The sequence below is a fragment of the Zeugodacus cucurbitae genome, chromosome X, assembly GCF_028554725.1.
Source record: "Zeugodacus cucurbitae isolate PBARC_wt_2022May chromosome X, idZeuCucr1.2, whole genome shotgun sequence".
NCBI lineage: Eukaryota > Metazoa > Arthropoda > Insecta > Diptera > Tephritidae > Zeugodacus > Zeugodacus cucurbitae.
This window is the reverse complement of record NC_071672.1, coordinates 29,352,917-29,425,005: the sequence shown is the minus strand read 5'-3', so window position 1 is coordinate 29,425,005 and position 72,089 is coordinate 29,352,917. Positions and strand designations below refer to the sequence as shown.

Genomic DNA, 72,089 nt, shown 5'->3' with positions numbered 1-72,089 from the left:
TGTCTCCTGTGCTCACTCTCATACCGCCTTTCTACAGCACCCATCAAAGCTTCGTAACTGCTTGAAGCGCAATTGGTATAGTTTGAGGAATTTCCGCAGCAGCCCCTTTTAAAACCACGAATAACGCAGCAACTTTGTCTTCAGCATTCCAATTATTCGTAACTACCGTCTTTTCAAATTGGAGTCTGAAAATCTGGAACGGAGTTGTGCCGTCAAATGATGGAGTTTTGACTTTGACAGATCCTGTCCAACACCGATTCGAAAACATATTCGTCAACGTTGATGTTTTCTTCTTCCATGGCCTCTCGCAACCGGGCTTGTAACTCAGCTTTTAACCCAATCGTTGATAAGTCTCGTTGTTCCAACTCCCTTTTAAGTTGTGGTATCTTTAATTCACTGAATTTGGCCGTAATCTCCTACGGAATTTTATTTGCCAAACCCACTTCTGACTCCAATTGTAACGGATTTCCAAAATGAATCGTTTTCGCAAAAACTCTACCTTGAGTTCGATCACTGGATTGTCAAATAAAAGCCACTATTTAATGGCTATAAACTAATTTTTATTTCAAATTCAAAGAAATTAACACTTTATTACTCGTTATACGAGTTTACAACTTATTACTTCTAGTTTCTTGCACTTTACTCGCCAACTATCTAATTAGAACTCTGTCTTGCTGCCAATCCGGCAGCCCTTATATAGCCCTCGACCATTCTGCCAACTACGAATATGGATGTCTGGATAAATCTCGCAAGTTATCGAATTCAATTGTCGATTCTAGTTCATTCTAGCATACATGTTCGTCACAATATACAGAGGTAGTCAAAATTATTTTCACATCGAACGTTTTTTTACAAGTTGCACCGAAAAAATTACAGACTCGCAGTAGTCAAAAGTATTTACCCACATTTTTTTGCGTCAAAAGTATTTCCACACAACATGAACTCTATTATACTGTTATTTTTTAATGATATTTTTTTTTAATTTTAATGCTTAGTCTATGTTGCTAATCCACGGCGTTAAATTCATAATTGGTTACATCGCCTTTGGCATCAATAACAGCCTACTTTATGGTCCGTATTGATTCAACACAAATGTCGGCAATTTCTGCGTTTTCGGCTATTATATCAATTGTCCTCTGATATTTAATGAAACCCTAAATATTTTCAATAAAGTTTAGGTCGGGACTAATCGCAGTCAAAAATTTTGTTAGTAACGATCCTTTATGAAATGGAGCTTTGTCCTGTTGTAAAATTTATTCAATAGTTGGAAAAGGCCGACTGACCACTACAATGACATGGTCATGTGAATTCTGATATATCTGGATGATTTAGGGTCCCTAAATTAGTACCAAATATCCAGAACTTAAGTAAGGAAAACTTCATCAAAAAATCATCATGTCCGATTCTGTTTAGCACCTAAACTGCATATTTCTTATTTTCACGTGGTAAATGCATAAAGCGTTTACTAAACAAGCCCTGGAACCAAAATTCACCACTGTCTGCCCACGACAGGCTTCAGGATCTAATTTAAGGCAAATGACTGGCATATCGCTTTTTTATTTTCGGAAATATTGACCAATATTCGCAAAACGTTAGGTATTTATGTTAACTTTTTTTAATGTCCTGAACAGTGTAGTATCATTGACTGTTCGTGCAATATGCTGATTCGATGTTGCTGCAATATTAAACATATTTATATATAGGTATACATGCAGAGAAAAAATTCTTACGCATAAAGACGAAAACGTTATCGCCGACAAATTTTATAATGATTGATAGACATTATTGTAGATCTGTGTTAAGTGTAAATCATCATAATTTGTAAAACTTTGATTTTTTAATCGTATATTGGAGAAAGTAACAAATGACCAAATTTCATAGTTGGCTTTATCTTGGCTTTGGTGACGATATTGATTACATTCTTCACAGCCAGTCTTGTTTTTTTGCAAAGTTTGATGTTGATTTATGTTACGCAGCATGATGAAAACTCACACTACTTTTAATTGCAAGTGAGTGGGGATAGTCCAGCAATTTTAAATAGTCTGTGGGATAATTTAATATGTCATCCTGGTTTGTAGCTGTGTCAACTCTCCTTTAACGAAATTCTAAATTGTCGCAAGAAGATCAAAGATATCCTTGTTTTTTTACCACCAATATAGGTCATTCAATCAGCCATTTATGTTTATTATATTATGGTTTCATGTCTGGAAAAACACGATGAATAAGCTCCTCTTTCGAGGCCATGAAGTGACAGAAACCCGTTAAAAATGTTATTAATCCATCGAGGTGTCAACTGCGTTGCTACCATTTTCAACTATTTCTACAATCGCAGTATGATATTGTTGGAAAAACAATCGTATGTTATTTGTTAGATTTGTTAATTAGATAATTTTAGGAAAGTGATTAGTTCGTCAGCAACAGTTGATCCAGGAATAGTTTGGCTAAAATCACCTGCCAACAGAATCATGGCTGCACCAAAAATAATTTCGTTGTCGCGTAAATCTTATAAAGTCCTGTGCAGTACCTCCAGCGACTTGAATATCTGGAAAATCTTCTTTATACCTCTTATTTTTGGCGATTTTGCAGACTGGTGTTTCGTTGATTTGCAATTTAGGATTAATTTCAAGGCCGATTTGCCGTTTGTCTGCCTACTAACAAGTGCCAATTTGCCCCTATTCCCATTATAACTGGGCGTTGAAAATGAGTGAAATTGGTTCAGGAATTGCCTCAACCCTCATGTACTATATATGCTGATTTTCGTTTATTTATTGGACTTTATTTCAAATTGTGTGTAATAAAATTCCATCAATAAATTGCGAGAGTATAAAATCTTCGGTTGCCTTTCCCTATTTAAATATTTCAAAACTAAAATCAGCCAGATCGGTTTGGCCCTTCTCGACTTTTTTCGGGACTAACGACACAAATTGTTTGTATGGGTGATTAGAAAATTGTGGATTTTAGACTTTTTCAGGTAATATTTCTAATTTTCTCTCCGTAAGAACCATCCCGGTACCTCTAAAAACATTCTAAACAAAGAATTTCCGAAATCGGTTCAGCGATTCTCGAGTTATGCGCTTAGCAACACATTTTGCGATTCATTTTTATATTATAGATTTAACGTAGGAACCGCTTTAAGCGATTATAGCCGAATCCACCAGAGCGCGCCACTCATTCCTCCTTTTTGCTTTTTGGCTAAAAATCGCCGAAATCGGTCCATAAGTTTTCAAGATCCTATATATCGAATATAAGGACCTCAGTGCTTCTAAGACATTTTTTACCGACAAGTTAAATTTCTCAGATATTTTGAAGAAATTCCGTTTCTTCTAATAATATGTCTCCGTGCCAAAAATTCGTGAACTCGAGCCATAACTTCCTCTAGCTCCCAAATACCTAATATTAGGGTTTTCAAACTTTCAATGGACTTTATGTTATATCTATGGAAGTCCAATAAAAAAATAAATTGCGAGAGTATAAAATGTTCGGTGACACCCGAACTTAGCCTTTCCTTACGTGTTTTTTATATTTTTCTCCATAACTCTTTCGGGCTATTTCTACTTATTTCAATATTTATGAAATTACCCCAAAATGACGCCCTGATTGTTTGCCTCCAGAGTCCATCAAATACAGTGTATCTGCATAATTTTTTTGTTTTTGCATAGCAATATTGTACAAAGTCCATAGTTAAATATTAAAAATTTCGGAAAACCATTTTGGTTTTATTCTTTAAATTATTGAAAATAAACTAATTGGTTAAATTCTTCATGACCTCACATGCCTTGTACTTACGAAAATCCGTATTAAAACTTAAATCTGTACAAGTTGAAACAAAAAGTGGAATGATTGAACATGCTAGAATATTCTCAGAAGAGCATGTGTTGATTTTTTTGTAAGAATGCCCCGTTCATTTCTTATGAAAGAATACATTGACAATAGATTTTTTGTTGTTTTTGCTTATTCGAGGTCTGAGGTTGTTATCTTTACTTTTGTTGTTTTTTTAACATATTCTATTGCTGGATATATCTTATAATAATACTGTAAAAGAAAAATCATAAAAAACTAAACCTTTGTTATAGAAATTTTTGTGTCAAAAGTTAATTTTTTGTATCAATTTGCATTTTGCAAAGAATTAGTTGACAAACTGTATGTATGCATTACTGGTTACTGGTTTCAATCAAATATAGTTTAGCATGTTTAAAAGAAATTTAACTAACAGACGGTTTCACGAAACAAATTTAAGTGAAAAATAATTATTTTCAGTATCACGATTTGACTTAATTTTTATTTAAATGGTCACGATTTGTCTTTTAAATATTATTTAATTACTGTCATATGCAAAGGCGGCTTCCGCAGAGTTATTGATGCGTCTGGAAAGGGACGGAGTCGACGTCGTCTTTATCCAGGAACCGTGGCTGAACAGTAACGGTATTTCTGGTTTAAGGACGAAGAGCCACAAGCTGCTAGCGGTCAGCGATTCAGGTAGAAACAGAGCCTTTTTGTTAGTGCGAAACGAACTTAATGTGTTCCTTTTGCCTCATTTCAGCAACGGAGACGTTGTCACCGCTTATTTAGAATGCGGCGTGGAAAGGATTTGGCTGATTTCGGGATACATGTCCCACAATGACGAGGTGGATCCACCCCCCATGCTGCTGAGAAAGGCCCCGTTTGAGGCGTAGCGAAAGAACATCAGGGCCATTGTTAATCTCACCTTAGTCTCAAACGCGGTTGCACCTTTGATCTCAGACTGAAAGGTCCTATAAGACCACTCTTTTTCTGACCATAGGTACATCGGGTTTAGTCTGGTCGAAACGCGTCCATCCAACAAATATTATAGAAACTTTAGGAAAACAAACTGGAACCTTTATTCCAAAAGGCTCCTTGCTTACAACTAACGCGGTGGAGGATTACGTAGAAATCTTTAGCTCCGCGTGCAACTATGCCCTGGAGAGCACGAAGCAGAGCCGAAAGACGCTCACTTTCCGAGTAATCCTTCCCCTGGAGGAGTGCAATTTGGAGCAATCCAGACAGATTGTGTGGCCTTCCTGGACCTTTTGAACGAGAGACTTCTGGTATGGGCGATCAATTCATTCAAACCGTTCAAGTCCACTGGACCGAATGGTATCATACCGGCGCAGCTACAGCGGGCCCTCAGCCTTTCATGTAGTTGGTTGATACCCATATATGCAAAATGCATTAGACTTGGTCACATTCCGGGGGCTTGGAGGCAGGTCAGAGTGAAGTTTATACCCAAGGCCGGAAATAGCTCACATGTCGCGGCCAAAGACTTCAGGCCTATCAGTCCTTCCTCTTTTCTACTGAAAACGCTGGATAGGTTGATTGATAAATATGTAAGGGGAAGGATTCTCTGAAATCGACTCTTTTATACGCAGCACGCTTATTGTAAAGGCAGGCCAGTGGATACAGCCTTACACATGGTTGTCTCATGGATAGAGAAGGCTATCAGACATATGGAATATGCGGCGGGAACTTTCTTCGACATTGAGGGGGCTTTCAACAACGTACTGCCGGAAGCGGTAGTAAGGACCCTGAATAGATACGAGGTTGAGTCCAACCTCAAGTATCTTATTTTCACTATTCTCTGCGACAGAACGATTGTGGCAGAATGGGGCGCCATACGGGTGCGACGAGAGGTAAATAGGGGCACTCCTAAGGGAGGAGTCCTCTCACCTCTCCTCTGGATCATGGTCGTAGACGACCTTCTGGGAAAGCTTAAGGAAATCGGATGCCGGGTGATTGCTTATGCAGACGTGGTTCTCATGGTTGAAGGTAAATTTCTGAATACCGTATATATTTTTTTTTTTTTTTTTTCAATATTTCTTTATTTATTGAATCTGCTTTGTTTAAAGCCTAACAATAAGTATTAAAATCTTAAATCTATTTACAACTAAGTAAGCTCAAGAATGTGTTTGAGCTTTTTGGCAGGACGTTGCTCTTTAGTAGGCAGGTAGATCTCTTCTTTTTAAACGAGTTTGATTGGAATGTACCAAGGCGTTTGCCAATGGGTTTGGATGTTCACGAAGTTTAGAAATATATTTCTTTCTGCTGTCCTCTATTTCCTTCTTTACCATAGGGATATCAAGATCTTTATGGATATTTTCATTACGCATGTACCATGGTGAACCCGTTATTGTTCTAAGCATTTTAGATTGGAATCTCTGAATTATATCAATGTTGGTTGCACAGGTCGTACCCCACAGTTGAATACCATACATCCAAATCGGTTTTATGATTGCATTGTATAACAGGACTTTGTTGTCTAGGCTAAGTTTAGAATTTTTGTTTAGAAGCCAATTTAAATTTGCTGCTCTTAACTTCATGCAAGTTACTTTACTCGCTATATGTTTCCGCCACGTAAGCCTTCGATCCAGGTGAATCCCAAGATAAGTTACTTCATTCGCTTGGGGTACTAATACATTGTTTATTTTAATTGTCCGACATGTTTCTGGCCTTAGAGAAAATGTAACATGCTTGCATTTTTGCTCATTAATTTTTATACGCCAGTTGGCTAGCCATTCTTCGACACAAGTTAAGTGCTCCTCTAATACTCTTGATGCTCTAATGGGACATTTGTTTCGGCTTACTATGGCTGTGTCATCCGCAAAAGTGGATGTCAATACGTTGTTAGCTATTGGAAGGTCTGCTGTATATATTATGTACAGAGTGGGGCCTAATACACTGCCCTGAGGTACACCGGCCCTTATTGCTCGTTCTTCGGATATAAAATCTGCTACTTTAACCGTAAATTTCCTATTTCTTAAATATGACTCCAATGTTTTATGCAATTCGTAAGGTAAAACGTTTTTGATTTTCCATAAAAGGCCTTCATGCCAGACCTTATCGAACGCCTGAGCTACATCGAGAAAAATAGCTGAACAGTACTCTCTGTGCTCGAATGCTTTCCTGATTTCGTTTGTAATTCTATTCACTTGCTCTACTGTGCCATGTTTAGCACGAAACCCGAATTGATGGGTTGGTATTATATTATTTTCGTGGAGGAAAGGAGACATTTTTGATAGTAAAACTTTTTCGAATATTTTGGAAAGACATGGTAAGAGACTTATTGGTCTGTAGGAAGATGGTTGTGTTAAGTCTTTTCCAGGTTTATCTATCATGATGATCTGCGACTTTTTCTACGAAATTGGATAGTACCCGAAACCAAGAATTGCATTAAAGAGCAAAGAGAGCACTGATATAGCAATATTTGGCAACTCAATTAACATTTTTGGAGTAATATTATCGTGTCCTGAAGACTTTTTCGGATTTAGCTCTTTTAGGATCTTGATAATTTCATAAGTAGACGTCCTAATAGACACGCTTGACTCGTTTGCAGTATTGGGCAAAGTTGGCAACTTAAAGTTGTTTTTTGGTACATTGGGTTGAAATACCTTTTCAAGGTGATTTGCAAAGCAATTTGCCTTTTCCTCATTACTGCGCGCCCAATTACCATTCGACTGTCTTATAGGCATCTTGGAATCTACTGGAGGCTTAAAATACTTTTGGGCTTTCCAAAGGGAGTTTTTCTTGCTAGAATTTGGACACAGGTGCTTTATATAATTTTCAGTATTGTATTCTTCATCGCGTTTAAGTGCTTTTTTTAACTTACGTGCAGCCGATTTCAGTTGACGCAGAGTTGAAGGGGAACGACTTAACTGCCATTCACGTCTCGCTTGCCTTTTCTCATTTACAAGCTTTTCTATTTCATTATTAGTCATGTTTCTAAAAACCTTAACTTTTCTTTTAGGTGTTGCCAAGACAGCTGCATTTGTTATTACATCATTGAATTCCATTACGCTTTCATCAATATCTCTTCCTGTACTTATTTTTAAATCGATATTAATGTGGCTACTGATATATTTTCTATATTTCAACCAGTTAGTTTTAAAAGATGTTAAAGATACTTTTGGCTCAACTATCATGGGCTGTTCGAATAACTTTATTAGTACAGGAGAATGATCTGAAGATAAGTCTGTACATGTATCTGCTGTTATTAGCGATCTATCTATACTTTTGACTACAGCAAAATCTATTAAGTCTGGTATTTTGTTTCTATCACTGGGCCAGTATGTCGGCTTACCAGGAGATATTATATCAAGGTTATTGTGCTTATTTATAATAGTGTTGTACAGCTGTCGTCCTTTCGGATTAATAAGACGTGAGCCCCAGTACATGTGTTTTGCATTATAATCACCACCAGCTAGAAATCTTGGACCTAGCGTTCCAAAAAAATCTTTAAATTCGCAGTCTGTAATTTTAAAACGAGGTGGACAGTATATAGCCGTCAGATTGAGATCAGAACCTCGATTTTTCAATGATATTGTTGTAGCTTGTAGCTGCGCTGTAGCATGTGGTTCTAAAGCATGGTGGTTTAGCCGATTTCTAACCAATACTGCTGTTCCACCGTGCGCCTTTCCATCTGGATGATTTGTAACATGAAGTCTATATCCCGCTATAAAGAAATTGTTTTTATTTGTTAAATGAGTTTCTGATATCAGCATAACATCTATGTTTTTTTCAGTCAGAAATCGTATTAACTCCAGTTTGTGTTGGTTTACACCGTTGGCATTCCATATACAAATATTTAGTATACTCATTTTTTAGATAATAAAGTTTGTAACATTTGATTTTGAGATTTGATCAAATCTTGGATCATGTTTTGCATCGTAGACATGAATTGTGTCATACATTGAGTCAGATTTAGAATCATATTTTCAATACCTCCACTTGGTGGATTTTGCGGTTGTTGCATTTGCACAGCGTTGCCTTTTACCACATTTGCATAGCTTCCCTGGACAAAGATATCCTTAGAATTACCAGGTTTCGAACTCTGGTCTGTAATTACTACATTTTCGTTACGAGGGATATTCAACATTTGGTTACGACGAGCTTGAATTCCCAGTGACAATTTTGATTTCAAGTCTTTATATACAGGGCAGCCCCTGTAGTTAGCAGTATGATTTCCTCCACAGTTACTGCATTTTTTATTTGTATCCTCTTTTTTAAGAGTGCATTTTGATGTTGGGTGCAAATCACCACATACCACACAAACACTGCGTAGAGTGCAATATGATTTGGTATGCCCATACTCTTGGCAGTTAGTGCATTGTACCGGACCATTTCTTTTATGAGGTTCTTCAACGGTAATTCTACGATGGAGTAAATATTTTAAATTGTATATTGGGTGTGTTTCATTCTTTTTTATAGGATTAGAGTTTGGCAACAATTCAATTTTAAACATTGGTTGTGGTACTTTATTTCTATTGAAGATATTTACCACATTTTTAATTCCAAAGCCGCATTCTTCAAGGGCTTCTTTGATATCATTAGATTTTACCGAAGACTCAATGCCTTTTACAACAACAACTAGGCCTTTAGAGCTCTTCAGTTGATAAGAATAATAATTCTTGTTGTTATTTGACAAAAATTTCACTATATCCATAAAACTTTTCTCAGTGTAGGATTGTATTTTAGTTTCATCAATCTTGCCTTTTTTCAAAGGCACGATATGAAAATTGTTGGTACCTACAATTTCACTGAGTTTATCAACAAGTGCATTTGAGCTACGCTCACGTAAATATATTGGCGGCGGCTTAGCATTCGCGACTGTGGTGGCACCCTTCGCATCGTCGTCCAAACCATTGCTTAGTATGGCAAATCTGTTGCCATTTAAATTTCCAGGCTTATTTGTATTAAGCGTGGCGGGTTGAAACTTTTTGGCATTAACCGCTGTCTTGATAGGACTTGATTTCCTTTTTATGTTGACGTAGCGGTCAATGCCAGTCTGTACAGATTGTACTTTTCTCTTCGGTACATGCTCACCTTGCATTGTTTTAGCACGCTTATTGTAAAGGCAGGCCAGTGGATACAGCCTTACACATGGTTGTCTCATGGATAGAGAAGGCTATCAGACATATGGAATATGCGGCGGGAACTTTCTTCGACATTGAGGGGGCTTTCAACAACGTACTGCCGGAAGCGGTAGTAAGGACCCTGAATAGATACGAGGTTGAGTCCAACCTCAAGTATCTTATTTTCACTATTCTCTGCGACAGAACGATTGTGGCAGAATGGGGCGCCATACGGGTGCGACGAGAGGTAAATAGGGGCACTCCTAAGAGAGGAGTCCTCTCACCTCTCCTCTGGATCATGGTCGTAGACGACCTTCTGGGAAAGCTTAAGGAAATCGGATGCCGGGTGATTGCTTATGCAGACGTGGTTCTCATGGTTGAAGGTAAATTTCTGAATACCGTATATGTATTGACTCAAAGTTATCTTGTTGTCGTAACGAGTTGGGCTTTGAACAACGGTCTTTCTGTAAAACCTGGCAAGACTGAGCTAGTCCTTTTTACCAGGAGATACAAAATACCGGATGCACCTCTGCCGTCGATGGGAGGAATTTGTCTTCACCCCGCCGACAGCGTAAAGTACCTAGGTGTTGTCTTGGACAGAAAGATTTCTTGGAAAACCAACAATGCGGAAAGAGCAAAAAAAGCATCGGTTACCCTGTATTGTTGTAGGGGAGCCATTGGTAGTAGATGGGGCCTCTCACTAAAAGTAGTTCTTTGGCTATATGAAACAATAGTCAAGCCTATAATGTTTTACAGTACGTGCCTGGTCAGTCTAGTGTCCTCGGGCGCTTCGACTTCATTCCGAGGTTAGCGGACTACCATCATGTTGACGAGCCTTACCCAGGCGGTCACTTCTCTGCTCTTCTACCTTCAAGAGAGGGTTGGGTGGGTAGGAGTCTCTGGAGGAGAGGCGCGGCAAGCTTCTTTACGAATGGGTCGAAGTTAGCGGGAAGGTTGAGGGAGGAGTTTATTGTCCGGAATTTCTCATCAACTTCAGCTGCAGGCTTCCGGACTGCTGTAGCGTGTTTTAAGCGGAAGTGGCGGCCATAAAGGTTACAGCGGATTCATTGCTGCGGAGTGCAGAAGCTTTCAGAGAGGTGACGATCCACTCTGATAGTAGGGCGGCAATATTAGCCTTAAGCTCATTGACTGAGCGCTCCAGGCTGGTAAAGGATTGCCAGTCCTCGCTATCAGTTGCATCGGAACACTTCGCAATCATACTAGTTTAGGCACCCACAGCGGAATTGCAGGAAAATTCAAGGTTGGTGAGCTTGCTAGGCTATGCACTTCGGTCTCACTTACAGTGGAATGGGAACAAATAGGAGCGTCGCTGTCCTCCTGCAACTTGCTTCTGGATGAATGGGTCTCAGCCGAACTGAGCAGGCGCAGGAGAGTCACTAGCACCTGTTTGATCGCAAGAGTCCAAGGGAACTCTTTGCCCTAAACAAGGTCAATCTTTGTAGGTGTTCTAGCTGGCCATTGTCCCATCGGGACTCACGCGGTCAAATTAAAAATTTTACCGGATGTTAACTGTAAAAACTGCCTAAGAGAAGGAGAGGTAGAATCCTCCCAGCATTTCCTTTTAGAATGTCCCGTCTTTGCGAGATCTTGACAAAAGATCCTTGGATACCACTTTTTTAAAAACCTCTGCAAATTTGTGGTAGGTTTTAAGCGCTTAATCGATTCATAAAATAAGTGAGGGGTTGAATTTTACGGCATCACTAAGGACTGCTCTTGATAGTCTATGTGGGTTTCCCTATCTAAGGAAACGGCCTTCGTACATAACCTAACCTAACGGTCATATGTAACCATGGTTACGTTTTTCTATAAGCTGATTTCCAATTTGTTTCCCCTTTTGACAAGGAAATACAATTTATTTGTTTACTTAAATCAGCTGTTATTCTTACTAACATCCCTGCCTTTTAATTTTTTGGATGTCAAATGTCAATAATGTTGAAACGCAGGAATCTTAAGTGCAAAGTTAAATTAAAATTAAAATTAGAATTAAATGGTACTTAATTTTCAATTAAAAATTTCGTGAAACCGTCTATAATAATACAATAGATTAAGGATAATTTAATAAAAAACATACCGCCACATTTCATATAGAATTTTTGTAATAACATACAAAATGTATCTGCTTTCGTAAACACCGTACCCAAAATTATCGAAATCGCATCAAAAATCGCTACTGTGATGAAACATATAGATATTGTAACGGATTTCCAAAATAGATCTAATTTAGTTTTTCCAAGGTTTTTGTGATTTCCATGTGCCCTCCACTTGGAACGTTATGCATCTCCTTGAGAACATCAGGAATTCTTTCTTTCGGAATCGCTTTCCCATACTCTATGCAAGCAGCCAGATACCAACATTAAACTGTTCCACTGTGCCCAGTATGCCTTTTCAACTGGACTCTCTTCAGCTATTTCTTCTCTCGTTGGACGCTTGTTTAGCTCCACTCCATGCATTACCAGTTCCAAATCTGGATCTTCTTGTTGACATTTTCGTAATTCCTTTGGTTCCCAGCCTTCTGCAAAAGTTATTGTCATTAATCGGACATCTATAATGTCTTCTTTGGCCTCAGCTTTTGAACAATGTCTGAATTCAAATTGCAAGGACGGCGGGACATCGCATCCGCATTTTCATGACTAATACCTTTGCGATGTTCTATAGAGAAGTCATAACTTTGGAGTCTCTCACTCCATCGTGCCAATTGTCCTTCTGGATTCTTGAATTTCAGAAGCCATTTTAATGCTGCATGATCTGTCCTTACTCGAAATCGCTGGCCATAAAGGTACTTATGGAAATGTTTGATGCACTTTACCAACGCCAGTAATTCTCTTCGGGTTACGCAATAATTCTTATCCGGCTTGCTTATTATCTGGCTGTAATACGCGACCAATTTCTCATTCCCGTCAATGACTTGTGATAGAACGCCTCCGATTGCATAGCAATTAGCATCCGTGTCCAAGACAAACGTTGAGCCTCGAACTGAATATGTTAACATTGGCGCAGTACATAACCCCTCCTTCAGAGTTTGAAAGGCCAATTCCTGTTATTTATTCAACTCAAAGGCTTTGTTCTTCTTCGTGAGTTCATGGAGGCTACACTGGCGAAATTTGGAACGAATCGTCGGTAAGAGGTACACAGTCCAAGGAATCTCCACAAGTCGTGTAAATTTTGATGTCTGGGCCAATCTTTCACTGCTATCTTTTCTATCTTTTACTGAGCTGTGCAAATGCCTTTCGTTGTCACCTTGTGTCCTAAATAGCTCATTTCCTTCTTGAACAGAGAACACTTTTTTGGCCTCAGTTTTAAACCAACGCATAGCTAGGCGTTGGAAAACCTCTTCCACTAACGGTAACGTTATTCATATCTTCTATTTATCTGAGAGACAGAGGTTACAGGGCAGGCACTTGGAGAGCCTGCACGCGCCCCTTTCGACTGGCTTGCCTTAGTTTAACGATTAGTTGCTTTTCAGAGTTGGTTGGTCTTCTTCAGCTTTGCGTTTGCGTCCAACTAGTTTATTGGATCGATTAGGTTCCATATTGCAATTACGTGAAATATGACAACTTTTTCCGCAGTTGAATCATTTATCCACGCCATAATTTCCAGGCAGGCTCTTCTATTTCTACACGATGAGCTTTAAATGTTTTATGGCTCAGTAAGGAGGCAGTCTCGTGCGTTAGAGCAAAGGATACCGTTTCTGCAAAAGTCATTCTTGGACATGCTAGTGCAGCATAACGCGTTTTCTCGTCTCGAATACCAATAACGAAACTCTGGATTTGTATATCCTCTATGTAGTCCACCGACTTATGCGCATGAGCCAAGTGAGCTAACCTTTCAATTTCCGTAGCAAATTCATGCAAAGACTCACTTGTTTTCTGTTTCTGATTTTACAGTTCTATTTGGAAAATTTGTCTCCTGTGCTCACTCCCATACCGCCTTTCTACAGCACCCATCAAAGCTTCGTAACTGCTTGACGCGCAATTGGGTATAGTTTGAGGAATTTCCGCAGCAGCCCCTTTTAAAACCACGAATAACGCAGCAACTTTGTCTTCAGCATTCCAATTATTCGTAACTACCGTCTTTTCAAATTGGAGTCTGAAAATCTGGAACGGAGTTGTGCCGTCAAATGATGGAGTTTTGACTTTGACAGACCCTGTCCAACACCGATTCGAAAACATATTCGTCAACGTTGATGTTTTCTTCTTCCATGGCCTCTCGCAAACGGGCTTGTAACTCAGCTTTTAACCCAATCGTTGATAAGTCTCGTTGTTCCAACTCCCTTTTAAGTTGTGGTATCTTTAATTCACTGAATTTGGCCGTAATCTCCTACGGAATTTTATTTGCCAAACCCACTTCTGACTCCAATTGTAACGGATTTCAAAAATGAATCGTTTTCGCAAAAACTCTACCTTGAGTTCGATCACTGGATTGTCAAATAAAAGCCACTATTTAATGGCTATAAACTAATTTTTATTTCAAATTCAAAGAAATTAACACTTTATTACTCGTTATACGAGTTTACAACTTATTACTTCTAGTTTCTTGCACTTTACTCGCCAACTATCTAATTAGAACTCTGTCTTGCTGCCAATCCAGCAGCCCTTATACAGCCCTCGACCATTCTGCCAACTACGAATATGGATGTCTGGATAAATCTCGCAAGTTATCGAATTCAATTGTCGATTCTAGTTTATTCTAGCATACATGTTCGTCACAATATACAGAGGTAGTCAAAATTATTTTCACATCGGACGTTTTTTTACAAGTTGCACCGAAAAAATTACAGACTCGCAGTAGTCAAAAGTATTTACCCACATTTTTTTTGCGTCAAAAGTATTTCCACACAACATGAACTCTATTATACTGTTATTTTTTAATGATATTTTTTTAATTTTAATGCTTAGTCTATGTTGCTAATCCACGGCGTTAAATTCATAATTGGTTACATCGCCTTTGGCATCAATAACAGCCTACTTTATGGTCCGTATTGATTCAACACAAATGTCGGCAATTTCTGCGTTTTCGGCTATTATATCAATTGTCCTCTGATATTTAATGAAACCCCAAATATTTTCAATAAAGTTTAGGTCGGGACTAATCGCAGTCAAAAATTTTGTTAGTAACGATCCTTTACGAAATGGAGCTTTGTCCTGTTGTAAAATTTATTCAATAGTTGGAAAAGGCCGACTGACCACTACAATGACATGGTCATGTGAATTCTGATATATCTGGATGATTTAGGGTCCCTAAATTAGTACCAAATATCCAGAACTTAAGTAAGGAAAACTTCCTCAAAAAATCATCATGTCCGATTCTGTTTAGCACCTAAACTGCATATTTCTTATTTTCACGTGGTAAATGCATAAAGCGTTTACTAAACAAGCCATGGAACCAAAATTCACCACTGTCTGCCCACGACAGGCTTCAGGATCTAATATAAGGCAAATGACTGGCATATCGCTTTTTTATTTTCGGAAATATTGACCAATATTCGCAAAACGTTAGGTATTTATGTTAACTTTTTTTAATGTCCTGAGCAGTGTAGTATCATTGACTGTTCGTGCAATATGCTGATTCGATGTTGCTGCAATATTAAACATATATATATATAGGTATACATTAAATTAGTAAATCTTTCAATGTAGAGAAAAAATTCTTACGCATAAAGACGAAAACGTTATCGCCGACAAATTTTATAATGATTGATAGACATTATTGTAGATCTGTGTTAAGTGTAAATCATCATAATGTGTAAAACTTTGATTTTTTAATCGTATATTGGAGAAAGTAACAAATGACCAAATTTCATAGTTGGCTTTATCGTGGCTTTGGTGACCCTATTCCCATTATAACTGGGCGTTGAAAATGAGTGAAATTGGTTCAGGAATTGCCTCAACCCTCATGTACTATATATGCTGATTTTCGTTTATTTATTATAGTGAGGCCTTTTCAAGCGACCTCTACAAAGCCCATTTCGATACGATGTCGAGATTCCTCTGCTAGTGCTGGCGAATCTGCCATGCATGACAGCTCCAAAAGTAAAAAAAAAACATTTAAATCCTAAATATTTTGTAAACGTTTTCTTTTTGATTAGAAAAAAATTTTTTATCCTAATGTCATTCCAATTGGCTAACCCTATAAGGGCTATATAACATATTCGAAGGCTTTCCAATTCTGGAACACGCAACATATAAAAGGCCGTACGAAAAGCACGGATTTTCTAAATCTAACCCAAAAAATGTCATTGTGCCTTGTGGCTTGGGGTGTAAATGAGGTGTGGTAGCTTCTTTGCGTATCCAGTTGCAGTTTACCTATCATGCTCAACTTCAGGGTCACTGCTAAGAGAGAGGGGCCACTCCGACTTACTCGGTTTAAGGGTTCGACAAAGATGCACAGCGTCTGTCTATCCGGAGGTGCGGCTTCAAGCGGGCGTCTGTCTTGAAGTAAGCGGCTCGCTATATAAACGTAGTATAAAATTTTATTCCATAACCAGGATTATGCGTTGGGTTTGAGACCCGCCATGTAAAACAAAATCCAATGAAACGACCAATAAAGCCTTGGTCCCTGCAAACGAACAAAGGACCCTCTATAGGGGAGGTGTCCCTATCCAGCTGGAAGATGTCCTGGAAAAATATGGGGCTGACATCACTGCCTTCCAGGAAATGCGACGAATGGGGCATGGTTGTAATAAATGACAATGATGTGACATCTACTACAGCTGTCTTGCAACGGAGCACATATTTGGTGTCGATTTTGTGGTGCGGCGGAGACCACCCCTACTCGTTTCCGGATTCATAGTACAATACTACATGTGTATCACTATGCTGATATACACACTCTCCCATCCATATGTATGTACTTTCTCGTTTCTTGTGTGGGTTCATATGAAAAAAGGAAAATAAGGAAACTTCTAACATGAAATTATATTTTATTTGCAATGAGCTAAAACTTATTACGAACTCTAGTCTTTGATGTCCGCTGTCTTTCTCTCTGATTATGAAGGCGTTGGGAACGCTCAGAGTTCGAGTCCCTAGTGAGAGCTGGTATATTACTAATATTTTGTTCTTCAAGCCGCTGCATACGCTCCGTACTCGACTCTAAAGCGCGTAGTTGGGAGGTTTTGAAATTTTGTTCAGCAAGCAGCTGCGAGCGCTTGTTACTCGACTCTCTGGCACGCAATTGCCAGACATTGACAATTTTCAGTTTCAGATTAAGATTCTCCATCACGGAGTCTTTTTGATACCCTTACCTGGGAACTATTTCCAGAAAGTTGAGATTCCAGTAATAAATATAACCTATTTTAATGTAGCTCTCCAATGGTGAAAGAATTTTTAAAATCGCAAAGTACCTTTTGAGTTTATTCATTACAAACATTCATACAAATCTTTCCTCCTCATAATCTATAATATAAAAATGAATCGATAAATGTGTTGTTAGTCTCGCAAGTCGAAAACGGCGAAACCGATCAGGCTAATTGAAGCCTTGAAATATTTGGGGAAGGCCAGGAAAGGTTTAGAATGGAAGTAAATATGGAAAAATTGCGAGGAAGATAATAATAAGAGCATTTTATTTGATATTTTTTTCAATATTTCCTTATTTATTGAATCTGCTTGTTTTTAAGCCTAACAATAAATTATAAAATCTTAAATCTATTTAAAAACTAGACCAGATCAAACGAGTGATTGAGCTAGATTGTTGAAACGTTGCTCTTTAGTATGCAGGCATATCCCTTCTTTTGAGGCGTGTTTGATCGCAGGAATGTACTAAAGCATTAGCCAATGGGTTTGGGTGATCACGGAGTTTAGATATATATTTCAATCTGCTGTCGTCTACTGCTTTCTTTACCATAGCGATACCAAGATCTTTATGGATATTTTCATTGTGAATGTACCATGGTGAGCACGTCATTGTTCTAAGTATTTTCGATTGGAACCTTTGTATTATATCAATATTAGTTGCACAGGTCGTACCCCACAGTTGAATGCCATACATCCAAATCGGCTTTATGACCGCATTGTATAAAAGTACTTTGTTGTCTAGGCTAAGTTTAGAGTTTTTATTAAATTGGCAACAAAATTATAAAAAAAAAAAAAAAAAAAAAAATATTTTGAAAGTTGTCATTGTTGCATCGCTAAAATATTATTGCCATTGTTCAATTGCATAAGGTTGTGTCGATAGCTCAAAACAATTTGTAACAAGTAAAGAAACGCTAAGTTCGGCTGCATCCGAACAGTTTATACTCTCGCAATTTATCGATGCAATTTTATCAAGATATTTTGAAAGTTGTCATTGTTGCATCGCTAAAATATTTTTGCCATTGTTCAATTGCATAAGGTTGTGTCGATAGCTCAAAACAATTTGTAACAAGTAAAGAAACGCTAAGTTCGGCTGCATCCGAACAGTTTATACTCTCGCAATTTATCGATGCAATTTTATCAAGATTACACACAATTTGACCCATATATTCGGCATAAAGACCACTAGAATAACGAAAATGATCATATATGGTATATGAGGGCTGAGGTAATTCCTGAACCGATTTCACTCATTTTCACCACCAAGGTATAGCTTGAGGGACAACTTGGCACCTGTTAGTAGGCATATAAACGGTACATTCAGCCTTGATATGACTCCTAAATTACAAAGCTGACGAAGTAAGCATGCCTAAAATCATCTAATTTTTTTCAGTTTTTGCAACAATATCAGACTGGGACTGAGTAGGGTCGCAGTTGACACTTCGACGGATTAATAACATTTCCAACAGATTTCAGTCACTTTATGGAACCATAAATGGCTGATTGACCTATTTTGGTGGTAAAAAACAAAGATATCAATGATCTCAATGCGATAATTTAGAATTTCGTTCCAAGAGAGTTGACACAGTTACAAACCAGGATGAAGTAGTCAATTATCCCACAGACTATTTAAAATTGACTAAACTATCAACACTCACTTTGCAATTAAATGTAGCGTGAGTTGTCATCATGCTGCCTAACATAAATCAACCTCGACTCTGCAATAGAACAAGATTAAGGTAATCAATATCGTCACCGAAGCCAAGATTGAGCCAACTATGAAATTTGCTCATTTGTTTCATACTTTAATATACGTTTAAAAAAATTCAAAGTTTAACAAATTATGATGACTAACGCTTAATGCAGATTTACAATAATGTATATCAATCAATATATCGGTTATAACGGTTTCCTCTTTATGCGTAAGATTTTTTTTACTATATTGAAAAATTTACTAATTTAATGTATAAACGTGTTGTCGGGTTTGTTAGTAGTAGTATAGATCACTGAACTGCTTTAGCTAACTAGAATCACTGAACTCTACTGTAATCTAACTAGAATCACCGAATTGCTATTAGGGATGCAAACATCGTGATGTTTCTTCAAAACCCATCGAAATCAAAAACATCGGCCATTAAAACATCGATGTGTTTTTTAACTTTCTCTAAATTTAGTGTGAAAAGCTAAGGGAAAAGAAGAAGCAGAAGCATAAATAAATGAAATGTAGTACGTCTTAAGTTGATACATTTTATTTTATACATTATATGTCTGTTAAAGTTTTTTCTCAATAAATAACAGAATTTCAAAACAACGACATGGAAAGTTTTTTCACTGTCATTTATTTTCGATTTTACTTCTGCGTGATAGTTGCCCTGGGTTTAGAAAACAGTCGTTTACTCGGCACTGAAGTGGCCACAATGTGTAAATATTAATAAGCCTATTTATACAACTCCGGAAACACAGTATTCATGTCAACCCAAACTCTATTGGCTTCTGATTGGTAGGGGTAACAGTCGAGATACACTTTCTCTTCAACCTTCCGTCCCTGTAACAGATACACTTAGTAGAGGAATGTAACGAGATACACTTTCTCTTCAACCTTCCGTCCCTGTAATTGTAGATAAATTTGACAGCTTGCATTTCACCTTTTGGTGGACCAAATGTTTATTCTGGTTCCAAATATCAAACGAGTATTCTGTTTCACACTCATCCGAAGATTCTGTTGTATCAGCACGATTCTTTGAATTTTTTATGAAACAAAAAAATATTATTTCTTTTAGCCATAGCATCTTTAAATTTGAATCTCTCATCTAACGCAGTAGCCTACGCCAGAATTAAATTGTATAAAGAAATCATAAAAGTAACCGCAGTATTGTCCAAGCGCACATTACCTTAACGAATTCTCCGTATTTTACAAAAATCGAATTCCAATGTAATGAAGCGTATCCAAATAGAGGGTTTCGAGTTAGTAACCGAAAAAGTGTGAAGTAAAATTTTTATATAAAACATCGACATAAAACATCGTTGAAAGTGACATCGATATTTTTAAATTCAAGACATCGATGCTTTTTGACGAAAACATCGATGTTTCAAAAATATCGATACATCGTTTGCATCCCTAATTGCTATCGACACTGCAATCTAACCTGAGTCACTGCACTGCTATAACTATTGTGATCGAATTAGAATAACTGAACTGATACAGCTACTGTGATCGAATTAGAATAACTGCACTGCCGTGATCGAATTAAGTATTGAATTGCTATAGCTGTCCCTATCCAGCTGGAAGATGTCCTGAAAAATATGGGGCTGACATCACTGCCTTCCAGGAAATGCGACGAATGGGGCATGGTTGTAATAAATGACAATGATGTGACATCTACTACAGCTGTCTTGCAACGGAGCACATATTTGGTGTCGATTTTGTGGTGCGGCGGAGACCACCCCTACTCGTTTCCGGATTCATAGTACAATACTACATGTGTATCACTATGCTGATATACACACTCTCCCATCCATATGTATGTACTTTCTCGTTTCTTGTGTGGGTTCATATGAAAAAAGGAAAATAAGGAAACTTCTAACATGAAATTATATTTTATTTGCAATGAGCTAAAACTTATTACGACCTCTAGTCTTTGATGTCCGCTGTCTTTCTCTCTGATTATGAAGGCGTTGGGAACGCTCAGAGTTCGAGTCCCTAGTGAGAGCTGGTATATTACTAATATTTTGTTCTTCAAGCCGCTGCATACGCTCCGTACTCGACTCTAAAGCGCGTAGTTGGGAGGTTTTGAAATTTTGTTCAGCAAGCAGCTGCGAGCGCTTGTTACTCGACTCTCTGGCACGCAATTGCCAGACATTGACAATTTTCAGTTTCAGATTAAGATTCTCCATCACGGAGTCTTTTTGATACCCTTACCTGGGAACTATTTCCAGAAAGTTGAGATTCCAGTAATAAATATAACCTATTTTAATGTAGCTCTCCAATGGTGAAAGAATTTTTAAAATCGCAAAGTACCTTTTGAGTTTATTCATTACAAACATTCATACAAATCTTTCCTCCTCATAATCTATAATATAAAAATGAATCGATAAATGTGTTGTTAGTCTCGCAAGTCGAAAACGGCGAAACCGATCAGGCTAATTGAAGCCTTGAAATATTTGGGGAAGGCCAGGAAAGGTTTAGAATGGAAGTAAATATGGAAAAATTGCGAGGAAGATAATAATAAGAGCATTTTATTTGATATTTTTTTCAATATTTTCTTATTTATTGAATCTGCTTGTTTTTAAGCCTAACAATAAATTATAAAATCTTAAATCTATTTAAAAACTAGACCAGATCAAACGAGTGATTGAGCTAGATTGTTGAAACGTTGCTCTTTAGTATGCAGGCATATCCCTTCTTTTGAGGCGTGTGTGATCGCAGGAATGTACTAAAGCATTAGCCAATGGGTTTGGGTGATCACGGAGTTTAGATATATATTTCAATCTGCTGTCGTCTACTGCTTTCTTTACCATAGCGATACCAAGATCTTTATGGATATTTTCATTGTGAATGTACCATGGTGAGCACGTCATTGTTCTAAGTATTTTCGATTGGAACCTTTGTATTATATCAATATTAGTTGCACAGGTCGTACCCCACAGTTGAATGCCATACATCCAAATCGGCTTTATGACCGCATTGTATAAAAGTACTTTGTTGTCTAGGCTAAGTTTAGAGTTTTTATTAAATTGGCAACAAAATTATAAAAAAAAAAAAAAAAAAAAAAAATATTTTGAAAGTTGTCATTGTTGCATCGCTAAAATATTATTGCCATTGTTCAATTGCATAAGGTTGTGTCGATAGCTCAAAACAATTTGTAACAAGTAAAGAAACGCTAAGTTCGGCTGCATCCGAACAGTTTATACTCTCGCAATTTATCGATGCAATTTTATCAAGATATTTTGAAAGTTGTCATTGTTGCATCGCTAAAATATTTTTGCCATTGTTCAATTGCATAAGGTTGTGTCGATAGCTCAAAACAATTTGTAACAAGTAAAGAAACGCTAAGTTCGGCTGCATCCGAACAGTTTATACTCTCGCAATTTATCGATGCAATTTTATCAAGATTACACACAATTTGACCCATATATTCGGCATAAAGACCACTAGAATAACGAAAATGATCATATATGGTATATGAGGGCTGAGGTAATTCCTGAACCGATTTCACTCATTTTCACCACCAAGGTATAGCTTGAGGGACAACTTGGCACCTGTTAGTAGGCATATAAACGGTACATTCAGCCTTGATATGACTCCTAAATTACAAAGCTGACGAAGTAAGCATGCCTAAAATCATCTAATTTTTTTCAGTTTTTGCAACAATATCAGACTGGGACTGAGTAGGGTCGCAGTTGACACTTCGACGGATTAATAACATTTCCAACAGATTTCAGTCACTTTATGGAACCATAAATGGCTGATTGACCTATTTTGGTGGTAAAAAACAAAGATATCAATGATCTCAATGCGATAATTTAGAATTTCGTTCCAAGAGAGTTGACACAGTTACAAACCAGGATGAAGTAGTCAATTATCCCACAGACTATTTAAAATTGACTAAACTATCAACACTCACTTTGCAATTAAATGTAGCGTGAGTTGTCATCATGCTGCCTAACATAAATCAACCTCGACTCTGCAATAGAACAAGATTAAGGTAATCAATATCGTCACCGAAGCCAAGATTGAGCCAACTATGAAATTTGCTCATTTGTTTCATACTTTAATATACGTTTAAAAAAATTCAAAGTTTAACAAATTATGATGACTAACGCTTAATGCAGATTTACAATAATGTATATCAATCAATATATCGGTTATAACGGTTTCCTCTTTATGCGTAAGATTTTTTTTACTATATTGAAAAATTTACTAATTTAATGTATAAACGTGTTGTCGGGTTTGTTAGTAGTAGTATAGATCACTGAACTGCTTTAGCTAACTAGAATCACTGAACTCTACTGTAATCTAACTAGAATCACCGAATTGCTATTAGGGATGCAAACATCGTGATGTTTCTTCAAAACCCATCGAAATCAAAAACATCGGCCATTAAAACATCGATGTGTTTTTTAACTTTCTCTAAATTTAGTGTGAAAAGCTAAGGGAAAAGAAGAAGCAGAAGCATAAATAAATGAAATGTAGTACGTCTTAAGTTGATACATTTTATTTTATACATTATATGTCTGTTAAAGTTTTTTCTCAATAAATAACAGAATTTCAAAACAACGACATGGAAAGTTTTTTCACTGTCATTTATTTTCGATTTTACTTCTGCGTGATAGTTGCCCTGGGTTTAGAAAACAGTCGTTTACTCGGCACTGAAGTGGCCACAATGTGTAAATATTAATAAGCCTATTTATACAACTCCGGAAACACAGTATTCATGTCAACCCAAACTCTATTGGCTTCTGATTGGTAGGGGTAACAGTCGAGATACACTTTCTCTTCAACCTTCCGTCCCTGTAACAGATACACTTAGTAGAGGAATGTAACGAGATACACTTTCTCTTCAACCTTCCGTCCCTGTAATTGTAGATAAATTTGACAGCTTGCATTTCACCTTTTGGTGGACCAAATGTTTATTCTGGTTCCAAATATCAAACGAGTATTCTGTTTCACACTCATCCGAAGATTCTGTTGTATCAGCACGATTCTTTGAATTTTTTATGAAACAAAAAAATATTATTTCTTTTAGCCATAGCATCTTTAAATTTGAATCTCTCATCTAACGCAGTAGCCTACGCCAGAATTAAATTGTATAAAGAAATCATAAAAGTAACCGCAGTATTGTCCAAGCGCACATTACCTTAACGAATTCTCCGTATTTTACAAAAATCGAATTCCAATGTAATGAAGCGTATCCAAATAGAGGGTTTCGAGTTAGTAACCGAAAAAGTGTGAAGTAAAATTTTTATATAAAACATCGACATAAAACATCGTTGAAAGTGACATCGATATTTTTAAATTCAAGACATCGATGCTTTTTGACGAAAACATCGATGTTTCAAAAATATCGATACATCGTTTGCATCCCTAATTGCTATCGACACTGCAATCTAACCTGAGTCACTGCACTGCTATAACTATTGTGATCGAATTAGAATAACTGAACTGATACAGCTACTGTGATCGAATTAGAATAACTGCACTGCCGTGATCGAATTAAGTATTGAATTGCTATAGCTGTCCCTATCCAGCTGGAAGATGTCCTGAAAAATATGGGGCTGACATCACTGCCTTCCAGGAAATGCGACGAATGGGGCATGGTTGTAATAAATGACAATGATGTGACATCTACTACAGCTGTCTTGCAACGGAGCACATATTTGGTGTCGATTTTGTGGTGCGGCGGAGACCACCCCTACTCGTTTCCGGATTCATAGTACAATACTACATGTGTATCACTATGCTGATATACACACTCTCCCATCCATATGTATGTACTTTCTCGTTTCTTGTGTGGGTTCATATGAAAAAAGGAAAATAAGGAAACTTCTAACATGAAATTATATTTTATTTGCAATGAGCTAAAACTTATTACGACCTCTAGTCTTTGATGTCCGCTGTCTTTCTCTCTGATTATGAAGGCGTTGGGAACGCTCAGAGTTCGAGTCCCTAGTGAGAGCTGGTATATTACTAATATTTTGTTCTTCAAGCCGCTGCATACGCTCCGTACTCGACTCTAAAGCGCGTAGTTGGGAGGTTTTGAAATTTTGTTCAGCAAGCAGCTGCGAGCGCTTGTTACTCGACTCTCTGGCACGCAATTGCCAGACATTGACAATTTTCAGTTTCAGATTAAGATTCTCCATCACGGAGTCTTTTTGATACCCTTACCTGGGAACTATTTCCAGAAAGTTGAGATTCCAGTAATAAATATAACCTATTTTAATGTAGCTCTCCAATGGTGAAAGAATTTTTAAAATCGCAAAGTACCTTTTGAGTTTATTCATTACAAACATTCATACAAATCTTTCCTCCTCATAATCTATAATATAAAAATGAATCGATAAATGTGTTGTTAGTCTCGCAAGTCGAAAACGGCGAAACCGATCAGGCTAATTGAAGCCTTGAAATATTTGGGGAAGGCCAGGAAAGGTTTAGAATGGAAGTAAATATGGAAAAATTGCGAGGAAGATAATAATAAGAGCATTTTATTTGATATTTTTTTCAATATTTTCTTATTTATTGAATCTGCTTGTTTTTAAGCCTAACAATAAATTATAAAATCTTAAATCTATTTAAAAACTAGACCAGATCAAACGAGTGATTGAGCTGTATTGTTGAAACGTTGCTCTTTAGTATGCAGGCATATCCCTTCTTTTGAGGCGTGTTTGATCGCAGGAATGTACTAAAGCATTAGCCAATGGGTTTGGGTGATCACGGAGTTTAGATATATATTTCAATCTGCTGTCGTCTACTGCTTTCTTTACCATAGGGATATCAAGATCTTTATGGATATTTTCACTGTGAATGTACCATGGTGAGCACGTCATTGTTCTAAGCATTTTCGATTGGAACCTTTGTATTATATCAATATTAGTTGCACAGGTCGTACCCCACAGTTGAATGCCATACATCCAAATCGGCTTTATGACCGCATTGTATAAAAGTACTTTGTTGTCTAGGCTAAGTTTAGAGTTTTTATTTAATTGGCAACAAAATTATAAAAAAAAAAAAAAAAATATTTTGAAAGTTGTCATTGTTGCATCGCTAAAATATTTTTGCCATTGTTCAATTGCATAAGGTTGTGTCGATAGCTCAAAACAATTTGTAACAAGTAAAGAAACGCTAAGTTCGGCTGCATCCGAACAGTTTATACTCTCGCAATTTATCGATGCAATTTTATCAAGATTACACACAATTTGACCCATATATTCGGCATAAAGACCACTAGAATAACGAAAATGATCATATATGGTATATGAGGGCTGAGGTAATTCCTGAACCGATTTCACTCATTTTCACCACCAAGGTATAGCTTGAGGGACAACTTGGCACCTGTTAGTAGGCATATAAACGGTACATTCAGCCTTGATATGACTCCTAAATTACAAAGCTGACGAAGTAAGCATGCCTAAAATCATCTAATTTCTTTAAGTTTTTGCAACAATATCAGACTGGGACTGAGTAGGGTCGCAGTTGACACTTCGACGGATTAATAACATTTCCAACAGATTTCAGTCACTTTATGGAACCATAAATGGCTGATTGACCTATTTTGGTGGTAAAAAACAAAGATATCAATGATCTCAATGCGATAATTTAGAATTTCGTGTCAAGAGAGTTGACACAGTTACAAACCAGGATGAAGTAGTCAATTATCCCACAGACTATTTAAAATTGACTAAACTATCAACACTCACTTTGCAATTAAATGTAGCGTGAGTTGTCATCATGCTGCCTAACATAAATCAACCTCGACTCTGCAATAGAACAAGATTAAGGTAATCAATATCGTCACCGAAGCCAAGATTGAGCCAACTATGAAATTTGCTCATTTGTTTCATACTTTAATACACGTTTAAAAAAATTCAAAGTTTAACAAATTATGATGACTAACGCTTAATGCAGATCTACAATAATGTATATCAATCAATATATCGGTTATAACGGTTTCCTCTTTATGCGTAAGATTTTCTTTACTATATTGAAAAATTTACTAATTTAATGTATAAACGTGTTGTCGGGTTTGTTAGTAGTAGTATAGATCACTGAACTGCTTTAGCTAACTAGAATCACTGAACTCTACTGTAATCTAACTAGAATCACCTAATTGCTATTAGGGATGCAAACATCGTGATGTTTCTTCAAAACCCATCGAAATTAAAAACATCGGCCATTAAAACATCGATGTGTTTTTTAACTTTTTCTAAATTTAGTGTGAAAAGCTAAGGGAGAAGAAGAAGCAGAAGCATAAATAAATGAAATGTAGTACGTCTTAAGTTGATACATTTTATTTTATACATTATAGGTCTGTTAAAGTTTTTTCTCAATAAATAACAGAATTTCAAAACAACGACATGGAAAGTTTTTTCACTGTCATTTCTTTTCGATTTTACTTCTGCGTGATAGTTGCCCTGGGTTTAGAAAACGGTCGTTTACTCGGCACTGAAGTGGCCACAATGTGTAAATATTAATAAGCCTATTTATACAACTCCGGAAACACAGTATTCATGTCAACCCAAACTCTATTGGCTTCTGATTGGTAGGGGTAACAGTCGAGATACACTTTCTCTTCAACCTTCCGTCCCTGTAATTGTAAATAAATTTGACAGCTTGCATTTCACCTTTTGGTGGACCAAATGTTTATTCTGGTTCCAAATATCAAACAAGTATTCTGTTTCACACTCATCCGAAGATTCTGTTGTATCAGCACGATTCTTTGAATTTTTTATGAAACAAAAAAACAGTATTTCTTTTAGCCATAGCATCTTTAAATTTGAATCTCTCATCTAACGCAGTAGCCTACGCCAGAATTAAATTGTACAAATAAATCATAAAAGTAACCGCAGTATTGTCCAAGCGCACATTCCCTTAACGAATTCTCCGTATTTTACAAAAATCGAATTCCAATGTAATGAAGCGTATCCAAATAGAGGGTTTCGAGTTAGTAACCGAAAAAGTGTGAAGTCAAATTTTTATATAAAACATCGTTGAAAGTGACATCGATGCATCGATATTTTTAAATTCAAGACATCGATGCTTTTTGACAAAAACATCGATGTTTCAAAAACATCGATACATCGTTTGCATCCCTAATTGCTATCGACACTGCAATCTAACTTGAGTCACTGCACTGCTATAACTATTGTGATCGAATTAGAATAACTGAACTGATACAGCTACTGTGATCGAATTAGAATAACTGCACTGCCGTGATCGAATTGAGTATTGAATTGCTATAGCTACTATGATCTATCTTGAATCAAAGAACTGATATCGCTATTGTGATCTCGTTACTTGTGTGGGTTCATATGAAAAAAGGAAAATAAGGAAACTTCTAACATGAAATTATATTTTATTTGCAATGAGCTAAAACTTATTACGACCTCTAGTCTTTGATGTCCGCTGTCTTTCTCTCTGATTATGAAGGCGTTGGGAACGCTCAGAGTTCGAGTCCCTAGTGTGAGCTGGTATATTACTAATATTTTGTTCTTCAAGCCGCTGCCGTACTCGACTCTAAAGCGCGTAGTTGGGAGGTTTTGAAATTTTGTTCAGCAAGCAGCTGCGAGCGCTTGTTACTCGACTCTCTGGCACGCAATTGCCAGACATTGACAATTTTCAGTTTCAGATTAAGATTCTCCATCACGGAGTCTTTTTGATACCCTTAGGGTGCGTGCAGAGTGGCCGCTTGTTGCCGAGCCGAGCCGACTGACGCTTATTGCAAGAACTTGTTCATGCGAGAAACAAGTTTGAGTGTGCATAGTGGATGCGAGAATCAGCGCTGATATTTTATCTGTTATTTGTGTTTTATGTATGTTTGTATGCATTTGGGTTTGTTGTTCATCGTGTTTGTGAAATTGAAGTGAAAAGATATGGATTCGTCAGATGATGAGTATTTAGCTTCGGCTACTGTTTTAAAGTATTTTATCAACAAAAAATTATTTGGAAAACATCCAATAAATGATAAACGAAGTGAATTTGGAGAATTTCATCACTTATATAGTGATTTAAGAAAATATCCTGCCAAGTTTAAAGAATATACTCGAATGAGTATTGAAACTTTCGACTATATTCTCGAAAAGATTGGTGATAAATTAAAAAAGAAGTGGAGTAATTTTATTAAAGTACCAATATGTCCATGTGAACGCTTGATAGTAACTCTCAGGTAAGAAATTTTTTATGTTTTATATATTTGTATTTATTGTATTAAATTCATGAATACATTTTTTTATAAATAAAAAGAAAAATTAAAAAAAAATTAAAAATAAATAATATAAATTAATTAAGAGGAATTTAAAGATGAATAAATTACAGTTTCCATTGTATTTTGGTCTGGAACCAATGATGATGAAGTTGATGGTATATTTGTACCTTCAACTGTGGTAAATGAGATCGGTTGAAAACAAGGAGTTGTGCTAAGGTCTAAAGAATTTATCTGGTAGCTTTCAGAAGAAACGCTGGTTGGTGAAGACAAAGGCGCGTATCTTGAAGTTTCATTGGACAGTGTGGGCATATTTTTAACTTTTGCATACACGTATTTATAAAGTACATTTTACATTTCCATTCGACACAGAAATTTATTCTCTGGGTCCAACTTCCGAATATGCGGCAAAAGAGTTACGAAAAATGCTTCATCTTCATCCAATACAGTCTTTTTTTCCATTTTTTTATTTTCCAGCAGTGCCAATTTTCTTTTTTCAATTTCCAACAATTGGGCAGTGCTGTTAGAGGTATTTTTTTTTCGATGGAACTTCACAGCTGAACTCGTCATTGTCGCACAGATCTCTTGTTTCTTCGACTTGTGAAGTGTTGAGAATATCTTCAATTTCTTCTTCATATACAACCTCTTCTTGGGTAGCTTTTACACTTGACGCTTTTAAATTACCACTTAAATTTCTGAATTTCATTTGGTCCTTTAAAAACAGTAGAGAATTGAAATAAGGCCAACTCGAAGAAATTTGTGATGCGGCATCCCCCGATTTTGGAGTTGGAATTTTGCGTACTTCACATCGAAATTGATCGCGTAAATACTTCCATTTTTTTTTAAGTCTTCCTCTGCAAGATCAAATAAAACCATATAATAAAAATATGATAAAAATTATATGCATACATGAATTTAAACAATAATATACAAAAATTTATACAAATAATATAATATAAATTTAAATAACAATTTTTGTTTTAACTTTCTTATTTAGATTTCTGGCAACTGGAGCATCATTTGCCTCACTAGCTTTTTCGTTTCGGCTAGGCAAATCAACAGTAGGAGCTATTGTTAAGGAGACAACACAAGTTCTGTGGGATAATATGTTTACTATACATATGCCGCAGCCAAACGAACAATGTTTTCAAGAAATTGCAGAGCAATACTGGAAGCTATGGAACTTCCCAAATTGTATTGGTGCTATCGACGGGAAGCACATACGAATCAAGTGTCCAGGAAATACTGGCTCCATGTATTATAATTATAAACACTTTTTTTCTATTGTATTGCAAGGTATTGCCGATGCCAACTGCAAATTTATTGCGGTTGAAGTTGGTGGATACGGAAAGCAAAGTGATGGTGGCACTTTTAGCTCTTCCAAAATCTTTAATCTTTTAAAAAGTGGAGAACTACCTGTACCAGGAAATACATGTCTGCCAAACAGTGAAGAAATTGTGCCATATGTATTTCTTGGGGATGAGGCTTATCCCCTTTTAGAATGTTTGTTAAGGCCGTATAGCCGAAAGGAGATAACGGAAGACCATGAATATTTTAATGCCCGGCTTTCAAGAGCAAGAAAGTGCATTGAATGCGCCTTTGGGTTATTAAGTGCAAGGTTCAGAATATTATGGAAACCCATTGAAACGGATCCTTTGTTCGCTGAACTCCTTGTAAAATGTATATGCCTTCTACACAACATAATTATTGATTTAGAGGGATTAGATGAAAATTTAAAAGAAGAAGTGCAAAAAGAAAATTTGGAAAAAATCATAAAAGAATTCAATAAAACAAGTGTCAAAAATGGTAGATTAATAAGAGATAAATTTTGTAATTTCGTATGCATGAATAAAATATAACAAATTTCAATGTAACTTACTTGGTATTTTCATTTCTGAAGCACCGGACATCCATAGCTTTTCCACTAAAACACGGTTAAGATAACATTTATTTTTCTGGTCCCACAAAGCCGGCCGAGAAAAAACTTCACTTATTAATTGTTCTACATTCATTTTAAATAAACCAAAACACACGACTGTACTCAAGAAAAGTTCAACAAGAATGCCATTAAATGATGAATGACAGCATATGATTTTCATTTTAATTTTACTTTTTCCAAAGAATTTTATGTCCAAAACTAGCTTTTCGCAGAATAACCAATGTTATCGGCGCTGAAATACGCTTTGGAACTGTTTTCTCGCATTCAATCAGCTTTGCGCTCTGACCAGCTCGACGCCCACTATGACCTGCTCGCGCTTATTTGTACTAATTTGTATAGTACCAGTTTTCTCGCATTGGTTCTCGCAATAAGCGTCAGTCGGCTCGGCTCGGCAACAAGCGGCCACTCTGCACGCACCCTTACCTGGGAACTATTTCCAGAAAGTTGAGATTCCAGCAATAAATATAACCTATTTTAATGTAGCTCTCCAATGGTGAAAGAATTTTTAAAATCGCAAAGTACCTTTTGAGTTTATTCATTACAAACATTCATACTAATCTTTCCTCCTCATAATCTATAATATAAAAATGAATCGCTAAATGTGTTGTTAGTCTCGCAAGTCGAAAACGGCAAAACCGATCAGGCTAATTGAAGCCTTGAAATATTTGGGGAAGGCCAGGAAAGGTTTAGAATGGAAGTAAATATGGAAAAATTGCGAGAAAGATAATAATAAGAGTATTTTATTTGATTTTTTTTTTCAATATTTCCTTATTTATTGAATCTGCTTTTACTTTAAGCCTAACAATAAGTTATAAAATCTTAAATCTATTTAAAACTAGACCAGATCAAACGAGTGATTGAGCTGTATTGTTGAAACGTTGCTCTTTAGTATGCAGGCATATCCCTTCTTTTAAGGCGTGTTTGATCGCAGGAATGTACTAAAGCATTAGCCAATGGGTTTGGGTGATCACGGAGTTTAGATATATATTTCAATCTACTGTCGTCTACTGCTTTCTTTACCATAGGGATACCAAGATCTTTATGGATATTTTCATTGTGAATGTACCATGGTGAGCACGTGATTGTTCTAAGCATTTTCGATTGGAACCTTTGTATTATATCAATATTAGTTGCACAGGTCGTACCCCACAGTTGAATGCCATACATCCAAATCGGCTTTATGACCGCATTGTATAAAAGTACTTTGTTGTCTAGGCTAAGTTTAGAGTTTTTATTTAATTGGCAACAAAATTATAAAAAAAAAAAAAATATTTTGAAAGTTGTCATTGTTGCATCGCTAAAATATTTTTGCCATTGTTCATTTGCATAAGGTTGTGTCGATAGCTCAAAACAATTTGTAACAAGTAAAGAAACGCTAAGTTCGGCTGCATCCGAACAGTTTATACTCTCGCAATTTATCAAGATTACACACAATTTGACCCATATATTCGGCATAAAGACCACTAGAATAACGAAAATGATCATATATGGTATATGAGGGCTGAGGTAATTCCTGAACCGATTTCACTCATTTTCACCACCAAGGTATAGCTTGAAGGACAACTTGGCACCTGTTAATAGGCATATGAACGGTACATTCAGCCTTGATATGACTCCTAAATTACAAAGCTGACGAAGTAAGATATATACGTTTAAAAAAATTCAAAGTTTAACAAATTATGATGACTAACGCTTAATGCAGATCTACAATAATGTATATCAATCAATATATCGGTTATAACGGTTTCCTCTTTATGCGTAAGATTTTTTTTACTATATTGAAAAATTTACTAATTTAATGTATAAACGTGTTGTCGGGTTTGTTAGTAGTAGTATAGATCACTGAACTGCTTTAGCTAACTAGAATCACTGAACTCTACTGTAATCTAACTAGAATCACCGAATTGCTATTAGGGATGCAAACATCGTGATGTTTCTTCAAACCCATCGAAATCTAAAACATCGGCCATTAAAACATCGATGTGTTTTTTAACTTTTTCTAAATTTAGTGTGAAAAGCTAAGGGAGAAGAAGAAGCAGAAGCATAAATAAATTAAATGTAGTACGTCTTAAGTTGATACATTTTATTTTATACATTATATGTCTGTTAAAGTTTTTTCTCAATAAATAACAGAATTTCAAAACAACGACAAGGAAAGTTTTTTCACTGTCATTTATTTTCGATTTTACTTCTGCGTGATAGTTGCCCTGGGTTTAGAAAACGGTCGTTTACTCGGCACTGAAGTGGCCACAATGTGTAAATATTAATAAGCCTATTTATACAACTCCGGAAACACAGTATTCATGTCAACCCAAACTCTATTGGCTTCTGATTGGTAGGGGTAACAGTCGAGATACACTTTCTCTTCAACCTTCCGTCCCTGTAATTGTAGATAAATTTGACAGCTTGCATTTCACCTTTTGGTGGACCAAATGTTTATTCTGGTTCCAAATATCAAACGAGTATTCTGTTTCACACTCATCCGAAGATTCTGTTGTATCAGCACGATTCTTTGAATTTTTTATGAAACAAAAAAACATTATTTCTTTTAGCCATAGCATCTTTAAATTTGAATCTCTCATCTAACGCAGTAGCCTACGCCAGAATTAAATTGTATAAATAAATCATAAAAGTAACCGCAGTATTGTCCAAGCGCACATTCCCTTAACGAATTCTCCATATTTTACAAAAATCGAATTCCAATGTAATGAAGCGTATCCAAATAGAGGGTTTCGAGTTAGTAACCGAAAAAGTGTGAAGTCAAATTTTTATATAAAACATCGTTGAAAGTGACATCGATGCATCGATATTTTTAAATTCAAGACATCGATGCTTTTTGACGAAAACATCGATGTTTCAAAAACATCGATACATCGTTTGCATCCCTAATTGCTATCGACACTGCAATCTAACTTGAGTCACTGCACTGCTATAACTATTGTGATCGAATTAGAATAACTGAACTGATACAGCTACTGTGATCGAATTAGAATAACTGCACTGCCGTGATCGAATTGAGTATTGAATTGCTATAGCTACTATGATCTATCTTGAATCAATGAACTGATATCGCTATTGTGATCTCGTTTCTTGTGTGGGTTCATATGAAAAAAGGAAAATAAGGAAACTTCTAACATGAAATTATATTTTATTTGCAATGAGCTAAAACTTATTACGACCTCTAGTCTTTGATGTCCGCTGTCTTTCTCTCTGATTATGAAGGCGTTGGGAACGCTCAGAGTTCGAGTCCCTAGTGTGAGCTGGTATATTACTAATATTTTGTTCTTCAAGCCGCTGCCGTACTCGACTCTAAAGCGCGTAGTTGGGAGGTTTTGAAATTTTGTTCAGCAAGCAGCTGCGAGCGCTTGTTACTCGACTCTCTGGCACGCAATTGCCAGACATTGACAATTTTCAGTTTCAGATTAAGATTCTCCATCACGGAGTCTTTTTGATACCCTTACCTGGGAACTATTTCCAGAAAGTTGAGATTCCAGCAATAAATATAACCTATTTTAATGTAGCTCTCCAATGGTGAAAGAATTTTTAAAATCGCAAAGTACCTTTTGAGTTTATTCATTACAAACATTCATACAAATCTTTCCTCCTCATAATCTATAATATAAAAATGAATCGCTAAATGTGTTGTTAGTCTCGCAAGTCGAAAACGGCGAAACCGATCAGGCTAATTGAAGCCTTGAAATATTTGGGGAAGGCCAGGAAAGGTTTAGAATGGAAGTAAATATGGAAAAATTGCGAGGAAGATAATAATAAGAGTATTTTATTTGATTTTTTTTCAATATTTCCTTATTTATTGAATCTGCTTTTACTTTAAGCCTAACAATAAGTTATAAAATCTTAAATCTATTTAAAAACTAGAGCAGATCAAACGAGTGATTGAGCTGTATTGTTGAAACGTTGCTCTTTAGTATGCAGGCATATCCCTTCTTTTGAGGCGTGTTTGATCGCAGGAATGTACTAAAGCATTAGCCAATAGGTTTGGGTGATCACGGAGTTTAGATATATATTTCAATCTGCTGTCGTCTACTGCTTTCTTTACCATAGGGATACCAAGATCTTTATGGATATTTTCATTGTGAATGTACCATGGTGAGCACGTGATTGTTCTAAGCATTTTCGATTGGAACCTTTGTATTATATCAATATTAGTTGCACAGGTCGTACCCCACAGTTGAATGCCATACATCCAAATCGGCTTTATGACCGCATTGTATAAAAGTACTTTGTTGTTTAGGCTAAGTTTAGAGTTTTTATTTAATTGGCAACATAATTATAAAAAAAAAAAAATATTTTGAAAGTTGTCATTGTTGCATCGCTAAAATATTTTTGCCATTGTTCAATTGCATAAGGTTGTGTCGATAGCTCAAAACAATTTGTAACAAGTAAAGAAACGCTAAGTTCGGCTGCATCCGAACAGTTTATACTCTCGCAATTTATCGATGCAATTTTATCAAGATTACACACAATTTGACCCATATATTCGGCATAAAGACCACTAGAATAACGAAAATGATCATATATGGTATATGAGGGCTGAGGTAATTCCTGAACCGATTTCACTCATTTTCACCACCAAGGTATAGCTTGAGGGTCAACTTGGCACCTGTTAGTAGGCATATAAACGGTACATTCAGCCTTGATATGACTCCTAAATTACAAAGCTGACGAAGTAAGCATGCCTAAAATCATCTAATTTTTTTAAGTTTTTACAACAATATCAGACTGGGACTGAGTAGGGTCGCAGTTGACACTTCGACGGATTAATAACATTTCCAACAGATTTCAGTCACTTTATGGAACCATAAATGGCTGATTGACCTATTTTGGTGGTAAAAAACAAAGATACCAATGATCTCAATGCGATAATTTAGAATTTCGTTCCAAGAGAGTTGACACAGTTACAAACCAGGATGAAGTAGTCAATTATCCCACAGACTATTTAAAATTGACTAAACTATCAACACTCACTTTGCAATTAAATGTAGCGTGAGTTGTCATCATGCTGCCTAACATAAATCAACCTCGACTCTGCAATAGAACAAGATTAAGGTAATCAATATCGTCACCGAAGCCAAGATTGAGCCAACTATGAAATTTGCTCATTTGTTTCATACTTTAATATACGTTTAAAAAAATTCAAAGTTTAACAAATTATGATGACTAACGCTTAATGCAGATCTACAATAATGTATATCAATCAATATATCGGTTATAACGGTTTCCTCTTTATGCGTAAATTTTTTTTTACTATATTGAAAAATTTACAAATTTAATGTATAAACGTGTTGTCGGGTTTGTTAGTAGGAGTATAGATCACTGAACTGCTTTAGCTAACTAGAATCACTGAATTCTACTGTAGTCTAACTAGAATCACCGAATTGCTATTAGGGATGCAAACATCGTGAAATGAAACATCGATGGTTCGATGTATCGATGTTTCTTCAAAACCCATCGAAATCAAAAACATCGGCCATTAAAACATCGATCTGTTTTTTAACTTTTTCTAAATTTAGTGTGAAAAGCTAAGGGAGAAGAAGAAGCAGAAGCATAAATAAATGAAATGTAGTACGTCTTAAGTTGATACATTTTATTTTTTACATTATATGTCTGTCAAGGTTTTTTCTCAATAAATAACAGAATTTCAAAACAACGACATGGAAAGTTTTTTCACTGTCCTTTCTTTTCGATTTTACTTCTGCGTGATAGTTGCCCTGGGTTTAGAAAACGGTCGCTTACTCGGCACTGAAGTGGCCACAATGTGTAAATATTAATAAGCCTATTTATACAACTCCGGAAACACAGTATTCATGTCAACCCAAACTCTATTGGCTTCTGATTGGTAGGGGTAACAGTCGAGATACACTTTCTCTTCAACCTTCCGTCCCTGTAACAGAAACACTTAGCAGAGGAATGTAACGAGATACACTTTCTCTTCAACCTTCCGTCCCTGTAATTGTAGATAAATTTGACAGCTTGCATTTCACCTTTTGGTGGACCAAATGTTTATTCTGGTTCCAAATATCAAACGAGTATTCTGTTTCACACTCATCCGAAGATTCTGTTGTATCAGCACGATTCTTTGAATTTTTTATGAAACAAAAAAACAGTATTTCTTTTAGCCATAGCATCTTTAAATTTGAATCTCTGATCTAACGCAGTAGCCTACGCCAGAATTAAATTGTATAAATAAATCATAAAAGTAACCGCAGTATTGTCCAAGCGCACATTACCTTAACGAATTCTCCGTATTTTACAAAAATCGAATTCCAATGTAATGAAGCGTATCCAAATAGAGGGTTTCGAGTTAGTAACCGAAAAAGTGTGAAGTAAAATTTTTATATAAAACATCGACATAAAACATCGTTGAAAGTGACATCGATATTTTTAAATTCAAGACATCGATGCTTTTTGACGAAAACATCGATGTTTCAAAAACATCGATACATCGTTTGCATCCCTAATTGCTATCGACACTGCAATCTAACTTGAGTCACTGCACTGCAATAACTATTGTGATCGAATTAGAATAATTGAACTGATACAGCTACTGTGATCGAATTAGAATAACTGCACTGCCGTGATCGAATTGAGTATTGAATTGCTATAGCTACTATGATCTATCTTGAATCAATGAACTGATATCGCTATTGTGATCTCGTTTCTTGTGTGGGTTTATATGAAAAAAGGAAAATAAGGAAACTTCTAACATGAAATTATATTTTATTTGCAATGAGCTAAAACTTATTACGACCTCTAGTCTTTGATGTCCGCTGTCTTTCTCTCTGATTATGAAGGCGTTGGGAACGCTCAGAGTTCGAGTCCCTAGTGTGAGCTGGTATATTACTAATATTTTGTTCTTCAAGCCGCTGCATACGCTCCGTACTCGACTCTAAAGCGCGTAGTTGGGAGGTTTTGAAATTTTGTTCAGCAAGCAGCTGCGAGCGCTTGTTACTCGACTCTCTGGCACGCAATTGCCAGACATTGACAATTTTCAGTTTCAGATTAAGATTCTCCATCACGGAGTCTTTTTGATACCCTTACCTGGGAACTATTTCCAGAAAGTTGAGATTCCAGCAATAAATATAACTTACTTTAATGTAGCTCTCCAATGGTGAAAGAATTTTTAAAATCGCAAAGTACCTTTTGAGTTTATTCATTACAAACATTCATATAAATCTTTCCTCCTCATAATCTATAATATAAAAATGAATCGCTAAATGTGTTGTTAGTCTCGCAAGTCGAAAACGGCGAAACCGATCAGGCTAATTGAAGCCTTGAAATATTTGGGGAAGGCCAGGAAAGGTTTAGAATGGAAGTAAATATGGAAAAATTGCGAGGAAGATAATAATAAGAGTATTTTATTTGATTTTATTTTTCAATATTTCCTTATTTATTGAATCTGCTTTTACTTTAAGCCTAACAATAAGTTATAAAATCTTAAATCTATTTAAAAACTAGACCAGATCAAACGAGTGATTGAGCTGTATTGTTGAAACGTTGCTCTTTAGTATGCAGGCATATCCCTTCTTTTGAGGCGTGTTTGATCGCAGGAATGTACTAAAGCATTAGCCAATGAGTTTGGGTGATCACGGAGTTTAGATATATATTTCAATCTGCTGTCGTCTACTGCTTTCTTTACCATAGGGATACCAAGATCTTTATGGATATTTTCATTGTGAATGTACCATGGTGAGCACGTGATTGTTCTAAGCATTTTCGATTGGAACCTTTGTATTATATCAATATTAGTTGCACAGGTCGTACCCCACAGTTGAATGCCATACATCCAAATCGGCTTTATGACCGCATTGTATAAAAGTACTTTGTTGTCTAGGCTAAGTTTAGAGTTTTTATTTAATTGGCAACAAAATTATAAAAAAAAAAAAATATTTTGAAAGTTGTCATTGTTGCATCGCTAAAATATTTTTGCCATTGTTCATTTGCATAAGGTTGTGTCGATAGCTCAAAACAATTTGTAACAAGTAAAGAAACGCTAAGTTCGGCTGCATCCGAACAGTTTATACTCTCGCAATTTATCGATGCAATTTTATCAAGATTACACACAATTTGACCCATATATTCGGCATAAAGACCACTAGAATAACGAAAATGATCATATATGGTATATGAGGGCTGAGGTAATTCCTGAACCGATTTCACTCATTTTCACCACCAAGGTATAGCTTGAAGGACAACTTGGCACCTGTTAATAGGCATATGAACGGTACATTCAGCCTTGATATGACTCCTAAATTACAAAGCTGACGAAGTAAGCATGCCTAAAATCATCTAATTTTTTTAAGTTTTTACTTCGACGGATTAATAACATTTCCAACAGATTTCAGTCACTTTATGGAACCATAAATGGCTGATTGACCTATTTTGGTGGTAAAAAACAAAGATACCAATGATCTCAATGCGATAATTTAGAATTTCGTTCCAAGAGAGTTGACACAGTTACAAACCAGGATGAAGTAGTCAATTATCCCACAGACTATTTAAAATTGACTAAACTATCAACACTCACTTTGCAATTAAATGTAGCGTGAGTTGTCATCATGCTGCCTAACATAAATCAACCTCGACTCTGCAATAGAACAAGATTAAGGTAATCAATATCGTCACCGAAGCCAAGATTGAGCCAACTATGAAATTTGCTCATTTGTTTCATACTTTAATATACGTTTAAAAAAATTCAAAGTTTAACAAATTATGATGACTAACGCTTAATGCAGATCTACAATAATGTATATCAATCAATATATCGGTTATAACGGTTTCCTCTTTATGCGTAAATTTTTTTTTACTATATTGAAAAATTTACAAATTTAATGTATAAACGTGTTGTCGGGTTTGTTAGTAGGAGTATAGATCACTGAACTGCTTTAGCTAACTAGAATCACTGAATTCTACTGTAGTCTAACTAGAATCACCGAATTGCTATTAGGGATGCAAACATCGTGAAATGAAACATCGATGGTTCGATGTATCGATGTTTCTTCAAAACCCATCGAAATCAAAAACATCGGCCATTAAAACATCGATCTGTTTTTTAACTTTTTCTAAATTTAGTGTGAAAAGCTAAGGGAGAAGAAGAAGCAGAAGCATAAATAAATGAAATGTAGTACGTCTTAAGTTGATACATTTTATTTTTTACATTATATGTCTGTCAAGGTTTTTTCTCAATAAATAACAGAATTTCAAAACAACGACATGGAAAGTTTTTTCACTGTCCTTTCTTTTCGATTTTACTTCTGCGTGATAGTTGCCCTGGGTTTAGAAAACGGTCGCTTACTCGGCACTGAAGTGGCCACAATGTGTAAATATTAATAAGCCTATTTATACAACTCCGGAAACACAGTATTCATGTCAACCCAAACTCTATTGGCTTCTGATTGGTAGGGGTAACAGTCGAGATACACTTTCTCTTCAACCTTCCGTCCCTGTAACAGAAACACTTAGCAGAGGAATGTAACGAGATACACTTTCTCTTCAACCTTCCGTCCCTGTAATTGTAGATAAATTTGACAGCTTGCATTTCACCTTTTGGTGGACCAAATGTTTATTCTGGTTCCAAATATCAAACGAGTATTCTGTTTCACACTCATCCGAAGATTCTGTTGTATCAGCACGATTCTTTGAATTTTTTATGAAACAAAAAAACAGTATTTCTTTTAGCCATAGCATCTTTAAATTTGAATCTCTGATCTAACGCAGTAGCCTACGCCAGAATTAAATTGTATAAATAAATCATAAAAGTAACCGCAGTATTGTCCAAGCGCACATTACCTTAACGAATTCTCCGTATTTTACAAAAATCGAATTCCAATGTAATGAAGCGTATCCAAATAGAGGGTTTCGAGTTAGTAACCGAAAAAGTGTGAAGTAAAATTTTTATATAAAACATCGACATAAAACATCGTTGAAAGTGACATCGATATTTTTAAATTCAAGACATCGATGCTTTTTGACGAAAACATCGATGTTTCAAAAACATCGATACATCGTTTGCATCCCTAATTGCTATCGACACTGCAATCTAACTTGAGTCACTGCACTGCAATAACTATTGTGATCGAATTAGAATAATTGAACTGATACAGCTACTGTGATCGAATTAGAATAACTGCACTGCCGTGATCGAATTGAGTATTGAATTGCTATAGCTACTATGATCTATCTTGAATCAATGAACTGATATCGCTATTGTGATCTCGTTTCTTGTGTGGGTTTATATGAAAAAAGGAAAATAAGGAAACTTCTAACATGAAATTATATTTTATTTGCAATGAGCTAAAACTTATTACGACCTCTAGTCTTTGATGTCCGCTGTCTTTCTCTCTGATTATGAAGGCGTTGGGAACGCTCAGAGTTCGAGTCCCTAGTGTGAGCTGGTATATTACTAATATTTTGTTCTTCAAGCCGCTGCATACGCTCCGTACTCGACTCTAAAGCGCGTAGTTGGGAGGTTTTGAAATTTTGTTCAGCAAGCAGCTGCGAGCGCTTGTTACTCGACTCTCTGGCACGCAATTGCCAGACATTGACAATTTTCAGTTTCAGATTAAGATTCTCCATCACGGAGTCTTTTTGATACCCTTACCTGGGAACTATTTCCAGAAAGTTGAGATTCCAGCAATAAATATAACTTACTTTAATGTAGCTCTCCAATGGTGAAAGAATTTTTAAAATCGCAAAGTACCTTTTGAGTTTATTCATTACAAACATTCATATAAATCTTTCCTCCTCATAATCTATAATATAAAAATGAATCGCTAAATGTGTTGTTAGTCTCGCAAGTCGAAAACGGCGAAACCGATCAGGCTAATTGAAGCCTTGAAATATTTGGGGAAGGCCAGGAAAGGTTTAGAATGGAAGTAAATATGGAAAAATTGCGAGGAAGATAATAATAAGAGTATTTTATTTGATTTTATTTTTCAATATTTCCTTATTTATTGAATCTGCTTTTACTTTAAGCCTAACAATAAGTTATAAAATCTTAAATCTATTTAAAAACTAGACCAGATCAAACGAGTGATTGAGCTGTATTGTTGAAACGTTGCTCTTTAGTATGCAGGCATATCCCTTCTTTTGAGGCGTGTTTGATCGCAGGAATGTACTAAAGCATTAGCCAATGAGTTTGGGTGATCACGGAGTTTAGATATATATTTCAATCTGCTGTCGTCTACTGCTTTCTTTACCATAGGGATACCAAGATCTTTATGGATATTTTCATTGTGAATGTACCATGGTGAGCACGTGATTGTTCTAAGCATTTTCGATTGGAACCTTTGTATTATATCAATATTAGTTGCACAGGTCGTACCCCACAGTTGAATGCCATACATCCAAATCGGCTTTATGACCGCATTGTATAAAAGTACTTTGTTGTCTAGGCTAAGTTTAGAGTTTTTATTTAATTGGCAACAAAATTATAAAAAAAAAAAAATATTTTGAAAGTTGTCATTGTTGCATCGCTAAAATATTTTTGCCATTGTTCATTTGCATAAGGTTGTGTCGATAGCTCAAAACAATTTGTAACAAGTAAAGAAACGCTAAGTTCGGCTGCATCCGAACAGTTTATACTCTCGCAATTTATCGATGCAATTTTATCAAGATTACACACAATTTGACCCATATATTCGGCATAAAGACCACTAGAATAACGAAAATGATCATATATGGTATATGAGGGCTGAGGTAATTCCTGAACCGATTTCACTCATTTTCACCACCAAGGTATAGCTTGAAGGACAACTTGGCACCTGTTAATAGGCATATGAACGGTACATTCAGCCTTGATATGACTCCTAAATTACAAAGCTGACGAAGTAAGCATGCCTAAAATCATCTAATTTTTTTAAGTTTTTACTTCGACGGATTAATAACATTTCCAACAGATTTCAGTCACTTTATGGAACCATAAATGGCTGATTGACCTATTTTGGTGGTAAAAAACAAAGATATCAATGATCTCAATGCGATAATTTAGAATTTCGTTCCAAGAGAGTTGACACAGTTACAAACCAGGATGAAGTAGTCAATTATCCCACAGACTATTTAAAATTGACTAAACTATCAACACTCACTTTGCAATTAAATGTAGCGTGAGTTGTCATCATGCTGCCTAACATAAATCAACCTCGACTCTGCAATAGAACAAGATTAAGGTAATCAATATCGTCACCGAAGCCAAGATTGAGCCAACTATGAAATTTGCTCATTTGTTTCATACTTTAATATACGTTTAAAAAAATTCAAAGTTTAACAAATTATGATGACTAACGCTTAATGCAGATCTACAATAATGTATATCAATCAATATATCGGTTATAACGGTTTCCTCTTTATGCGTAAGATTTTTTTTACTATATTGAAAAATTTACTAATTTAATGTATAAACGTGTTGTCGGGTTTGTTAGTAGGAGTATAGATCACTGAACTGCTTTAGCTAACTAGAATCACTGAATTCTACTCTAGTCTAACTAGAATCACCGAATTGCTATTAGGGATGCAAACATCGTGAAATGAAACATCGATGGTTCGATGTATCGATGTTTCTTCAAAACCCATCGAAATCAAAAACATCGGCCATTAAAACATCGATGTGTTTTTTAACTTTTTCTAAATTTAGTGTGAAAAGCTAAGGGAGAAGAAGAAGCAGAAGCATAAATAAATGAAATGTAGTACGTCTTAAGTTGATACATTTTATTTTTTACATTATATGTCTGTTAAGGTTTTTTCTCAATAAATAACAGAATTTCAAAACAACGACATGGAAAGTTTTTTCACTGTCATTTCTTTTCGATTTTACTTCTGCGTGATAGTTGCCCTGGGTTTAGAAAACGGTCGCTTACTCGGCACTGAAGTGGCCACAATGTGTAAATATTAATAAGCCTATTTATACAACTCCGGAAACACAGTATTCATGTCAACCCAAACTCTATTGGCTTCTGATTGGTAGGGGTAACAGTCGAGATACACTTTCTCTTCAACCTTCCGTCCCTGTAATTGTAGATAAATTTGACAGCTTGCATTTCACCTTTTGGTGGACCAAATGTTTATTCTGGTTCCAAATATCAAACGAGTATTCTGTTTCACACTCATCCGAAGATTCTGTTGTATCAGCACGATTCTTTGAATTTTTTATGAAACAAAAAAACATTATTTCTTTTAGCCATAGCATCTTTAAATTTGAATCTCTGATCTAACGCAGTAGCCTACGCCAGAATTAAATTGTATAAATAAATCATAAAAGTAACCGCAGTATTGTCCAAGCGCACATTCCCTTAACGAATTCTCCGTATTTTACAAAAATCGAATTCCAATGTAATGAAGCGTATCCAAATAGAGGGTTTCGAGTTAGTAACCGAAAAAGTGTGAAGTCAAATTTTTATATAAAACATCGACATAAAACATCGTTGAAAGTGACATCGATGCATCGATATTTTTAAATTCAAGACATCGATGCTTTTTGACGAAAACATCGATGTTTCATAAACATCGATACATCGTTTGCATCCCTAATTGCTATCGACACTGCAATCTAACTTGAGTCACTGCACTGCTATAACTATTGTGATCGAATTAGAATAACTGAACTGATACAGCTACTGTGATCGAATTAGAATAACTGCACTGCCGTGATCGAATTGAGTATTGAATTGCTATAGCTACTATGATCTATCTTGAATCAATGAACTGATATCGCTATTGTGATCGAATTAGAATCACTGAACTGCCATAATCGAACTCAAAGTATTGCACTGCTAGTTCGATCACAATAATCACTGAACTGCCTTGATCGCACTGCTATAGCTACTGTGATCGAACTAGAATCACTGAACTGCTCTATCTGCAAATTTCACTAGAACCTTTTTGTTTAATGGTTAGCCATGTCTGAAGAATGTTGGAGATCAGAAGAGGATGTTCTTAGCTGATTCTAGCCCCCCTTTTTTATAATATCTTTGGCGACTTTAGTCTTGAAGTGTCACTGGTCTCACCGCAGGTGAGCCCATTAGCAATGTTCTATAAGCACTCCCATGATTGCGACGAGGTAAACCTCGTTCAGAGAAACTATAGGGCGTAAGGTGCCAAGAACGATGTTGACCGAAGCGAGCCACTCATACGTATGAGAGCTGTTCGTTGTCGCCTATTAACTTTTTCAGTAGTGAGGCCTTTTCAAGCGACCTCTACAAAGCCCATTTCGATACGATGTCGAGATTCCTCTGCTAGTGCTGGCGAATCTACCATGCATGACAGCTCCAAAAGTAAAAAAAAAATTTAAATCCTAAATATTTTGTAAACGTTTTCTTTTTGATTAGAAAAAAACTTTTTATCATAATGTCATTCCATTTGGCTAACCCTATAAGGGCTATATAACATATTCGAAGGCTTTCCAATTCTGGAACACGCAACATATAAAATACCGTACGAAAAGCACGGATTTTCTAAATCTAACCCAAAAAATGTCATTGTGCCTTGTGGCTTGGGGGGTAAATGGGGTGTGGTAGCTTCTTTGCGTATCCAGTTGCAGTTTACCTATCATGCTCAACTTCAGGGTCACTGCTAAGAGAGAGGGGCCACTCCGACTTACTCGGTTTAAGGGTTCGACAAAGATGCACAGCGTCTGTCTATCCGGAGGTGCGGCTTCAAGCGGGCGTCTGTCTTGAAGTAAGCGGCTCGCTATATAAACGTAGTATAAAACTTTATTCCATAACCAGGATTATGCGTTGGGTTTGGCCATGTAAAACAAAATCCAATGAAACGACCAATAAAGCCTTGGTCCCTGCAAACGAACAAAGGACCCTCTATAGGGGAGGTGTCTCTATCCAGCTGGAAGATGTCCTGGAAAAATATGGGGCTGACATCACTGCGATGGATGGGGCATGGTTGTAATAAATGACAATGATGTGACATCTACTACAGCTGTCTTGCAAGGGAGCACATATTTGGTGTCGATTTTGTGGTGCGGCGGAGACCACGCCTACTCGTTTCCGGATTCATACCTGCGGACGAGCGAAACGCAACTATCTGAATGCTAAATTTCACAACATCAGCCTAATTCGTGCTCTTGCTCCGACGAATGAGAAGGACGACGAGACCAAAGATGATTTGCGCTCCTCGAACACACATACAAGCGCTGCTTCCGTCACGAAATCAAAATCGTGTTTGGCCACTTCAACGCCAGCAAGGGGAGCGTGCTATTTGAAAGACTGAAGGCCATCGTCAACAAACTGATTGGACTTTATCAGAGTGACTTCCGACCTGGTAAATCTACCGTTGACTAGTTATTCACCATACGCCAGCTCCATGAAAAGACCCAAGAAAAACATATCGACACGCGCCATCTTTTTGTCAATTTCACAGATGCTTCTGATCTCGCCTCTATGCCGCCATGCATGATTTTCGGATATCCACAAAACATATACAGCTATGTAAAATTACGTTGAACGCAACCACCAGCTCCGTCAGGGAAGGACATCCATGATCCACGAGGTTTCTTCTTTAACCTAATTCTTGAGAGAATAATTCGCGCTGGAAATCTTAAGCGTACTGTCTCAATCTTGTTCACAGGTCACCACTTTGCGAAGCTTGAAATCCCCAACTTACTCCGTCATGCGCAATGCAAAGACAACTGGCGAAGGCTTATGGACGCGGCCAAAACCGAGACGCGAAACGAAATCGGCGACTCTCCAGTTTGAATTGAATTATGGTAGCTGTAGTCTGAACAGACTTCTCTTGAACCTATTGTTATGTCATACTTTAGCCATATCTGTTTTGTTGTTTTGATCATTCCTAGCGGGCATGGCCATAACTCCACTTCGAATTTGTCTAGAGAGGCTCCTGCCTTTGCCAACTGCGTTTTCGTTACCGAAATTGTTCCTGTGGCCGGGAACTCAGATCATGTCCAGGTGAAGTTTAACTTCCAGTGAGCTCAATGTATTCTCTCAGTTATGGACTACGTTAGTCTTTGGTGACAACAAGGCCAGGAGCGCCGACTGACTATCTGTGTATATGGTTGCTTTCTAAATCCTCTTGTAGTCATTCAATAAAGCTTCACAGGTCTTCTCTATGCCCAGTACTTCCGCTTGAAGAGGGAGATGTCAATTTCATCGGAATATATCAGTGCCTAATCCGCAGTTGATTTTGGACCCGTCGGTATGGACTGAGATGATATCCTCCTCCCCAACTAAGTAACCTCTCCCTTCCCGTCTAGAGGGTATCCTCACCCAGTTCCTGCACGCGATTCTCTTGCAAGTGTAATTTAAACACTTTAGTACCATCCTAACGAGGTTGTGCGCTGGGTTTAGAGACCTCCACGTAGAAACCAACCTCAATGAAAAGGAAACAACAGCCTCGGATGAGAAACCCCAAATTGGTGACGATCACGTGTTAAGGACTATGACATGGAATGGATTATGAAGCTATTTTTTTCCAAACATTGCACACATCTTTCAAATAACATTATTTAGTTAATGAACGAAGGATTTTCTTTCTTTTTATTACACCTATTTTTTTGAGCTAATATATGACGAAAATTGTAAAATAAAATTCTGTTTAAAATTCAAATTTTAATATTTTCTTTATACCTACGTTCATTAACTAGTTTTATATCCATTTGCTGACGAAATATTTTTGGCTTTTTGATTTTGGGTGAACAAGTATACTGAGTTATGTTGTCCACGGCAAGCGCCTTTTTTGAACAGGTCATGGGAGTTGAGGTGCCAACAGCTGAGTTTTCGGAAGTTTTGTTGTTTTTTCTTATAAGCCGCGGTCACGGTTGATATAAAGTCATAAAAAAAACCGTAAGAAATTTTTTGCTTTTCATGCAACTTGATGGCGTGATATCCATGCACAATGCCGATACAGTTATTTGTATGTACATACACACATTTTTTTCGTCTTTTTATTTAATTTATGCTATGTAGCTGGTATTCTGCTAGCAAGGCTTGCTGCCATATTCGCCCATACGGCATTTCAATTAAAATCAACGAAGGGGAAACATGCATTTCACTTACGAATTGAATTAGAAATCACAATAGCCATAAGCTGCATCAGATATGAGATTCGAGCGGGGAAAACGGAATTTAAAGTGAGTCAATGTGATTGCGAGCGTCGTTAAATACTAAATAGTTGTTGTTTTTTAATAAAAATGTTACGTACGCATGTAATCACAACATGTTAAAAAAAGCAGTAAGAAAAATCGCTTTTTAATATTTAGTCATATAATTTAACTTCTTGTAACCACTAAAAAATAAAAAACAACAAACACTGATTTTTTTTATTGGAAATATAAATATTTTGTCATATCATTGTTTTGGCTATTGCCATTAAAAAAAAATCGTAATACAAGGAACTAACTGAGGACGAACTTTGCTGCAAACCATGGGAAACGGATAAAACTGTTCTCTAAATGAACTACTTCTTTACATTTCCCTAAGTCTTTCTAATTCAGTGTTCACTTGGCTCAACTGGGTATTTAAACGGATATTTTTCTGTTCTTTCTTTCTGTTGAAATTAACAGCCGGTTTCACGAAACTTGTTAATTGAAAATTAAGTTCCATTTAATTTTAATTTTTATTTAACTTTGCACTTAAGTTTCCTGCGTTTCACCATTATTGACATTTGGCATTATAAGGCAGGGATGTTAGAAAGAATAACAGCTGATTTATGTAAACAAATAAATTGTATTTCTTTGTCAAAATGGTAAACAAATGAGAATTTTGGTGATAGAAAAGCGTAACCATGGTTACATATGACAGTATTTAAATAATATTTAAATGGCAAAGCGTGACCAATTAAATAAAAATTAAGTCAAATGGTGAAACTGAAATTAATTATTTTTACTTAAATTTTTTTCGTGAAGTGTCGTCAAAGACAATTTTATTCAGAACCAACCAACAACACATTTATTTGGATAAAGATTAATATTATTATGTTAATACAACTCTAACAAATAATTTCGACCAAATTAGTTATCACAAAAACGGTACTCACGGACTTTTTTTAGATCATTGAAAGAGAAATAATTCTTTCATACATAACTTTTGTGTATCTTGAACCGCTTTCGCACCGCAAGGAACGGAAGGCCTCAGATATAAATAATTTCCCCCGTCTTTTACACATTTACCACTGTTTCTTCGCTCCTATTGGTCGCAGCTATGATGCTATATAGCCTATAGCCTTCCTCGATAAATGGACTATCCAATACAAAAAGAATTATTCAATTCGAACCAGTTTCGGAGATTAGCGCGTTCAAACAAACAAACAAACAAACTCTACGGCTTTATAATATTAGTATAGATATGATGAACTTCGTTACTCTATTACGACTTTTTTGTCGAATATGTGCGTCGAATTGTGTGTTATCTTAATAACTTTCTTAATAGTTTTTAATTGATTTTAACTTGAAATTAATTCTAATTATAGTAAAAAAATCATTTATTGCGCACATTAAAGTATTTCTTCACCCAAAGAGAACAACGCAAGATAGCAAATTAGAATTATAAACCTTGTAATTGGGTGGACCTAGTTTAGTGTCTCCGGATGTGTTTACAAGGCGGGTTAAGTCCACTCTATAATATTTCACTTAACGAAATTTTGTGGGCGTGGTTTCGTTATCATAGTTTTGGCTAAATATATTGCTTGCACTGACCATATGTATAAGCCAAGACATACTGAGTTTATGGAGGGAACACTTCTTCGACCATTCAGCAGGTGAAAGTGCAAAGCTAGGTGATGACGAACCCGATTCCCCAACCGATTACGATGGAACAAATGTTCCACTACCCGACCATTAATAAGTTCGAATAGCAATTACCCGCTTGAAGAACAACAAACATAAGGTGCATACATAAGCTTCTTTGCAGAATATGTTCGAACGAAAGAATGTCCGATGATTGGAATCTCAGTGTACTCTGCCAAATCCACAAAAAGGGATTCACATCTGCGCCAATGCTATTACCGTGGTATAAGCCTCCTGAATGTCGCATACAAGTCCTATGTGAAAGACTAAAGCCCACCGTCAACAGACAGGCCGTATCGAATCGGGGAGGCAAATAAACTTCGAATCATAATATAGTTTTTATGACTCATAAAATCAACAACGGATATCACTACATTAGTACTAGGAATGTACGAAGCAGGTATGAACAGATGTTATATATTTTAAACAGGAGCTCACAAGTATGAACATCCTTAACATTTATTATTATTATACCGATTTATTTTTACATATGAATCGATATAACTGGCATACCGTGAATACAACATGATATATACGATGATTTTGCACACACGCGTTGCCCATCTGAACTTTTGTAACAGAAAACTTCAAAGCATGCTGCAGTAACCGTAGCGTATGGTATTTGTAGTTATGGCAGTAACATATTTACGTACAACCTATAACAGTACATAAAAGCCCTTACAAGAAATTGTTGGACGACAATAAGCTCTGCGCTCCTAAAGGCTTATTAAACTCAATCGGATTTAACTTCCACTTATTTTGATTTCCTTTCATCACCTTAACAAAATGTTTCAATTGATTTTGTGGGTTTATACACTTTACGGCCAAATTAATTGAGGGGTGTACCATAACTAGAAGCATTACAAATACATACATATGTACACTGCACAGTGGTTCCACCCAAAGGCCAAAAATCAAAAAATCCATCTCACGTTTTTTTGTCAAAATGTATACAGATGTCCTCTAAATTGTCCAAACTTCTTATTTGCAAACCGGGTTTTCCTAAAAATCTTACGGTACTTTCTAAAAATAGAGTTAAATGCATAAACTCCTGTATTTTTTAAAACATATCAGACATTTTTTGAAAAATTTCGCTGCAACAACGAACTTTAATTTGTTCTGGTAATTGTTCAGGTTAACGAATCAAGATTATTTTTAATTGATTTTGAAGTAAAAGGTATTTATTTTAACTTGTGAAATTAATTAAGAGTAACGTGATACTATAGGACCTAGTATCGTGGGAGCTATAGGACCTAGTAGTCCGATGGGCCAATTTATTTAATATATATTTAAAATATTTTTCTAGATTTTTGGTGAAAATTTCATAGCGATATCTCAACGGAAAGTATTTATGACCGCGCCTTCATACAAGCCGAATCACTGTGCACTGCTGGAGCGTACCAAAAGGCAGGCAAGCTGTAAATAGACACATATATATAGTGTTATCACCCCCACATCCGCACTGTAAGCACAAATTACCGCATTCCAAATGCATAAATAAGTATTGAGGCGGTAGGAAAGTAATTTAATTGATGGACGCGAATGAGATGCAGGATGTGGTTAAATACAAAATTATATTTGTTTAAGTAAACGCTTGCTAGCTTAAATACATATAAAAACAGATTTTATTGTTGTCGGAATTTAACGCATTTGTGTTATCAATCGCAATTATCATTGCACGGGTATTTTGGTTATTTAATTAGTTGCCGGTTGCTAAAGAGAATGTTAGAATAACACTTTTTTATTTACATATGTACCCTGCCTGCTGCTCGGACATATAAGACTGAGAAGAGCAACAGATAATTGTGAAAGATATATATAAATTTGAACTTAAAGCGCAAAAAGTTGAAATTTACTTTTCTGAAATTTATAACAAAAAACTAAACTAAAACAGTATCTCTCTTTTGGAGGATCGCATAATAATGTTCATATCCAATTTAGGGAAAGGGGCTACCATTTCGCCAACGATTTTAGGTCAATAAGTCTGACTTCCTTTTCTCGATAATGTTATCATTCAACCAAGGAAAAAAACACTGTTACACCTTTCAAAAACAATAACAGCCGGTTTCACGACGTTTTTTAATTGAAAATTAAGTTCCATTTAATTTTAATTTTTATTTAACTATGTACTTAAGTTTCCAGCGTTTCACCATTATTGACATTTGGCATCCAAAAAATGCAGGGATGTTAGTAAGAATAACAGCTGATTTATGTAAACAAATAAATTGTATTTCTTTGTCAAAATGGTAAACAAATGGGAATTTTGGTGATAGAAAAGCGTAACCATGGTTACATATGACAGTATTTAAATAATATTTAAATGGCAAAGCGTGACCATTTAAATAAAAATTAAGTCAAATGGTGAAACTGAAATTAATTATTTTTCACGTAAATTTGTTTCGTGAAACCGGCTGTAAATGTATCACATCTCGATATCGTTCTTTTTAAATTGACAATTCGTTTCGTTTCGCTTGTAATATTTATGTTAGGCCTGCGGAGGGAAAATTGTGTCGTCGGCTTTTCCTCGTTCCAAACTTCACGCCCACTTCAAATAAAGAAATAGGTCGTTTTAAGTTTTTATTGTTATATGATTTCGTAGTCTTGTATATATCATACATAATTTTTTTAAGTATTTGTTCTAATAAATACTATGACATATATTGAATAAGTTTTTAAAGACAGGATAACAAAATATTATTAATGGAAATATACGTTGTCATATGCTTATTAGCGTCAACTCTGCAGGCATATTAAACGGGCGGTGCTGCAATCACTTCGTCTGGTGAAAAGTTGAAATTTCAGTAAAAACGTTTTTATACTCCTTATCTGACACCAGACCGACTTCAATTATATTTAGTTGGTAACGGCGGCTTCGAGCTTGTTGTTGACGTATTCATATCTAGATAAAACAATAAATAGATATTTATATTATATAATAGGCATAACGCTTTATGATATGCCCTGATTCTATAAATAAATAGATAGTGTAATGGAAAATATGTTGAATATTAAAAATAAATGTGGCGTAGAAATTTTCATAAATTTGTTTTTAGGTGTGATCGAAATATAAAATCACAGTGAATTAAAAATGGCAATATCGCTCATCACGCGCAACTCTAACCGTTTCGTCATGGCACCGCTGATGATCCGTACAATCCCTCGCAACATGTTGAACGTATATAATAATTTCGTTCATCAGACGGTTGTAACACGTAAAACTAGACGAATTATATGAAATGATCAGAATGACGTGGCGACTAGGAATCCGTTTCTTCTCTTTGTACGTCTGTTCAAGCGTTATATTTGTTCACATTACTCCTGCAAGGAGCATAGTGCCGCCTGGTTTCTATAATCATGTTATTTAAGTTGGATGACCCGAACCCGATGCTGAGTTTGCCAGCAAGCCTCCAGCCCAATAGGTGGCCAACAGAATTTCCTCTGTGCGGGTTGAAGGAAATACCGCCTATGTGCTCGGTTGATCTCGTTAGCGGTAACAGAGACGAAGAAAAATTTACGAGTATCCATAACGAATAAGTGAAGCGGCTATCTAAGACTAAAGGACGAAGTTGACGCCAAGGGTTCTTAGTAGGCCCAAATAATAAACCAACACCACTTTACTTTAATTTATAATAACATACCTGTTTTTGGGTACATCTGCTTTATAATCTTTCACTTAACGCCATTTTGTGGGCGTGGAAATCAACTCCACTCTTCGTTGTGATCATGGGATATACATACATAGCTCTATATCTAACTCATTTAGTTTTAGGTAATAAATAAAATCAATTCTTAATTTAACTGAAATGTTTGCTATTTACCATAAACAACAATGATAACGTGAGGCCTTACCTCTGAGCTCAAGAGTTTCTTCCATACCAATGATGACCCCAAATTATACGCATGGTGTTGGTGGGTTATACTGTTGGTGTTCACGATTTCAATGGAGTTAGTGGCATTTTTGATGCTTTCATCTTTTGCTGACGCATATAAACTATCGTTGGATGTACTGCTATGCACTGGCGATTGTCGAAACCGTGCGCAATTATTTTCCACTTTTCGATGATTGTTATTGCTGTTTTTAGTATAGACATTTGGGTCCACCTGCTGCTTAACGATGTTATCAAAGTTAACGGTTTCTGCATTGATATTGGCGTGTGTTACATGATTTTGTAACATTTGCGCTGGTTGTACATTTGCACCAATTTTTTCATTTTTATAATAATCCGGCGATATGCGAGACACTGATAGCGTGGTCCAAACGGGCTCTGCTGCCGTTACAACAGGCTTCCCGGTATTATGCGGATTGGTATGTAATGATGCAAGCGTGGGCGTATCAGCAGGTTGATGATGACATGAGGACATACTTAGAGCTATTTTAAAACTTTTGCTAGGCTGCAAATCATCTTCTGTCGTTTCAATGTCAACCATCTCATCATCATCGGGATCGTTGTTGTTATCACCGTCATCTGTAGAATGTGTATTAGCTATATAAGAGCGCATGACGACAACTTCAAAATGACACTTACCTAACGATGGTGCTCGGTATGGCGAGCCCGGCGGCATGGGAAGCGCTAATTGCGAGTGTGCGGTTGCTTGTGGTACGCATCGACGAAATTGTAAATTATTTGAACCTACAGCACGGAAGTTAGCGTGCACTTTCAAGGCGAGCGCTTCCGTTGCGCCTGCATTTGTTAAACTAGCATCAATCAGTAACGGCGAAACTGACTTTAAACGCGTCATATTTTCAGCTGGCAAACCGCTGAAATTAATTTCATTTGATTTGATTGCAGTTTGAGCACCTGTCGATATTGTAGCGGTAGAGTAAACGGATGAGGTAGCCAAAGCAGTAGTTGTCGCTGCTACCGTTACCGCAGCCACAGCATTGAAGACATTCAGTTTGTTTTGTTGGCAAACTGGTTTGAATGCCGATGCCGTGACGAATTGCGGTATAAAAGCTGTGTTTGCATCGACCAAGTTATTGAGAGGACCTAACTCGTGGGCAGTATTTTTTTTTACATAATTTCGGCTCAAAGCGGTGCTATTGCCATCACAATCGCCACCCTCACTGTCCGACGTGGCGACCAGGGGCAGTTGTGAGAAAAATTCTTTATTGCTGCCAATTGGTGGCGTTCTTAACCAATGCATAGCATAGTCTGTGAGCCCAAATGGGCTCACGGTGATATTATAACCATTGTTGTAATTTCGATTTTTGTTGACCGATGTATTCGATTTTTGCGCCGTGTGTGCATGCCACATGTAGTCCATCATGAAATTACGCGACAATGGCATTACAGACATTTCATGTTCATTTCCCTCACTCAGTTGCAATGTGGAAACACTGCTAGTTCTCCCATGATATGAAACACCATGTGTCGTTGTGTTGCTAATATTTATTGGACGCACGGCACCTACTGCAGCCGCAACGGCTGTGACACCGACCATAGCCGCAGCTGTTACTGTGCCAACATTCTGTTCAATCGGTTCACATTGTCGTTTCTTGGACTCAGGTGATGAGTTATGAGGAGGCAAAAAACTGCTATTACCTCGTAAGGTTAAATCAATGTCTTGGTAATCATATTGGTTAACGGTAGATTTTGTTGCTGTCGTAATATTTTTAGCGATACTGGTTTCATTCGCACATGCGTAGGCTGTTGTGACCGGCGCAGCAGCACTTATGCTAGCTTGTAACTTATCTTGCTGTTGCTGCCTCTGGATGGTTGCTGTAGTGTGTGCTGACAAAGAATTGTGGCTCATGAGCCGTTTACGCGTACCACCGTTAAACATGGCTTTAACATCCTCCCAAGCATGCACTATTTCCTCGGGCGGATGGCCGCTCAGTATCATATGACGACGCCAGGAATTGAAATTTGCCGCATCCGGCTGTATATACTTGTCACCTGCCGTGATGCGGTGTGAATGGAAAATAAACTTGTTTGGCGAAAAGAACATGCCACAATAGAAACATTTTATGCATTTCGCACGCGAGGAGTTGTAACGCGATGGTAGAAATGAGCCGCGGCAACCCCAAGCGCACTTGTGATACACGGTAAAAGCGAAATCTTCAGGTAGTCTAGGCGGTGCATTGTCCCCGAGAAAGCTTTTACACAAACGTTCGGCTTCACGTCGTGTAATCATGCCGCAACGCCGCGAACTAATCGGCATTGCGCCAGCACGTCGCAAAATCTCCAACTGTACTGGCGTACATTGCACACAGGTGATACCGAGAGCGACTCTACGGTTATGTATTTCATTATAGCTATACTGTTTGAGCAGTGTGTTAGATATCTGCGCTAAACACAAACGCTCCTGACCCTCGATATAAAGTGATACTATTGGGATGTCATAGAGAAGTACAGTGCTAACCTGAAAAGTAATAAAAATATTTTAACAATATTTCTAATATTTGACATATCATAAAAACAATTAACAGTTTATTCCTAAAAATTGTGATTCTATGCACAACAAAACCTTTGCTAATGAAATTGCATGTCAAACTTGATTTTTTTGTGTTATTTGCATTTTGCAAACAATTACTTGACAAACTGTACATGAGTGCAAAGGATAATTGAACAAAAATGTATATAAAACTGATATAACACTGGTCGTTAAATGTAGCAATTTTCTAAGAAAAAGGTCATCATGGATCACAACAACTCTTTAAACATTATTAAGTTCTATACTTTTCATTAACTCGTTAGTTGTCATGATGCACGGAAACGTGCAACGGGAGTTTTTCGACATTCAACTTTGTCTGGCATTTTAATAAAATAAAATATTTTTATAAAATAAAAAAACAAACATAAAATAAAATATATAACAATGAAAAACCGCGAGACACATTTTCGTACCATTTGAACAGTGCTACGTCGCACAAAAACGATAAAATAAAAAAAAATTTAAAAACCGAAATAAGTCCTTACAAGAACTGTAAAAAGAAATTAAATATATTCCTGATTTACACCAGTTTATAACAAAAAACGTGCTTGGCACTCAGGGAAGGTTTTCGTCAAAACCGCTTGGCAGCCAATGTGTTAAAGTGTATGCGGAAACAAAGAAAACGTAAGTGAAATGATTATGTTCAAAGAGAAGGGAAGAACTTAGTACATTGTACACTCCCAGAATTCCACAGCACTAAAGGCGCCTGATAGGGTCTACCAATTTTTATTATTAACAAATTTGTATGGTCTAAGTTTGGATCCGTGGTCCACTGCAGCCGACCGTATCTTCAGCTTCCAAATTCTCAAATGGATTCCAGCACATACCCATTAAGCTGTAAATATTGAACCGGCAGCGCGTATTTTCACGAACGAAACGGCGGTTGACTGTCTAAATGATTGATGAATTCACCAAAACAACACTGTGGGTAGTTCGTGGTCTACTTGCGCTAGAGCACTGGACACACTGCCTTCGAGTGATGTCGCCAAAAGTTTCAGAACAACCAGAACCTGTGCAGTGGCGAAAACCGTCCTTCCAGCTGCTGTCACTTAGGATGGCTCATCTCGCCGCAATCATTGGTGTGTATACTGGTCACTGTCCAATAGTCATAAAAGCGGTGATGTTAGGGAACCAACCAGACGATAGTTGCCAAGCTGGATGGAGGAAGACAAAGCCGAAACAGCCAAACACTTCCTTCTTAAATCCAACATTCGCCAGACATACCTTTGAATCGACATTAGCTAACTTGAGTACTTTATAATAGCGCTCCAAGCGGTTTGTCAAAAGATAGTCGTATTCCAGGGGCATCTGCCCAATTAAGTGTCCGGACGGTTCACGAATAACCCCAACCCTAAGGTGCAACACATACTAGTTTTCGTTATTCTAGTGAACTATATCGGAGTTATTGCTATAGTATATTACCGAAAGTTAATGCACTCAGCCTAATATATATTAAAAAGTACAATTGACTGTGAAGAGGCGTGTTCATATGCTTTGGCAATGATAAAGTTGCTGTACATGAAAATACTGGATGCATAAAATTACCGACGGATTATTGTACAATCATCTACTCGCAAAATGCTGTCAAAATACAAAAGTCTCGAGTGTCTGGCAGGAGGAGCGATTTCAACAGCATCAACAGCATGTGGAAGTTAACTCTCGGAGGTATACGGATTTTTTGCCGTTAAATGGTATAACCAGGTCCACGTATAGTCAGATGTTTTGAATGTGTGTATTTTATGATCCGAATAATCGAATAATATGCTCGATAGCTCTCTTTCGAAGAGATCTATTTATAGGACAGGCCGATAAACAAAGTAATTCTAACAAAAGCGTATACAGTAATCCCCGCTTAACTGCCCCTTCTTCACATGCAAGACTTTTGAAACACTTAAGCGGGAAAGGCACTTAAATGAATCCCGCATAAGTGCCTCGAGGTACTTACCAAGCTTTTTCTCAAATATTTCGATCTAGTATTTTTTGTTTACAATGAAATTCACATCTATTCTTATTAATAACAAAAATACTTACTAATAATAAATATGGAAGAAAAAACTTAACAAAACTATGTATATGTTTTCCTTTTGACAATACTTAGCGCATACAATGTCAAAAATATTAAGAGGCACTTAAAAGGGGAAAATTTCAAACAATTTTGTATTTGTGGCTTAAATATTACAGTCACATAAGCGGGATAGCCACTTATGCGGAGACTCTTAACCGATGAATTTTATATGTAAATTTAGAGAAAAAACAACGCTGCCGCAAAATGTGGTCACTTAAGCGGGGAAGGCACTTAAACTGTACTTCCTTTTCTGTCGCATGTTTCATCCAAGTTCGCTGTGTATGAATGTGTCTCCTCATTCATATTGATGGTTTCAAGACTTTCGGGGTTAGTTGTGTGCGGGGTTTAAATAATGTGGCCTTTTATTAATTCTATACACACATTGTTAGGTCTGCACAGACCTGATTATATCGTTGGAGCCTAAATTGTTTTAAACCCAAATAGTTCCAAAATTGTGGCTCAAGCAGCTCACGACTTCCGGTATTAGACCAAGTATCCTCCGGGTAGCCAACAGACATCCGTTTGGAGGCGAGCTAAAGTGAAAAGGCGAATCCCGCTTATGCGGTTGTGCGTAGAATATAAAAAAAATTCCCCGATGAAAACGAAACAACAGCCTATAAGGACGATATGATCAAAGATACCTTTTATAAGAGATTAGAACGTACCTATGAGCGCTGCGTACGATGTCAAAATTGTGCTTGGCGATTTCAACACTAGGGTGGGTAAAGGAATTGTCTTTGGCACAACAGTCGGAAAATACAGCCTCCATGATGAAACATCGCCAAATGGGCTGAGGCCGGGGCCCGAAATATGGTCATCTGTAGTACTAGATTCCAGCATAAGAAAATACATGTCCCCAGATCGAATCACGCGCAACCGATAGATCTTGTTGCGATAGATGGACGACATTTCTTCAGTGTTTTTCCTAATACTGACTTGGACCACTATCTTTTAGCAGCTAAGACACGCACCCGCCTCTGTGCAGCAAAGCGCACACGACAACAAACACAAGGAAGGTTCAACATCGAGACTCTGCAATCACAACAGACAGCCGAACGATTTTCTACTCGACTTGCACTCCTGCCCTCTGAGAGCACTGTGGACGCCACATCAAGCTCCTTGCGTACAGCTGCAACCGAAACTATTGGCTTTCGTAGGGTTGTCGTCTCGCAGTGAAGACAAATCAGACTGCATAACTCGCAATGTTGCGAACGACCGCAACACGTGCGGGATGGGATAGATACCGGGAGCTGAAGAAGGCAGTGAGACGAATTTGCAGACATAAACAGAAAGAGACCGAAATGTGTGAGTATGAAGAGCTTGACAAGCTGGCCGACAGAGGTAATGGTCTTTTCGAGGAAAAGATCCGGCGACTAACTGAAAGTTTCAAGACCGGAGCACACTCTTGTATGACAGGTGATCTAGTGGTTGATGACCAGATTATACCGAGTTTGTGGAGGGAACACTTCTCCAGCCCGATGAATTGTCGGCCGAGCTATTCAAATTTGGCGGCGAGGAACTGATAACGTACATGCATCAGCTTCTTTGCGGAATATGGTCGGAAGAAAGCATACTTGACGATTAGAAGCTATGTGTACTCTTCCCAACCCACAAAAAGGGAGACCCCACAATCTGCGCCAATTACCGTGAGAAAAGCCTCGTCAACATCGCGTATAAGATTCTATTGAGCGTACTGTGTGAAAGACTAAAGCCCACCGTCAACAAACTGATTGGACCTTATGCTCCGTCAGGATCGGAAAGGACCTCTCCGAGAAGTTCGATACCAAACGAGGTTTCAGACAAGGAGATTCACTATCTTGTGACTTCTTTAACTTAATGCTGGAGAAAATAATACGAGCTGCAGAGCTAAACAGGGAAGTTACAATGTTCTATAAGAGTGTACAGCTGCTGGCGTACGCTGATGATATCGATATCATTGGAAACAACACCCGCGTCGTTAGTTCTGCTTTCTCCAGACTGGATAGGGAAGCGAAGCGTATAGGTCTGGTGGTGAACGAGGACAAGACGAAATATCTGATATCATCAATCAAACAGTCAGCGCATTCGCGTCTTGGCTCTCACGTCACTGTTGACAGTCATAACTATGAAGTTGAAGATAATTTCGTATAGCTAGACAGCAGAACGAAAGTGCTCCAGCTCTGAAAGTGTTCGATGCAGTATTCGCTGATGGAAGCCGAGGAAGAGGTAGATATCCACTCCGTTGGAAGAAGAACCTGGGTTCACTTGGTATAACCAATAGGCACCAAACTGCCAAAGCTAGGAATAAATGACGCGCTATTGTGGTCTCGGCTATAACCGCGTAAGCGTTGTCTACGCCAGTCAAGAAGAAGTTCCAAAATTGTACCCATAATCTGTATAATTTTTTACTGATTTTGTCGTGAGAACGTTGCTTCAGAATTTCACGGAAGGATTTGTCTCTAACGCGAAAACAAAAAACGTAAACTGGCTTTTATATGCAAAAGGTCTGCAAAGATCTGGATACATCTCCGAGGGTTAATGAATCTATATAATTCCTTCAGATGTGCCAATTGATTTCAAACGCATTCAGATCCAATAAGAGTAACATACACACCGACGATTATTACGTCACAAGACCAAATGTTTGTGTTTGTTACACCATGCATTTTCCACGGACAGTAGCATATGTAGCATGTTCTCGCGTGGAAGAACCATCCAGTTTGTTTTTACTGCCTTAAAACGAACTGACCAAATTATTATCCATTGTCTCTCGTAATATGTAGCACAGAATGGTGTTAACCGAATAGCTATAAAATGTTAGTTGTAGGGTACCTGCAGAGTGGACGCTCAAAGCCGAGCCCAGCGCAATGCTGATGAATGTGAGAAATAAGCTTCAATGCTGTGCACATACATTTTCATACGAAATCACACAGGTAGCGCAGAGTGGAAGCCGAGCGTAACGCTGATCAATGCGAAAAAACAGTTTGGAACTGTTTTTCGGCGCTGACTCGCGCTCATACATTGTATTTATTCACTTGAATTAAGTAGTTATATGCAAGTGAAGAGGCGGGTATATTTGGATAAAAAAATGTGGACTCACTGGACCACTTCCCCTTAGTAACTTATTTTGTATCATAATGTATCACACCATACAATAACCATTGCTGAAAACTACTAAAAAATAAAACTAACAAAAAATGGTTAATGGACGTGACACCACACACTTAAGGACCAAAAATAATATCTGAGAAACTGTTTAACCATTTCCATCCAATTGGTTCACTTTACTATGTATAAACTAACCACCACCGGATATATCCCCACAAATACCGATAAGTTCGGATGCAGCCGAACAATTTATACTCTCACAATTTGCAGTGCTAAAGCCATTATTATTCAAATATTATATGCAATGTAAACTCAATCACAAAGACGAAACGTAATACGTAATATCGGGTACAGAAGGAAAAAAACAACCACATGGGCGTAACGCATAGTATTAGGGATATGGGTGCTTATATATAGTTATATACTGCTATAGGTTAGTAGTTAAGATTAACCGTTTACTGTGATACCTCACAAATTTACATGAAAATTAAAAACCCTGTAAAAGGTATATGTACGTGTATGGGGTCTCGAGGAGGTATTGAACCGAAGAGATAAAGAGAAAATGTCTGTAACAAATTTGGTTGATATCGATTCACTCAATTGCGAGATATGTGGAAAAAACCGATTAGGAGCGGTGGCACGCTCACTTTCACAAAAAGCCAGAAATAAATCTATACTACTTTTATATAGAGGAAAGATTTGTATGTATGTTTGTATTGAATAAACTCAAAAACTACTTTGCTGATTTCAAAATTTGTTTTCACCTTTGGAAAGCTACATTCACTCTGAATAACATAGGCTATATTTATTGCTAGAATCTCCACTTTCTGTAAATAGTTCCCAGGTGATGGTATCAAAAAGACTCCTTGATGGAGAATCTTAATCTGAAACTGAAAATCGTCTTGCAAGTCATTCTCTTCGCATCGCAATCGCGTGCTAGAGAGTCGAGTAACGAGTGCTCACAGCTGCTTGCTGAACAAAATTTCAAAACCTGCCAAGTACGCGCTTGAGAGTGGAGTACGGAGCGTGTGCAGCGGCTTGAATGAATATGTGTGGGAGAGTGTGTATAAGTGTGTAAAAACTTAAAACTTTTGCAATATTTCTTTAAGCCCTTACGAAGCCGAAGTGGTCTGCTAGTATATAATAAACTATAAAAAATAAATTTTATAATTTATAATAGGCATGTTTTATTTGACCAGCAAATTAAGCTATTAGCTTATTTTGTATGGAAGACTTAGCCAACATAATTATGTTGGCTTGTCATAAGCCATCATAGCTTGTATATTGAACTAGAGGCATTGCCAGTTCATCATTTTTTTTTCATTCACAATAGTTGGGTTTTTTCCAACAAAATGTAGTTGGCAATAGCGAGAAGCCCCATTTTGACAGATAAAAATGTAAACAAACCAAAATTTTAAATTCTATCGATGTTTATCCATATTTATTTAGACCATCCCGAATCTAATAATAATTGTAGATTCCTTAAAAGCTCAGAATATTATAGAAAAGCGGTAAACAAAAGGAAATTTGATTTATAAATTCAACTTTTTTTTTCAAATAAATTACATTTCAGCTGAGAGTTCAGGCCCGCATTGCCAACACAATTCATTTTTAAGTAAAGATATGAAATAAGCTAAATGCGTTTCATTTGTCCATGATTTAGCTATTAGCTTGTGGTGGTCAAATAAAACACGCCTGATAATAATTTACTCGAATCGATTTGATACTTTTGTATAATATTTTAAACATATTTACAGCCCTATTCTGTGCACTTTACAAATTCAACAAATTTCTAATTTGTAAAAATTTGAAATTTATCAAGCATTTCGTATTCTGTGTCTAAAATAAAAAAACTTTTTTCTTGATAAATTGTTAAAAATAAAATGCTCTTGACAAATTAAATATCCCGTAGTGGATAGTTGTGAAAGTGAATTTGTTGTAATGGAGGTATTTTACTTTTGTCGTTATTTTTATACATAGAGGAAAAATATGAACATGTTGATGGCTCGCGTTATTGAGTCGTTTTTATATCAAGAAGTTTATTTTTCCCTTTTTTTAAATGAAGATAATGAGGGTAACTTTGAGGAAGTCCCCAAGGAACGAAGCTCTGGCGACCGAGTAAATGCGGTATAACCTTATCATCATAGAGTAAATGGGATTGTAAAACCAAACCAAATACTTTGCATCAGGGCTGGGAGGCTTCAGTCGATATCTCGACATCAGAATCGGATAGATAGGCTGATAACCGGTCAATCGTAAACCAAACTTATCAACGAAGCCACAATGCAGAAGGCTCGGTTAAAATAAACACTCATCCAAATAACGACCTTTTGCATGAAAAATAGGGCCAGATTCGGAGCATGAAATATTTGCACATTCTCAGAAACTTCACATCTAGTGAAGGAGCAAAGGATTTATTCTGAAATTTAAGTTAAATTATTAACTATTTGGCAATAAATATTGAAATGCATGGGAAAACCTACGTTATAGAAAATTTCAAATAAATTTTTCGATTCAATTCAGTCGGACAGAATAGGGCTGTTAGGGTACTCATCAGTTATCATAAAATTATAAGTCATAAATGAAAATGTTAATAAAATGCTATGGTTGTGAGCACCTCGTTATAGTTTTGTTGTGATAAATCTGAAAAACAAAAAAAAAATCCATATACAACAAACGGAACAAATAGCGCAATTTTGTAAGCAATCCAACAACATTTTTTTTAAACAACTGTAAAAGTTCAAAATTGTACTATTTATTAAGATAAATAAATTTTTTTCAAAATTTTGAAAATTATAACTTCCTTAATATGGTGTGGTTTGGTACAAAAACTAATTTATAGTGAAAATATCTAAAATCTAGAGACTATGTAAGAAACCATTTTTTTTTTAATTTTAAAATTGTGAAACCCTTTATCCGGATTACACCTGACCTATCAGCAAATCAATTGCAAAATATGCGCTTGTCGAGTTTTACACAAAAATAATTTTCGCCAAACATCGTTATGTTGCTGTGCATTTTGTTGAGCAATAAAAATTCGTCCTTTTTTTCTATTTCGTAGCTGAAATATATGTTACGTCTGACACCGTATTCTTTTTGTGTTTTTTCTCCAAAGGCAATGTTAGCGACAACAACCAATTATAAATAATCAATTGAGTCACCTCACCATTTTACGAGGTTGGCGCACGTTTGCACTTAACGACTTGCTGCATTAAACCCAAAATGTGACTATCCGAAGGGGAAGCAGCAACATATGTATGTCTGCGCACAGTTGAAAAACTGAGTTGAAATGAATGACTCCCTGGAGGGTATCAGTAAACGTCAACGTGTACGCTTTTTGCTTAACTAAATAACCTCACATATTTAACAAATCCACCTTTGATTTGTTCTGTTTTTTTCTCTACATACACATCCTTTGCGATGGCGTCAACTTATCTTGATATTTTGAAAACTAAACATTACTTTTTGGGATTATATTTTTTTGTTTTTGTCAGTATAGCTTACACGCTTGAGTAGCTCTACTACCAACTAATCGTGTTATTGTTATTTGTATTATAACTGAAATAAGTTCGAATGAAGCGAGCGATTTTTTAGCATGGAAGTGTTATTTGTCTCTCAAAGCAATATAGAACGTGAGATGAAAGTCAATAGTTATGTTTTAAATGAACTTAACGACTTTATATGTATATTATATATAAACTTACAAATATAGAATTCAAAAACATGCAAACGATGTTCGGCGGTTTACTCAGACCCATCTTGGTTGTTGGTTGCAAGAATTACAAATTTTGCACAAAATATTTCAAGATAACTGTCATTAAATTCATACCTCTCCCTCTCTCCTTAAAAACCAAACATATAACTTTGAATCATATTCCTATACTATCATATCTGGCTCTGACTAAAGGCTTAGTGAAACTTGTGAGACAGTTCAAGAAAAATGGTTAAGCAAAATTTATTATTTTATATTATAGTTTCTTATAATATAAAAGACAACGAGGAACGTATAAACCCCACTGCCACGACCACAACATGGCGTTAACCGAAAACATAAGTGATATAACTAAGCCAGACTATAAAGTTATGTAAGTGGAATTTGGTACAGCTCATACTAAAGAGGAAGATAATTGTAATTTAAGGAAATACATCAGAAACTTTAGATTTCAAAAGAAAAAAGTTAAGTTGGTACACAAGGGCTGCACTCAAATTAGTGTACAGAGTTTTAAATGGGCGTGGCGCCGTCCAATTATGTGTCAAAAACCATAACTTAGGAACTACTGGAGCAATTTCTGCGAAATTCTGTTGGTAACTTTTTAGTTTAGATAGTTTGAAAATGAAGAAAAATCGGTTTACAACCACGCCTACTTTCTTTGTAATAAAATTTCTAAGTCGTTCACTTTGCCATATATAAATTAAGCACTAGTATTTCTAGTGTGGCATAGCACGTCTAAAAATCACCGAAATCGGACTATAACTTTTCAGACCCCATCTACCTCACATACGGATTTTCAAACATTCGATGGTTGTTGTTGTTGTTGTTGTAACGGTTACTCAGGCATGTCTGAACCGACAAGCCTAGCCTAATTATCATCAAAATCATTTAACCAGGAAACGAGCTGTTTTGCTAGGGTCGGACCAAAGGGAAATGCGTGTTAGATGAGTAGTATTCAGGGGCATGCAAAGAAGTGGTTAGTGTGATGCGGGGACTCTTTGCATGCAGGACATATGTTGAGTATGTCAGGGTCTAGTCTTGATAAGTAGGAGTTTAGTCTGCTACAGTATCCAGAACGAAGTTGCGCAAGGGTCACTCTAGTTTCGCGAGGCAACTCGAGCTCTGGGGAGGGAGTCAGTGAAGCTGTTAATGGCTCCTCTGCGAATGGCGTTCAATGCTTGTCTATAGTTTGTCGCATCCGCAGTCCTGTATTTCAGGAAGGTACTCTTGATAGCTCTAGGAGGCGGCCAGGCTTCCAGTAGGTTCCCAACAGAAAAAGTTTGGGGAGCATTTCGTTATGCTACGGGCCTCGTTGTAAAGGTGCTCGACCAGAGACATCAAGAGACAACCTGTAGCTGTCCGGAGAGCGGTGTTTTGCATTCAGGCGACCATATTGGGCTGCGTAGTTTAGAACCGGACTTTCGGTGGTCGTAAATTTCGGTTTGTATCGTGGCAAAGTTAAGCGAACGCTTAACCTTGGATTTAATGCAGCTTAATGTAATACATATAAATATGGTAACTTTGAAGAGTATATAATAATAGTTTTTGAAGTTGCTACATCAGATCTCCAGGAACGCCTCCCCCTCCACCTTTAAAAGCTCTGACGCGTCGTTACAATTATTCGTGTAACTTCAAAAATAACAAAAAAGTCAGATTGACTTGAATACATGTATATTACGAAAATGAAATGAAAAAAAATCGATTCTAACCAAATGTAACCCCTTCAATCCAAATTTGCAATTAATAAATTAAACAGTCACACAAAAAAAAAAATTCTTTTGACCTGGGCGTCTTACTATGTGAACCTTATGTTTTTGGGGTCCCTGAAACCGAATTGGAGGTCCATTTAACTCCATCAGATCATGGTAGTGACATACCACAACCAGTATGGCGTTTTTAAAAACTCATTGGATTCGCTTACAACTAGTTACTCGGGGGTTTCGCGGTCGCTGATTACGAATTTGACGTTACTTTTCAAAAATTCAAAATGAGGAACGCTTTTGTGAAAAATCAACGGTATCGCTTGAAACTAGTTACCCGGGGGTTTTTGGGGTTGCTGAGTACGAAAGATAGAAAGATGATGAAGAGACTGAAACTGGGGATGTATATCTAGTACCATCTCAAGCAGAAGCTTTTGAGGGGCTTGGTCGCAATGAAAATATGTGATTCATTACCTCAAAGATCAAATAAAAATATTATTTGATTTGTTTTGAAATCGATTATCAAGAATTTCGATTATCCGGAATACTCCTGGTTTTATTTAATGCGGATAATCGGGATTCTACTGTAATCCATTGCCAAATAATTATTATTACTACTACCACTTACGTGATTCGTTTTCATCGTTGACATTGTTTGACAGCCTTTCAAAGTTGACGATTTCGATGCGGCATTTGTTTTTTTCTTATTCGATGGGTCGGTCGTTGTTGAGTAGATCACAGGAGTTGCAACGAAGCTTGCAATGCGCACTTTATTCATTGTATCCTTAAGTTGAACCCAAATTCATTTGTAATGTAGACGTTATTTCGCGTCATCTGAAAATAATACACTTGTACATACATATATGTATACGTATACATTTCCTAGCTAGTAATATCTCATATTATTTATAAATATTATTATGAAACGATTTCTGTTAGGACGAGAGTTATGCGAGTCAAATTTACTTTTTCGGAACGAATAATCCTTTAATTTAATTAATAATTTTAAATCGCATAACTGAATCTCGATGAAAAAAATTAAGCAGACAAACGTGGCCTGAGCGAAATAAGAGCCGCACATGCCGACTATTGAAATTTAAAAGGAATGACATAAGAACCCTAGTTGGGGTGTTAACAGGGGACTGTCTGATTAGAAGACACGACCGCTGACAGGGCACAGACCTAACACACTACTGACTACTAGACAGTATTTGTGTGGACTTAAAAATGGTAAGCTAACTTCTGGGTCAGCAAAGTGGTTACAGCAAATACCCATGCTTCCTGAGGCCCAGGGATAGCAGAGATAAAACACACCATTGGATTAGAAGAGAGTGACCTAATAGAGAAATCCTCTATGTGGGAAAACATAGTGCCATCAAACCATCCCTTAGTTGAATGAGAGAAAATGTTTCCCACCACTTCATATTAAACTGGGCCTAATGAAACAGTAATGAAACAGTCCAGGAATATGTGACGGCCCACAATACGACAGCTTATGAAGGACCCTTGCATGAATGAGGTCAAACGGAAATCTTGGAATTCATTCGTTTCTGTTCAAAATTTTCTGGGGAATTGCACGGCTGACAACTACAATCAACTGGCCAACGAGATGGTCGAAAATTTCAGATCCCTTGGGTGCAACATGAGCATAAAATTACATTATTTTTATAGTCACTTGGAAACCGGTCCAAGTGTTTATAGTCACATAAAATCCAGGGTGAAAGGTATCATCTAGTTATTAAGACTATGGAGGACCGCTACCAAGGACGTTGGAACACAAACATGATGACAGATTAGTTCTGGAATTTAATAAGAGACTGTTTCCAAAACACAAGCTTAATAGTTTCACGAAAACGAAGCTGAAGTGTGAATGAGGTACTGCTAGTTGTAATAATGCCTTTTATCTGTATTTTACTGCAACATTCTTTTCTTTCAATTGACTAAAAATTCACAAAAACTAACAACAGATTTGGTACCAGGACAACAAATTTATTCCAGAACAGCCAAAACTAGCCCCACACCAAAATCACTGTAGACCAGTATAATTGATTATATGCTGTCCTTGCTCATTTTGCCTATGCGAATCGTATACTATAAACTATAGTACATATGCAAATACAGTTACAACTACGGTAACGTATTTTGGGTTTTATAAGTATATTTCGTAAGAAACGGCATTCAACAAACATAACATCCGATTTATACAGTAACTGTAATGAAATAAAATTGCGTTCCCCAAATGATGTTGTTATGAAATTCCTAAATGTGTTACGCACCCACTACGTCCCCAGGGGCACTTTGTAACAATTGTCTGATTTTCCCCTTGGCATGCCATTGTAATGTTAAATAGAGTTTAATTAATTTATTGCACGGTAAGACGCGGTTTTCCATATTTGTAGCGCAACAGTGAACGCCAGCAAAATATCAAATTATTTTGGCAACTTTTCTGCGAATGCTCACATGTATATATGTACATTGATAGCTTAGAATCGCGTATTTTTAATTGAAAGAAATTATATATTTTTATAATTCGAAGCAGCACAGCCGAATTGCGCGTTGCTCAATTGTTTACCGACAAATATGTTTATACACACCCGCGCAGGTCTTGCCAGTCGTTTCAACACAGTCAATACTGTGCGTTAAGAGGGATGAATTAATCCGCAAAAGAGACACAGTTGTATTCAATTTAAGGGTGCACAAGGGATAATATATACAATGTTAAAATAGTAATAATAACCATAATGATGCAATTAGATGGAAAATGACAGATGGGTGTTTGATAAGTTACTGGTTTGGGCTGGTAATTGTAAGTTTGGTAATAATTGAAACGAGAAGTGTGTACGATAATCGAAACAGCACAGAGACTGTTGTTATATTAAGTCGCTTGCTTAACTGATAGTGGCTGCTAAGTATGAGGAAATGACTCTTCACACAAAGAGTGAAACTAACAAAAAGATAAGCGAGCAAAGACATTATAAGTTTGGGTGTAACCGAACAATTTATACCAACAGAATTTATTTATTGTTTTTTCTAACAAAAACACACAATTTTACCTTCAAATATATACGACATAATCAAGTCCACAGAATGCCGAAAATCATTTTATAAAGTATACGATGAGGTAATTTCTGTACTGATTTCACTCATTCACGCCAACAAGCTACATTATAACGGAGATTTATACACTCGCTTAAGGATTTATTTGGGTTGCAAAATTAGAAAAAAAAATTTGTCTTACAGTAAAAAATATGCTAAAAATATTATTCAACAAGTAAGGAAAGGCACATTTTATACTCTCGCCATTTATTGATATATTTTTGTTAAGAAAACACAAAATTTGACCCAATTTGAAAATTCTATAAATAGGTATATGAGAGTTAGGGGAAGTTATGAGAGAATTACCGAAATTTTCGGTGAAAAATTACCATGGGGCACTGAATTTTTCATATTCGATATCCGGGGCATTGAAAAGTTATAGTCCGATTTCGACAATTTTTTCACAAATGATGCCACGACTCATATGCAGTATTTGTGTAAAGTTTTATTTCGTTATCTTCATTGGTTCCTTATGTATATATTATAAAGTGAAGGAATAAGATGGAATTCGAAAATGAGTTATATGGGAAGTTGTCGTGGTTGTGAACCGATTTTGTCCATTTTCCACACGTGTCATCAGGGTGTCAAGAAAATATTATATACCGAATTTCATTCAAATCGGTCGAGTAGTTTCTGAGATATGGTTTTTGACCCATAAGTGGGCGATGTCACGCCCATTTTTCATTTTGTAAAAAACTCTGAGTGCAGCTTCCTTCTGCTATTTAGTCCTTCTGTGAAATTTAGTGTTTCTGACGTTTTTCGTGAGTTAACCCACTTTTAGTAATTTTCAACCTAACCTTTGTTATTATCCGATTTCAACTATTTTAGTGGTGTGTGGTGGGGTACGTAAGAGAACCGACTGCAGAAAGTTTGGTTTATATAGCTGCATTGGTTTGCGAGATATATACAAATAACCTTTTTGGGGGCGGGGCCACGCCCACTTCCCCAAAAAAATTACATCCAAATATGCCCCTCCATAGTGCGATCCTTCAGACCAAATTTTACTTCCATAGTTTTATTTATGGCTTAGTTCTGACACTTTATGTGTTTCCGGTTTTCGCCATTTTGTGGGCGTGGAGTGGTCTGATTTGCCCATTTTCGAAAGCCCTCTCACGGTCCCAAGGAACATGTGTTCCAAGTTACATTAAAATACCTAAATTTTTACTCAAGTTATCAGTTACACGGACGGACGGACGGACAGATATTCCGATTTTGACTCGTCTCGTCACCCTGATCATTTTGATATATATAACCCTATATCTAACTCGTTTAGTTTTATGACTTACAAACAACCGTTATGTAACAAAACTGTAAGAGAGTTTCTTAGCAACTTTGGTTGCGAGAGTATAAAATATATAAAAATAAAAAATTCTAAGAGATAGACCCTTTGGAAGTGTATAATTGCATATATTAAAAAAAATGTAAAAATAACGCTTGTGAAACCTAAACCTTTAATTTCACTATGAGAATGAGATCTGCCGCATCTCCAATGCAGGATTTTTGCAAAGTTTTATTCCATTGATTATTGATTTAAATTACAGTATACTCTCGAAAAGTAAATAATCGCGGAAAAGTTAATCACCTTTAAGATTACACATACACCTCGAAAAAGTAAATTTTTTAATTTACTAAGTAAATAATAGTAAATTTTTTAATTTACTTTTCAGAGAATGTGATAAAAAATTCGAAACGAAGCAAGCAGCGTTTTTTACGATGTTGCAAAAACACTTACTCTCTTGTTTATCGCGTCTTTTTAGTAAACAAACTCTCCTAATTGATCCAACGATGCAAATCAGGTGTCAGACTTTTTGAATTGTCGTACAAAAATGGTCAGAAAGTATATTGCAAAGGAAAAAAAAACAAAAAAATATTCAAGATTTTTTCTCTTCATAGTAAATACATATGTAGTATGTATGTAAATGTTAATATGTTTTTCATGTAAATCCATATGTTTTATTGAAGCAAATAAATGAATGAATTTTTTTTAGTTTAAAAATGCATTTAATATTATAAAAACAGATAATTTATGTATTTATTTGGAAAAGTAAATTATTCGAAAAAGTAAATTACCCAAAATACCAATCGAGTTACTTTTCGAGAGTATACTGTATATTAAAATAAGAAGTATAAATTATAAACAATTTATTCACAAATTTTACGTTTTATTTAATATAGCGGACCCGACAGATGTTGTTCTGCATGATATT

General features: G+C 36.5%; 2 protein-coding genes across 2 annotated transcripts; one reads left to right on the top strand and one right to left on the bottom strand.

Moving 5' to 3' along the window:
- Positions 1 to 28,343: 28,343 nt before the first annotated feature.
- Positions 28,344 to 30,972, top strand: LOC128923103 (uncharacterized). The gene is made up of 2 exons (XM_054235560.1): positions 28,344 to 29,049; positions 30,083 to 30,972. Exons 1-2 carry the CDS (start codon positions 28,757 to 28,759, stop codon positions 30,942 to 30,944), a joined length of 1,155 nt encoding a protein of 384 aa, XP_054091535.1. The 5' UTR covers positions 28,344 to 28,756; the 3' UTR covers positions 30,945 to 30,972.
- A 21,421-nt stretch (positions 30,973 to 52,393) lies between these two features.
- On the bottom strand, positions 52,394 to 67,617 carry LOC128923076 (uncharacterized). The gene is made up of 3 exons (XM_054235468.1): positions 67,415 to 67,617; positions 54,314 to 56,150; positions 52,394 to 54,253 (listed from the first exon to the last, which is right to left on the bottom strand). The coding sequence occupies exons 1-3, from the start codon at positions 67,562 to 67,564 to the stop codon at positions 53,598 to 53,600; spliced, it is 2,643 nt and encodes an 880-aa protein (XP_054091443.1). The 5' UTR covers positions 67,565 to 67,617; the 3' UTR covers positions 52,394 to 53,597.
- Between the last annotated feature and the right edge of the window lie 4,472 nt (positions 67,618 to 72,089).

What these genes read in the sequence shown, in the direction of transcription:
- LOC128923103 (XM_054235560.1), top strand. Translation starts at nt 28,757, where the DNA reads ATGGATTCGTCAGATGATGAGTATTTAGCTTCGGCTACTGTTTTAAAG. An exon ending in CGCTTGATAGTAACTCTCAG is followed by an intron (nt 29,050 to 30,082) that starts GTAAGAAATTTT and finishes TTTCTTATTTAG; the next exon opens with ATTTCTGGCAACTGGAGCAT.
- LOC128923076 (XM_054235468.1), bottom strand. Translation starts at nt 67,564, where the DNA reads ATGAATAAAGTGCGCATTGCAAGCTTCGTTGCAACTCCTGTGATCTAC. An exon ending in CAACGATGAAAACGAATCAC is followed by an intron (nt 56,151 to 67,414) that starts GTAAGTGGTAGT and finishes ATTACTTTTCAG; the next exon opens with GTTAGCACTGTACTTCTCTA. An exon ending in ATACCGAGCACCATCGTTAG is followed by an intron (nt 54,254 to 54,313) that starts GTAAGTGTCATT and finishes CACATTCTACAG; the next exon opens with ATGACGGTGATAACAACAAC.